The 72,089-nt window shown below is 35.1% G+C and overlaps 1 pseudogene; it reads right to left on the reverse strand.

Annotated features, from left to right (window-relative positions):
• Window positions 1-28,002: 28,002 nt before the first annotated feature.
• On the reverse strand, window positions 28,003-54,090 carry LOC127546924 (cyclin-dependent kinase 9-like; annotated as a pseudogene).
• Between the last annotated feature and the right edge of the window lie 17,999 nt (window positions 54,091-72,089).

Here is a 72,089-nt window from a genome sequence, read left to right on the forward strand (position 1 = left end):
GTATGAGTTAGTACTTCAGTATTGTTTTAATTTGCATTTCTCCAATCAATAGTAATTTAGAGCATTTTTCATCTGCTATAGATAGCTTTGATTACTTCATCTGAAAACTGACTGTTCATTTTTTTTTAATCATTTGTCAACCTTTCGACCTTATTGATTCTCTTATGATTTCCCCATTCTGTTTACCTTTTTATGCTTCTCTTGAGTGTTGTATTTTAAAGTCAAAATTTTTATTTATTTACATGTCTTTTAATCAGGAATATTTAAAAGTCTTCTATTTCATTGAATATCCTTTTCTTTTTCCCCTGAAGGATCATACTCAGTTTTGTTGTGTACAGTGATTCTTGGTTGTAACTTTAGCTCCTTTGTCCTCTGAGATAACATATTCCAAGCTTTCCAGTCCTTTAATGTAGAAGAAACTTTGGATGATACTGGAAGGAATTATTTCTTTCTGATTGGTTCAGTATTTTCTCCCTGACCTAGTTGCTCTGGAATTTGATTATAATATTCCTGGGAGTTTTCATTTGGAGATCTCTTTCAGGAAGTGATTGTTAAAATTTCTTAAATTTCTATTTTACCTTCTCATTTTACAATATCAGACGGTTTTCCTTGATAATTTCCTGAAAGATGATGTCTAGGCTCTTTTTATGATTGTCGCTTTCAGCAAGTCCAACAATTTAAAAAATTTCTCTCCTAGATCTATTTTCCAGGGGAGTTGTTTTTCCCATAAGATATTTAGTTCTTTTATGACCTAAGATTTTTCTTTGAGGCTTTGGATATAGGAGTTTTGACACTTTCTCCTGAATGAGTCACAATAGTAACTTTGCAAAGCCAGAATTTTTTGTTTCCTGCCCATTTTTTGACTTTTAACTCTTTGCTAAAGTGGGGCTTTGCTTCTAGGATAAAGAATGCACTGTCCTAACATGCATAGGTTTTGTGCTGATGTTTTCATAGATGTTTCTATGTACCTGTAAGGATTTGTTTGTTTTTTTTTTTTCAAAATGGTGTGATCTAAGAAGTGTGTTTACAACTCTGCTGACCTATGTTCTGGTCTGGGATTAACCACAAACACTCTTCTGGAAATGTGATATGGGCTTCTGCTCCACTGTAGCCACAAGTCTTGGTGTACTGGTACTTCTTCTTGTCCTGAAACTGCTATCCAGAATTGTGACACAGACCCAAGTATTGACAAAGCAACAGAGTCATTACCCCTAGTGCCAGCAGAGATCCTTGTATTCTTTTTCTGACCAGCTGTTCAATCCCTCTACTAGCTGAGAGCTCCAAAAGCAGCCACCAGCACTGCTGATTCAGTTGCTCCCAATTCCTGATTTGCTGAGACCCAATCTGTGCTAGTGCAACCTACTCTGAACTATACTTTACTCTCTCCCTGAAGTAAAAAACTTTTCTTACTGAATTTTTAAGTTATCCTGGGATGGAAAATGTTTCACCTCATCCTTTTGTGGATTCTGCTACTCCTGAATTTTTAGGGCATTGTTTAAAGGGTTTTGGAGGAGTTTGAGAGAGAGAACCTAAATGAGTCACTGCCTTCTCTTCACTATTTTGGCTCCATCCCATCCATCCCTACTCTATAAAATAATTGTTTTTCTGCTGCCTACAAATACTCCCAAGTCACTCTTATCCTCAAAAACCTTCACTTGATCCTACTAAACACAGTAGTTATCATCCTTCTCCTTCTATCTTTCTTCTCCCCATCTTGCTAAATCCTTGAAAAGGCTTTCTATCCTACTGCCTCCATTTCCATTTCCCTCATTATCTTTAAACATTCTGCAGTTAGGTTTTCAGCTTTTTCAACTGGCATATGTCCAGTGATCTCTTAATTGCCAAATCCAATGTCCTTTTTTTTTAGTACTAAATCTTTTTTTTTCTTCATAATTTGACTGCATAGATCATCCTCTTCTCTTGGATGCCATCTCCTCACTATTCTAAATTCTAACCATTCTAGCAAATAATAATATCCATTTGTTTTTACATAGAACTTTCAGGATTATAAATCACTTTATATATTATTTAATTTATCTGTTATTTAATTCTGAAATTATAAATCACTTTATCTACATTTCTATATTATAATTACTCTACCAATGGGCGAGTCACTTAGTCTCCAGCCTCTAATTTAATCTCTTAACTTAATCTTAACTAATCTCTAACTTAAAGAATGGCTAACATGCATTGGTAGAGGAGCATATTGGGAATTCTCATACTAATAAAGTCACAAGTCCAAACCACCTCACCATCTCTTCTCCTGAAAATAAGAGAAAGTGAGAATTATTAATGCATTTTTTTCATTTTGTCCATAAACTTCTTTGAACCCAAGATCCATTGGGAATGACTATTTCCTGTATTGGTATAGAACACAACTATTCTCTTCTAGTATTATTCTTATCTGCATCTTTTCATAAATCTTCCATATGAGATCTACCCAATAAATTGTAGATTTTCTCCCACTCTTTTTTAATATTTTGTGGATACTAGTAGAGCACTAGATCTGTCCATTTGGTTTGTTGTTGTTGTTGTTGTTGTTGTTGTTCTCTGCTTGACTGGCTCACCTCCATTTAAAGTCAGACCCACCCTCTGTAATTCTCTTTTTTTTATTTTTGAAATGTCCTTTTGCTGTTCTTTTCTTTTTCATAGTTTATTTTTACTTTCCAGTGACATTTCTCTATACAAACCTACACACATATAACACACACATACACACACACACACACACACACACACACACACAAATGAAAAAACCCTCTCATAGGAAAAAAATCAAAACAAACAAATTATCATTGCTGACCTCATCTGAAAGTGTATGCTCATTCTGGATCCATAGTGCACCATTTATCTACAGAGAGGCAGAAAACATGTTTCTATCTTTATGTAGTCAATTCATTTAAATTCAACAAGCATTTATTAAGCACTAGATAAGATATTAGGCCTCTAAGGTACAAGGACAAAAAATTAAACATTCTCTGCCCACAAGTCTTGAAAAAATGAGTTTGGGGGCCAGAGGGCAGCTTTTGATCATTAAAAACAGCACAATTTCCCAATAAAATCCAGTCCATTCTCCTTCCCCAATTCATTTCTAATTTTAGTGACCATGATACCCTGTCCAATGGAGATATCCCAATGAACTTATTCCACTGATTTCCCATTCAACTAGATATAATTTAAATAATAAGCATTCTTAAGCCATATATATGTCTGCTTGTGTGATCCATGTGGATTTCAAGGATGAATGGCCATGGAGCTCTCTAACAAAAAATTTTGTTGCATTTGAGAGTTTGATGCAATCAGCATAAAGAGTGCCATTTGGAGAAAAATCTTCTTCCTTTTGGCTTTATGCTAGTGGAGATTATTATTGGCTAAAACTTTGACAAGCATATACCTACCTATGTTATGCCTTGATTCTTACTAATATTGAGAGCATTAAACAAAGTTGTCTCTGGTTGTATCACAGGCTCTTGTACAATCTATGAAGGAATCTTAAATTAACTTAACCACTAATATGGCAGATACGTTATTAGAAGAGAAATTTTAACACTGTGCTTTATTCTACAATCACTTTTTAGTAATAAATAACAGTGCAAAAAGTTCTTACTCTTTTTACCCTTCTTATTTAATTATATAACTAAGAAGATGCATGGTGCAGGATTTGCAAAGTCTTGCCTATTCCATTCTCATATGTTCATTAAGGATACCCTATATATATTCCTGGACCATTCCTATAAGGATTTTATAAAGGTGAGAAAGAAGGCATGCTAGTTGGTTGCCACTGATGTCTTCTTGATTTCTTGTCAATACTATTGATGATTTTGTTCATTTCCTCTCTGATTTTTTTTAAAATCGATTCATGAGTCATTTAGAATAGTATCTTTCCCATACTAACTTCTTCCACAAGTATCTGGCCAGGTCCAACCACACTTCTTGATTTCATATGCTTAAAATCTATTTCCAATTACTCATATGATATAATTTAAGAATCTCAGGGTTAGAAAAAAGGAACTTCAGAAGATATTGCATCATCTTGACAAATCCTTGTGTTTATATCTCCAATTATAAACATATAGCTCTGTACCTACACATGAATTTGATTCAATTCAAAGAACATTTATTGAGTATCTACATTGCATTGGGTCATGATGATATTCAAATAGATCTATGTTCTTCATATTCAGGTTACAATGCATTCATACCTGTCCATCCTGAGCTATTCTCTCCTTTGTCTTCATATAAGGGGAAAGGGAAAAAAAAGCAATTGTTAAGCATCTAGTATATACTTATATTTATATATGTACAAATATATATATATATATACTCTCATTTGATCATAAAATCACAAAAAGGGATTCATCTAATGTTCCATATTCTCTCCACATATTGCCAGGATACTAGAAGAACACCTGAACTATCCTTGTTCTCACTACATGGCATATTATTTTCCATTCATTTATTTCTTTAATGACATCCTTTATGTCACTTCTTCTTTATAATTCCATTCTTATTAAATGTTAAAGCCTGATTATACCCACCATGTGCCTTTCCACTGATCTCGGGTAAAACTAACTTTTAATTCTACAGAGATTGTGATTTTTCAGGCCAAAAAACACGTACTCAAAAAATCCTTACACATTTCTTGTTGATAAGTAATTATTCTAGTATTTAAATGGACTTAATCAAACCTACAAATAAGATTATCATGGCTTTATTGTGCTAATTAAACTATGTGGCTTCTTTTTAACCTTAAGGATGACAGCATCCAGAATCCCCAAACCTTTTATTGCTCTTCATTTTCCAAAGCCACCTAAGAGCTTTCTTTGTTTCATTGAAAATGCTTTCCAGTTCACACCCCAAAGAGCTGTCTCTCTAGGTACATGGGCTAAGATAATTTCTGTACTTAGAAACCATGGTGGCTGAAAGTAAATAACAATCTAAAAAATAGTTAACTTCAGAGAAATTCCTAAAAATTGAATCTCAGGCTGGTTTTCTCTAATGAACCATTAATAAAATCAGGATTTTTTTTCCAAGTAGGAAAAACAGAACTGTTTTTCCATAGGAATTAAATTAGGATTTAAAAAATTTAAAGTTATCATAGGACTTGTGCTAATAAAGAATCAGTGAAACATTAGTGAAATTATGAAACTCTGATGATTAAAAACAACCAATGAAAGATTTTCCCCTTCTTCTTTCATCTTTTGTTGACAAAAGATCATCGGCTCAGTGCTAGAAAATCCATTCACAGCAAATAGCATGTCCAATGGGAAAAGATGTCACTCATTTTCTTCTGTGTGATATACTGAATAGGTCAAATTTATAATAAGAGAATAAACCTTAAGATTTTACAAATTGGACATCAGTCTTCATTCAGAAATGGGAAGTGAGGACAGGAGGTTTCCTTTGAAAAAATAGCTGAGGATCAAAGAAGGAAGAAAAGGTAAGGACAGAAAAATGAGAGTGCTGATTTCTCAGGTCCACTGAGTAACAATCATATTTATGATATTCTGAGACAGGGGTGGTATTTCAAAAGTGCAGTTCTTTCTACTTATTACCATTATAACTTCTAAGGTAAGGGTTCTTAATCTTTTTGTTTCATGATAGTCTAATGGAATCTATAGATCCTTTCTTGGAACACTGTTTTTAAATATCTAAAATAAAATATACGGCATTATAAAGAAAGCCAATTATATTGAAATACAGTTATCAGCTTTTGTTTCCAACTCATGGATTCAAGTTTCAGAAATCCTGCTCTCCAGAAAGAGAACTATGGGGACCGAATATGGATCATAACAGTATTTTCATCGTTTTTACTTTTTTTGCTTGCTTTTTTTCTTTTTCATTTTTTTCCTTTTTGATCTGATTTTTCTTTTTTAATTAAAGCTTTTTATTTTTCAAAACATATTCATGGATAATTCTTCAACATTAATTATTGCAAAACCTTGTATTCCAATTCCCCCCCTTCCCCTACCCCATGCCCTAGATGGCAAGTAGTCCAAGATATGTTAAGCAAGGTAGAAATATATGTTAAATCCAATATGTGTATACATATTTATACAATTATTTTGCTGCACAAGAAAAATCAAATCAAACTGAAAAAAATGAGAAGGAAAATAAAATGCAAGCAAACAACAACAAAAAGAGAGAAAATGCTATGTTATAAACTACATTCACTTCCCACAGTCCTCTCTCTGAGTGTAGATGGCTCTCTTCATCATAAAATCATTAGAACTGGTCTGAATCATCTCATTGTTGAAGAGAGCCAAGTCCATCATGAGCTGATTTTTCTTGTACAGCATGATAAATGTGGAAATATGTTTAGAATAAGTGTATGTTTAACCTATATTGGATTACTTGCTGTCTAGAGAAGGGGAGTGGGGGGAATGAAGGGAGAAAAAAATTGGAATACAAGGTTTTGCAAGGGTGAATGTTGAAAATTATTTTTGCATGTATTTTAAAAATAAAAAGCTATTATTGTTTTTTGTTTGTTTGTTTTTTTTGCTGAGGCAATTGGGTTTAAGTGACTTGCCCAGGGTCATACAACTAGAAAGTGGTCATGTGAGACCAGATCTGAACTCAAGTCCTCCTGACTTCAGGGCTGGTGCTCTACCCACTGAGCCACCTAGCTGCCCCCTATTTTTAATGTTTTTAAAAAAGAAATTCTGTATAAACAGACAATTTTCAGATGAAGAAATTAAAACTATTTCTAATCATATGAGAAGGTGCTCTAAATCACTATTAATCAGACAAATGCAAATTAAGACAACTCTGAAATACCATTACACACCTCTCAGATTGGCTAAGATGACAGGAAATGAGGAGATGTGGGAAAACTGGGATGCTAATACATTGTTGTGGAATTATGGAATTGTGAATGGATCCAGCCATTCTGAAGAGCAATTTGGAACTATGTTCAAAAAGTTATCAACCGGTGGATACCCTTTGACCCAGCAGTGTTTCTACTGGGCTTATATCCCAAAGAGATCTTAAAGGAAGGAAAGGGACCTGCATGTCTAAAAATGTTTGTAGCAGCCCTTTTCATAGTGGCAAGAAACTGGAAATGAGTGGATGCCCATCAGTTGGAGAGTGGCTGAATAAGTAATGGTATATGGATGTTATGGAACATTATTGTTCTATAAGAAATGATCAGGAGGATGATTTTAGAGAGTCTGGAGAGACTTATATGAATTAATGCTAAGTGAAATGAGCAGAACCAGGAGATCATGGTACATGACAACATCAATATTATATGACAATCAATTCTGATGAAAATGACTCTTTCCAACAATGAGATGATTGATGCCAGTTCCAATGATCTTTTGATGAAGAGAGTCATTTACATCCAGAGAGATGACTGGAGGAATTGAATATGGATCACACAATATAACATTCTCACTCTTTTTGTTGTTGTTTGCTTGCATTTTATTTTCTCACTCATTTATTCTTTTTTTGATCTGATTTCTCTTGTGCCACAAGAGAATTGTATAAATATATTTATACATATTGGATTTAACATAAAAAAGGAATACTACTCCATAGTTATATTCCATCCATTCTTCATGCAGGTTCTATGTTCTTATGTATATATGTATGGCCATTTCCATGAGAAAGCAAGTTCCTTAAGGGTAAAGACTGTTTTTGCTTTTTGTGAGTCCCTAGCTCTTATGCAAAGTGTCTGACACCTAGTAAGTACTTAAATGCTTTTGATTTGGTGTAAAGAGTGTACTTTTTTAAAGTTTTCTCTATTATTGTCATAGCTTTATAGTTTACAAATAATTTTCATATCCATCATCTAATTCCATCCTCATAATAACCATGTTTGGCTTGGTAGGAAATGTATTATAAAACTCCATTTTATAGGTGAATAACTGTGTTTAGAAACTATTATATAGTAGTTAGCCTTTGTAATAAATACCAAAGTTTCTTTGTTTATAGCAAGAGACTTATGCTGAAATATCCAAATACCAAATCAGCTTTCTTGGTGCACTTCTCCAAGTGAAACTGATGTCTCAACAAAGACATGTTTCTTTCCACTCTCAAAAATCAATACAACTTCCCCTAACCACTGGCTTCTGGTCAGATAAGATCCATAATTCCAGTGAGTACAGTTTCTATAAAAGGGGGAAGAGAAAACTAAGACACAGTCACAGAGAACACAAACACACACCAAAGAAGAAAAGAGCCTACTTCTGGAGGGGAAAGGAAAAAAAAAAAAACAGACTTCAAAGACATTCCTCAGAGTCGACTGACAACCAATGTGAAATTCAGCATAGAGATGCACAGTCTCCCCCCACAACTGAGAACAAATTCTTCATGTACAAATGACTCCAAGTATAATTTAATTCTAGTCAAAACAAACATCCTACCGATGAGTCAGAATGCATCAAAGCAGCTATGCTCCTGGACAACAGCATTTTTATTTTTTCTATTTCTTCTACTTACTTATATACTGGGTGACTTGGGGGAGAGGCTACAAATTTTTTCAGTTAGTAAGCATTTTTTTCCTCTCACCTCTCCCCATTACTTTAAAAATCTTTGTAACAAATACATATTGTAAAGTGAAAGAAATTCTCATAGCGGTCATCTAGGAATGTATGTTTCATATTGCATGTTGATCAATAATTTCTCTATCAGCAGATAAGTACCAGTCTTCATCTCTTGTCCTCTGGAATCATGACTAGTCGTTGAATTGATCAGATATATTGAGTCTTTAATATGTAGCTATATAATTATAATGATATAATATATAATTTGTGACTAATTTGTGATAACTATAATAATAACAATGACATTTAATAATGTCATAGTGTTTGCAAGTCTTTTATAAATATCTCATTTTATCTGTGCAACAACTCTGGGAGGTAAGTTCTATTTTTATCTCCTCTTTAAAGAAGAAGAAACTGAGTAAGACAGAGGTTCACTGATTTGCCTATGGTTGTGCAACTAGTTAGGATTTGAATTCCAAATCAAGAGCTCTATCCACAATGCTACCTGTGATCACATAATAGGACCAAGATTCCTGAGGTCAGAGTCACAAGATCACAAAAATTTTGAGCTGATCAATGAGCCAAATCTCTTTATTTAACTGAGACCAAGCAGCTTCTGAAAGAAATAGTGCCATAATCTTGGCAGAGTCATAATTCCTTACTTTTCTGTTTTTGACAAATAAATTGTACAAAGATGTGTTCAATGATAGAAGTTTGGGGCCAAACAAAACCCTCTCTTTTCCAAATTCTTCATCTCTGGCCTGGTCAAGATAGTATAATATTGATGGACAATTGTTCTCAAACATTTTAGTCTAAAGAACTCTTTATACTTTTAAAAATTATTGAGAACTCCAAATAGCTTTAATTTATGGTGGTTATATTTATCAATCTTTACTCTTTGTGAAGTAAAACTGATGATTTTTTTAAAAATTATTTTATTTTAAAATAACAATAATAAACCCATTATGGTTAAAACAAAGAATTTTTTTAATGAAAATACCTTTATTTTTTAAAAATTGGAGTAGGCTTTAGTAAAAATGATCACTCACTACTAGTACTGCTGGATGTATTGCCTGTGTTTTAGCATCCAACTACAACCCCAGGACACTCATCAAGCCTATAGCATCCTCACTTAGTACCAGAACTATTGGGATACATTTAATGGAGTTATTCTCATTGAGACTGATTATTAAAAAATATATATATATATATAATTCAAGAAAAAGAATGTTGGATTGCAAGTCAGAGGACTCAGTATTCAACTACCAACCTGACAACTTACTCTAGCTCAAGAACTATGGCCAAGTAACTAACTTTCCTTTAGCTTTCTTACCAGAAGGGCTGCGAGCCGGTGACCTCTGAGATTCTCTGTCGTTTTAAATTCACAGTTCAGTAAATAAACCAGTTCAGATCACAATTAACTCAGTCTTAATTGTCTAGATATGTATAACAAAAAAATCAAACATTCAGTTTGTTTTTTGTAAGTGCTAGACACATAGCTCATTTCTTTAAAGAGCTTATTTCACCTTATAAAAGAGATTCTCAAAATGTGGATCACAGATAGTTATGGGTCCCCAGCACTCCCAGAGGTTAGGAGCAATGTCTCTACTAATCTGTAATCCCAAAGAGATAATAAAATATGGAAGAGGATCCATATGTACAAAAATATTTGCAGCAGCCCTTTTTGAAGTGGCAAGGAACTGGTAATAATTGAGTGGATGCCCACCAGTTGTGGAATGACTGAATAAGTTATGATATGCAAATGAAGTAGAATGTTATTATTTTATAAGAAATGATGAGCAGGCTGATTTCAGAAAAATCTGGAAAGACTTAGATGAATTGATGCTGAGTGAAGTGAGCAGAACCAAGAGAAAATTGTATACAATAACAAGATTATTTGATAATCAACTGTGATAGATTTGGCTCTTTTCAACAATGAGGTGATTCGAGGCAATTCCAAAAACTTGGAATCAAAAATGCCATCCACATCCAAAGAGAGAATTATGGAGATTAAATATGGATCAAAGCCTTTTTGTTATTGTTTGTTGGCTTGTTTTTTTTTCTTTCTCATGTTTTTCCCTTTTGATCTGATTATTCTTGCACAATTTGACAAATATGGAAATATGTTTAAAAGAATTACATATATTTAAACTAAAAAACTTAAAATGAAATAAAATATTCCTCCTTATTCCAACTAGATATTTGTGTGAGGTCTGATTGTGTTTATATAAATCAACCTTATAGAACATATCACAACAGAATGAATGGCAAAAGATAATAATAGAATCTAGATTTGACTTAATCTTCTATTAATTCTCAAAATATTTTTAAAATATTTAAAACAATGTCTATTCTCTTACTAAATTTTCTTTATTTTGGTAAACATAGTTATTTTAATTAAAATGTTGTTTATTTTATCATGTGATGGGTTTGTTATTATTACTTTAAATGACAATACAGTTATAAAACATCGTTTTAAATTTATAAGATGGTAATGATTGATAGGCATAACCCACATAAAAAAAAGTTCTTACAGGTCCTCAATAATTCTGAAGAGGGTAAAGAAATTTTGAAAATAAAAATTTGGGAACTATTGCCCTTCACTATATATTATATTCACCATGTCAAAATGATAGTAGTCTTCTGGAGATCTTGCATAAGAAACAGTTTTGTTTGGCCCTAAATTTCTTCCACTAGATGTATTTTTATGCTATTTTTGTTTTAAAAAATTATACTGCCACAACTATTGAATATATCCCCTAATATTACTACCATCTGAAACTGATCTTTCTATCCCACCTTGATACCCTGCCTTGTTGTACCATGTGTAAGAATGGTGATATTAATCAAATAAGACCTTCAGGTGTCCATTCAATGTATTCTTTGTATAGATGGATGTTGAAGACAACAATAAAAAAAAATACCCTGCAGACTTGGTATGACCTATATGAAGATGAAGTTACGTATTTTACTTGTGTTATAACGCCATAGTTTTTCACAGACTTATAAAGTTAACATTTCAAGACCTAGCCCATTAAAAGATAATGATTTATCACAATAATGTCTTTACCTACTCTTACTTAAGATACAAAATTTGTCTGAGCCATCCTTAGTGCCTACCCAGACACTAGCTATTTGCCAAATTAAAGATATGAAAAGGAGAGAAATGAGAGGAGGAGGAGGCTGGGACCCAACTAAACTCTGATTACATCAAAAATATCTAAGAAAAACAAGAAGATTATGAAAAAAATTAACCAACTCAAAAAGGAGATAGTGTCTCAAAGATCAAAATAACTCTTTGAAAATTAGAATTGGGCAAGAGGAAGCCAGTGAAGTTATTAAAAACCAAGAAATACCAAAACAGATTATAAAAAATGAAAATAAAATAGAACAGAATATGAAACATCTTATAAGAAAAACAACATATGTGGAGAACAGATCAAAATGAGAAAATCTAAAAATAATTGGACTACCTAAAAGTAATGATCAAAAAAAGAACTCTGATACTATAATGCAAGAAATAATCCAAGAAAATTGTCCTGGAATAATAGAACATGAGGGGAAAGTAAAAATAGAAAAATCCCACTGATTACCACCTCAAAGATTTCAAAGAAATCCTTTGTGGAAAACACATAGGAATAATATTGCCAAACTTTGAAACCCCCAGATCAAAGAAATATTTGCAAGAAACAAGAAAAAAAAATTCAAATACATTGAAGCTACAATTAGAATTGTACAGGACTTATCAGCAGGCACAATAAAAGATCACAGAGCTGGGAATCAGATATACTATCAATTAAAAGAACTAGTCATGTAAACAAAAATATCATATCTAAGAAAATTATATATAATATTGAATGAGAAGAAATGAACATTCAATAAACTTGCAAATTTTCAGGACTTTCTATCAACCAAATCCCAACTCAATAGAAAATTTAACATACAGGAGCCAATATCAAAGATCAATTTCAAGGAACTTAACATGGACACATTGTTTATGTTTTTACATGGAAATATATATCATATGTATAAGATTTATATCTCCAATAAGATAGCTCAAAAGAAAGACTGGAGCAGAGTTAAAATAAAAATAGTTCTGTTATACAAATAGAGGAAGAATAGACCCTAAAGCATTAGAGAGAGAAGGAGGGTTTATAGTTCTGAAAACCTACTCACATCAGGAATAAACAATACTACATATATATATATATATATATATATATATATATATATATATATATATATATATATATATAGGGGGGAATGTGGAGGGAAAAGCAAAAGATGGGAGAAGACAAGGGAGAGATCCATGGGTTAGGGGAGATTAAGTAATAGCAAAGGAAGTTAAGGAGCAGAATTAAAGCAAAGAATTAGCAGGGAAAGGAAAGATATACATGGTGGGGGAAGACAGGGGCATGTATGTGCATATGTCTATATAAGTATACACAAATATATCCTTGCTTAACTATAGCTTACTTGGGGGAAATGAAAGTGGAAAAAAATAATAAAGTAAAAAAAAATGCTCAACAGAGAACAAAACCCACAAGGAAGAAAAGATGGACTCTCATGGATATAATTTCTTCTACTATTATATATCTTTTCTATTTTGAATTTTCCTTAATGTCCTTTTGGGCACATGACAATTTTCTTATTAGTTTTTTTTTTTTTTACTTTTCTATTATTTTGTTTTTTAAGGAAATTAACACATTTTTTTTAATTCCTGAAGCAGTGCCTCCCCACTCTCAGGTAAGGAGAATTCATAGTGACATAAAGTTCAAAGTAAAAAATTAATCTGGGAAAACAAGCAAATAATAATTGTTGGTATTCCATTGATCTCTGCTAAAATGACTTTATTTTGACTCAGAACTATGCCTTCTAAGTCTTTGTCAACTTCCTCTAAATATGAATTATCACAATTTAGGATATTTTCAAGACAAAGAAACAAGGGACCACTTCTTTCTAGCATCTGATGGGTAGACCCATGTACAAGAGAAAAGATGAGTTCATAAGTAAATTCTTTCATCATCTCCCTACTAACTGGTAACCTCAAAATCATGCATTTTTGAAAGAATGGGTGGGTCATAAAGTATAACCATACCAATGTAGTTGGATTTAGAGGACATGTAGCAAGCACAGCCAGTAACCTTGTTTATATGTCAACACAGGACAGAGGTATAGAAAACATAACTCTGCCATAAAAAGACAAATTTTAAGTAACTAAATCCAACATTTTCCAACATTAGCTATAACTTGTCTCATGATGGTAATGATTGATAGGCATAACTCACATAAAAATAATATCTGTTGTGTGAAAAAACAATAATAATTATAACTAACATTTATGTAGAACTTTGTTTACAAAGTATCATTCATATATATTATTTGTTCCTCATAATAATAAAGGAAGCTATGTTCTAATATTATTTCCATTTTTCAGATCAATAAATTGAAGCTGAGAGATTATAAGTAACTTGCCTAAATTCATACAGTTTAGTAAGTGTCTAAGGTAGCATTTGAACTTGTCTTCCTGACTCCAAGATCAGCACTCTATTCAGTGTGCCATACAGCTGCAAAGAAGAATTGTAGAATCATAAAATTTAGAGTACTTAAAAAATGAAAGGATGTAAGAGGCAATAAAGTTCACCCTTCTCTTTTTATATGTAGCACCAGGATCATAGGCCCTCCTACCCCCATATCTGGACATGCATTGCCTTCACATGAGCCTCCAGGTAAGCTTCCCTGCTCTGTGGGTCCATACCTACAAGCATGCACATACATACACACACACACATACACTCCAAGGCTCATGAACCTCACTGATGTGTTTATAATTAGTTTTATTATTAGCTTGACATACAAGCATTTAATGAAATAGCATAATAAGAAAAACAACAATAGAACATTTCCATTTAAACTCAGTGACACTCTCACAAATATTTAATTATATTTAATTAATTATAATTAATTATGTCTGATTAGTTATGTCTGATTCTTCATGATCCTATGTGGGGTTTTCTTGGCAAAAATAATGGAGTGGTTTACTATTTCTTTCTCCAAATCATTTTACAGATGAGGAAACTGAGGCAAACAGTTAAATGCTGGATATCATACAGCTAGTAAGATATGGAGGCCAGATTTGAATTCAGAAAGATGAGCCTTGCTGATCCCGAGTCTAGCATTCAATCCACTATAACTGACCTGAAAGGACCTTAGAAACTGTATGTAAACAATAGTGTCAAACTCAAATAGAAATGGATCCCTGTGGGCCACATATTAACTTAGAGAGACACAAATTGACATTATTTGTTGTATTATATTTTTATTTATTTTGTTAAACATTTCCCTATTATATTTTAACTGGTTATGGCTGCACTTGAGAGTTTTATGGACCATGATGGCATCAGGCTGTAAGTTTGACACCTCTGCTGTAAAGCACCATAAGGTTGTACCTGTATGATGATGATGAAGAAGATGATGATGGTGATAGTGATGATAGTGATGAAGAAGGTAGAAGTGTTGGTAGTGGTGGTGATCGTGGTAGTAGTACCTATATAGTTTTATATAAAAAGCCAAGGTGGCATAGTAGACAAGCTACTAGACTCGAGTAAATTTGGGCTTCTCTTCAACCACTGATATACCCACTACAATAGCTATGTGACTTAGGATAGATCACTTAACCTCTAAGTCCCTTTAGCAATTCCCTAGGATTTATTCTATTCGGTCATAAATGGATTGCATTAGTAAAGGGAATTTCCACATTTAGAGTTCCCTGGATTGATGAAATCACAAATCCTTTGGGTATTTATATATAGTTGTACATACAGACCTAAAGTAGTTGTGTGATCATTGCTCCCTCCAGGATTTTGAATATTAATGAGTGTAGCCCTAAGCCACATATGTCAAAGTGATACTCATATAAATCCTGTCTTTTCATCTTATCTCTTCCTTCCATGTTATATTTATCAAGAAAACAAGGAATAAAGCCAGTAGAGCTGGATTTTTGGCTATAGTTGTCTATGTCTGGTGCCAGAACCAATTGATAGACAGATGGCAAGAGAACAGGGAGGTTGAGAGGGGGAGGCAGCACTATGGGACACAGAAAAAGAACTCAGTTCTGGAAGTGTCAGGGTCAAAGGTCTCTAATGAGATAGGATCAACCTGGAGATATGTGAAAAAGAAAATTAGCTTGAATCTAAATATCAGCCAATTTCTAGGAAAACAAATTAAAATATACATTTTCATTGTATTCTTCCTCTTTCAAGAACAATGAAGCCCTCAAGAGAATAATAAAGAGGAAAAAATCCAAGATATTATTCTCTCTAGCTTTCTGGCAATAATGATAGTAAATGGAGGTTATAAGGAAATAATATAATTTGAAGCTACAAAACTAAGTCTGACCTTATATGGAGGCAGAAAAGTAAGTTCGTTAGGGACTTGACACCATATGGTAATGGTAACACCCTATGCCTTGACTCCTATCCTTAAAATATTTGCCTCACTTTGCCTGTTTAACATGAATCATATTATCTGACTTTTTTCAAAACTCATCTCACTTTTTTCAAGATTTTTCTCCTTGAGGATCCTTGACCCTATAGGTTATATTCCTTCCATTCTATATGAGTACCCTTTATTTATATAATTCTCCCCCATTAGTATATAAGCATCTTGAACCTGGGGACACTTTTTTGTATTTCTGCATATAGTATGTATCTAATAAATGTTTATTGATTGATTGATAGAGGCATAGGAATTGTAGCACCTGAATCATTGATCCTAGAATAGCATTGAGGTGCTGTGTGATTACATTTCTGCTATTTCTGGGTCCCCAAGCATATGACTCTTGTATGATAATAGGATACAATTGTCCCAGTGCAGTGTTGGAGGAAAACAAACTCTAGAGTGTTGATAGCAAATATAACCCACAGGCTGGATGTTGGAAGCTATTTCCTCCTTCTGGGCTAACAACAGAGGGAAGGGGAAGGCACATTTCCTTCTACTGATAGTCATTAACAAGACGAAGTTGGTGATTTCAGAAAAGTGATTCAGAAGAGGAAGCAAACCCAAGTGGATTCTAGTTTGGTTCTGCTGACATTCCCACATGACTCATTCCTTTGGACAAAAAAATCTATTAACAGCTTTGCACCTCTTGAGTCGTCTCTTCAGGCTCTGAGTGAATGAATTCCAGAGCCAGTACTTTCTTCCATTTCCCTCTGCTAGCTTCTAGGTAAAGGCTGGGTGAGTATCTATTAACAATGGCATAAAAAAGATTGCCCTATAGTGAGGAAGTTAAACAAGAAAACTAGTAAGGTCCCCTGAAACTCTAAGAGTCTATAAATTTATGTTAAGTGATCAGCCTAAGATCACAGAACTCATTAATAATACTACACTAGAATCCAAGTCTTTTGACTTCCATGCAAAACAGGAACATGTTAGTAAATAGTTAATAATTGACTCCCCAGCAAAATACACACACACAAACACACACATTTTAATATATGTATATGTGTGTATAAATATGCATGATCTATATAACACACATAATATAAACAATATTTCTCTATGTATTATGAAATATGTACACACAACACACTTTTAAGTTTGATCTTCATTTTTATCATTTTCTTCATTATTTTCTTAATCTAGACAACCAGAAGAACAATAACTCAAGTACTGATTTGTAGCATTTCCTACAAATTCCCAATGTGGAAATGCTTACCTTAGGAATTTGATAATCAGTTCTAGTGATCAGCTTTGAGCTGACTCCAGCACATTCCTGATTCCGGTACTTTAAGATTTCCTGGAACATCTAAAGAATTGCATTTTCTCTTTTATCCCTCCCCAAATTACCCTGCATGTGTGTGACTGGGAGAGGGAAGAGGAAGAATATATTATGCATGATGAGGTTGGGTAGGAAGGTTAAAGAGATTCCATCTTTGCAATGTGAGCTCATTGGTGTCACAAAATAAAGTGACCTTTCTTAAAGTCTTTGCCACATCATTTCATAAAAATGTTGACCTAACCAATGGGTTTCAAGTATAAAGGATTATAATTTTATTTTATGAACAAAGATAAAATATCATACCTTTAGGGAAAACTTTTATTTAAACATGCCTCCAACAATCAAGTGATAATAGAAAAGGAAATATTTATGAGGATGAATAAAGATGGATAATTCTTTCAGGTTCTTAAAGAAAAAAAAACTTTTTCAAGAGAATTAACTAAAGAAAAAAGAATTGATAGCAGTAACAGCTGAAAAGGGAAATAAATTATTTATCAGCCCTCCTGTAGAGACATCTAAACTTTAGTTATGCTTCAAAAGACATCTGATGGCAACTAATTCCCATAGCAAATTTCCATTTAGAATTATATCATTGGTTTTGATGCTTCCCTGTGTAGTGTGCATACCATGCATGTGTGTGTGTGTGCATAAGTATGTGTGAATTATATATGTGTGTGTATATATATATATATCATATATACAAAGCATCACAGATATGTACACTTACAGATTCACAACAGCTACTATTTATTGTAGTGTGCTTTCTATAGCCCCCACGCTGGGGTGCCAAAATATACTATCTGGACTAGCACTTTGGATGATCTTGGAACTAGCCTGAGTCCTAGGTCTTAGTGGAGGAGTAAAGGAGGCAGAAGATCCATGAGGATGGTCAAAAATGGAGTCCATTTATTTCAAGTCCTCTCAGCCCTTAAATACCTTAGTATGATTACAGCACACTGAGCATGTGTCAACTAGAGAACCATTACATCACCACATCTCCCTGTGCAAATGCTAACTATAGTAGCATTACATCACTATAGCACACTGTACATGTGTTAACTGTAAGAACCCTGGTATTGATATGTAAATTCCTCTTACTGTAAGTATCCCTTGATTCAAGTAGAACATAGGTGGTCATGGCCTCCTTGACTTCTCAGGAAGGGTGAAAGGTACCAAAGGGGAATGGGGAGCCAAACCAGGCATTGTCAACAGGTTCCCTCTGGACTAAAGGTCTCATACCTTACAAAGAGTTCCCCCAATATCTGGGGCCCTCTACAATTTACAGAACAATCTACAATTTGCAAAGCATTTTATATACATTATCTCATGTGAATTCATTAGTTAAATGTTACAGGATTCATCTTACATATTAAAAAGGGCAGGCAGATTAAGTGGCTTGCTTTTAATCATACAACTAATAAATGTCTGAAGTAGGATGTTAACCCACACCTTCTTTATATCAAGTACAACACTGTACTCTACCAGATGTATATCTCTTTATACAAATAAAAGTGTTCAACAAATATTTGTAAAATGTTTAGGAAATCTCAATTCAAGTTACTCAGAAAACAAAGACAAAAATAAAACAGAATCTGTCTTCCAGGAGTTTACATTCTACTGGAGAGTATGATGTAAGTAAAATCATACTCTAAATAGAAATCTCAATACTTAAAGGAACTTGTTAAAAATTATTTGATTAAAACAAATTATCCACATATTGATTCATAATAAAATTTAGATTTTTTTCAGTGCACTCTTCTGTAATCACTAAGAATCCATAGCAAAAATAAATGGTATATGTTAGTGACTGACATTTCAATTGCTACAAATTTCAATTTCAAAATGAAAGAATTCTGACAGAACAGCCTAAAGCCAACACAACCAAAGTACATGTCAACCAAAAAAATACACTAAAACTTGAGGATGTAAAGTCTATTTTAGAAACCTCAGATTTGAGAATGGAGGTAGAGCTGAAGAAGACAGAGTCTCAAACTTTTAATTATGGTATCTGCATACAACTGGCAACTGATACATGGTACATGGATTTAAAATATCTTTAAAAGGCTAATTATTTTTAAACCACTCCTGTGCTTTTAAACTGTTAATCCAGAAGTGGAAATACATTGCCCTTCATGTTTGACATTTTGTCAGAAAAAATTACAAATGCTTCAAAATTTCAAGAATATCAACTGAATATAGCAAATTAGAGTCATATTCTAAGATTCCTCCCCTGGGGTTGTTTTGCCATTGGACGGAACAAGAACAAGAAAGAAACAAGAAATTCAGTTGCAGTGGGTAATTTTAGTTGACATTGCATAAGAGAGACCTGAAGGAAGAATTACCTCATTTAGGAACCCTTTCTCCAATGAGGCTCCAGGGATTACTGGTTACCCTAGCAGTCATAACTAACTCACAGCTGATCTATGTATATAGGCCCAAGAGGATGATAACTGAGGACCAGAGTAGTGAAATGACTTCCACAAAGTCACATAACTAGTAAATGACAAATTCAAGATTCAAATTCAGTCTGCCATCTCCCAATACTCTCTCTACTACAATGAACTAACTGCCTAGGCTAGGCTAGGCTAGGGGTCCTCAAACTATGGCCCGCGGGCCAGATGCAGCAGCTGAGGATGTTTATCCTCCTCACCTAACATCTATGAAGTTTCTTTATTTAAAGGCCCACAAAACAAAGTTTTTATTTTAACTAGAGTCCAGTCCTCCAACAGTCTGAGGGACAGTGAACTGGCCCCCTATTTAAAAAGTTTGAGGACCCCTGGTAGGCACTTAAACCAGTTCTTTGCTCGGAAGATCCATGGATTCTTTACAATAATCATTTGCCAACTGCTGGTAACAATGAGTTTCAAAGCAATAGAAAATACTTTTGATCCCTAGTGTTGATATTAATTTCACTGAAGAAGGACTAATTAAGGAGAAAATATGTTTGCTTATAGATCCCACTACATGAATCCTTCATATCTGTTTACAGTAGTTTTTATTTTTCTTAATTTATTATTTATTTATTTTAACATTCTTTTATCTTTTAATTTTGAGTTCCAGATTCTTTCCCTCCCTTTCATCTATTTCCTACCCAATGAGAAGGAAACAATATAATATTAATTATACAATATGATATTAATATATTTTTCTGTGAAAATCATACAAAACATATTTGCACAGTAATCATATTGCTGAATAAAAGAAAAGAAAGAAAAGAAAGCAAAAAGGAATTATACTCCAATTTGTACTGAGAATTCAGCAGTTCTCTCTCTGGAGATGGGTAGTATTTGTGCAACATAGGTCCTACAGAATAATCTTGGATCATTGTATCAATCAGAGTAATCAAATCTTTCATAGTTGATTATGATAACACTGTTGCTACTGTACACAATGGTCCCCCAGTTCTTACTTCACTTTACCTAAAAATCATCATGTTTTCCTGGAACCAAACTCCTCTTCATTTCTTATGACACAAAATTACTCCATCACAATCATATGCCATAGCTTGTTCAGCTACTCCCTAACTGGTGAACATCCCCTCAATTTCCAAATCTTTGCACAAAAGAACTGCAATAAATATTTTTGCACATATAGAACTTTTTCCTTCTTCTTTGATAGTTTTAGGATAAATACCTAGTAATGGTTCTGATGAATCAAAGAGTATGTGCATAGTTTCATAGCCCTTTGAGCATAGTTTTGAATTATTCTCCAGAATGATAAACTAGTTCACTACTCCACCAATAATGTACATATTATCCCTCATCCTCTCAAGCATTTTTCATTTCTTATAGATGTGAGGAGATGCCTCAGAGTTGTTTTAAATTGCCTTTTTTACTCTATCGTGATTTAAGACAGTTTTTCATATTGGTATAGATAAATTTTGATTTCTTCTGCTAAAAACTGCATATTCATACTCTTTGATCATTATCAATTAAGGAATGACCAATTTTTATAAATTCGACTCAGTTCCTGACACATCTGAGAAATGAGGACTTTATCAGTGAAATTCTGTAAATCTTTTAATATTTTTTCATGTCCCATATGTTTTTTAGCAAAATGTAGTTTCCCTGATTGTTTATTTTAATTAGGTATATTTTTGCTTGTAGGGGCAACTAGGTGGCAAAATAGCTTGCCAGCCCTGAAGTCAGAAAAATTTAAATTCCTGAGTTCAAATCTAATCTCCAACACTTCATAGCTGTGTAACCTTGGACAAGTCCCTTAATCCTATCTGCCTCAGTTTCCTCATCTGTAAAATGAGTTGTAAAAAGAAATGGTGAACCATTCCAGCAAATAAGATCACAAAGAGTCCATCATGACTAATGAATTTTTAAAAATCAGTACAAATTATACTTAGTGTCATTTAGATCTGATTGTTTCCTGATTCCAAATTCAATATTCTTTCCATTGTACATGGCTATTTGTACATGGCTATCATTGAGTCAAAAGTATATCCCCAATAAATACTATTTTCCATAAAGATAAGAATGTGACTAAGAAAGGTCTCTTATGGAAGAGACTTACCCAATTTACTTACCCAATCAATAAACAGATTATTTAGGACCTATCCTGTTATATTCGAGAATTATGTACTCTGGGGGGCTGTAGAAGAAGCAAAATTTCAACAGGCTTGTTGAGAAGATAAGATACCTATACATGAAAAGGTAACTCTCACAGATAGCAAATAAAATGCAAAATAAAGATTGTAGAATCACAGGATAGAATCAGGATGGGCAATGGCATGGAACCGCTAAGAAGGAAAATGTGTTTTCAGTAGTATTTCTGCCATTTTGAGTCCTGTCTGACTCTTCTTGACTTCTTTTGGGATTTTCTTGGCAAAGATTCTGGAGTGGTATGCCATTTCCTTCTCCAGCTTATTTTACAGATGAAGAAGCTGAGGAAAGTAGGGTTAAATGACTTGCCCAAGGTCACACAATTAATAAGTGGTCAGATTTAAACTTGGGTCTTCTTGAATGAATTCCAGTGCTCTTATTTCAGCACCATTTAGCTTCCCCAAACTGTGTATACTATATAGAACAATTTGAATGAAGTAGTAGGTTTGTATAATGGGATTTCAGAATAAAAATATAAAATGAGGCCATATTTTGAAGGTCCAAAAAAAATTCTTACAATTATATTACATCATTTAAGTCACAAAGCACTTTCATATATATACATGGTTTTGATGTTCATTATATCCTATGAGGCAGCTAAAAAAAGAAAGATTATTTCCCACTTTGCAGATTTGGAAATAGAGTTAGTGGTGTTCAGTGATATGATCAACATCACAAAATTAGTAAGAAAAAGCCAGACTTAAAACGAAATTTATCTGACTCCAGTCTTGGTACTTTATGCAATGTGGCAAAAGGGAATCAAAGAAATAATAGGAACTAGAGGTTTAGTAAGGAATGATTTAACTACACTGATAGAGGCACAATTTCTTAAATTGGTTTTTGATGGATGAATTGTAATATCAGTAAGACAATAGCTGAGTAACTAAACTTAACTGTTTGAAGTAAGGCAGCTATCATTAATAGAGGTAAATTGTATTGCTATACAAATTCCCTTGTTCACACCCTCCTCTGTAAAGAAATAGGAAATTCTTGGAGTTATCTGACTTTCCATAAAAAGATCATGATTCATATTAGGTTACCCCTTAATTAGACAAGACAACCAGGTCAAACAGACTTGGATGAAAAGCCAACCTAAGGAAGCATGAACTTTGTGGAGAAAAGTTTAGCTTTAAAAATTCTGGAATATTAGTTAGTGATAATAGCCCAGAAATAAATACAAAGCCATTAAAGAAACAGATAAATAGCTTTCTTCTTCTATTAGGAATGGCACTTCAAAGTTGGAAAGCATCAAAGAAGAGAGATAAATGGAATGAAGAGAAGCAGCAGACTTCAATTATTTATTGACAACGCTGAAAAATGAAATTTGGGGAATTTGTAGTCTGAAATATCTCCAAAGTAAACTGTTCTTGCCCCGTTCGATTAATTACTACATTAAAAGGCTGAATGTTAATTAGTTGTCTTTACATCCTCCTACCTACCCACAGTATAACAGTGGTAGTATTATCTCCTCCTTGTTAATTGACTATTAACTAGGGAAAGTAATTGCTTTGCAAATTATTCCCCTGGAAACACTTAAGGTATAATGCTGCAAAATGTGTATTTATATGGTTGTTCAGGAGAGAGGGAATACCCTCTCTTGATGATATGGGTATATGCTGCAAGGAATATAAAATGAAGACTGCTTTCCTCAACACAACCTTGCTTGCTAACTTAAGTATCTCTTATTTCTGGAGAAGTCTTCCTGGATTCAGAAAGAAATATGCATGTTTCCACAACAAATATTGTATACACATTAATTCTATCATTTTATCTGCTTGCAGTCTGTTGAAATGTAGCTTAGAAGGGGTCAGAATCCCTATGGCAGAGAAAAAACAGAAACTGACCTAAGCTCACAAATTTTCCTCCAAATAACTTTAAATAATACATTAAAACAAATTTTAGAATGGCTGAATTCACAAAAGGACAGGGTTAAAAATTTTCCAGCCCAAGTCAATAGGAAAGCTCTGTTGCACCAACATGAAAGTGGAACATAGTCCAACATAGGCAACACTGGGTCAAGCCAGCACCAGGCCTTAAGGACACTGAATCAGAGGCTGCTGGAACTTCCAGGCCACAAAAGTTAGAAGTGGCAGACAAATGATCAGAAGCAGATTAAAGGGGTCACTTTGCTGGCACTAGGTGAAGGACTCTGTTGCATTATCCATATTTGGGTCTTGAGTCACAATGTTGGATTTCCATCCCAGAGAGAGGAGGAACATTAACACATCAAAGTTTGTAGCCACAGGAAAGCAGGGAAGGGGTCTAGGTATAGTTCCAGGATAGGAAAAGTGCTTGTGATTACTCAAGGAACAGCCCAGGAGACTAGAAAATACACCTCTAACTAGATCATATCATGTTAGAAGAACTGAAAACTTTGAGAATCCTGGAACTACCTCTGAAAACAGCTACAACTAAAGCTTGGCTCAGTGCTTTTCTCCCTCATCCAGATTAGTTTACCCAACTCTAACATAAAATAAAGAGATAGTTTGAAAAAAGGAACAAACAACAAAAAAGGAACCTGACCACACAAAATTAATGACAGAAAAGATAAAAACACAAATTCAGAAGACAACAAAGTCAAAACTGCTGCGCCCAAAACCTCAAAGAAAAATGTGAACTGGTCTCAGGCCTAAAAAGAATTTCTGGAAGTACTTAAAAAGAATTTTAAAGCTGAATAAAAGAAGTAGAGCAAAAATTGGAAAAATAAATCAGAGTGATGCAAGAAAATTATGGGATAGGGAGCAAGTCAACAATTTAGTAAAGAAAGCACACACACACACACACACACACACACACACACACACACACAAAATACTGAAGAAAATAACACTTCAAAAAATAGAATAGGTCAAATGATAAAAAAGAAGCACAAAAATTCACTGAAAAAAGAACTTCTTAAAAAATAAAAGAGCCCAAATTGAAAAGGAGGAACTAAAGTTTAATGAAGAAAATAATTTACTAAAAATTAGAATTGGGCAAATGAAAGTCAATGATTCCATGAGACATCAAAGAAACTATACCATCAAATCAAAAGAATGAGAAAAATAGGGAAAATATGAAATATTCTATTGGAAAAACAACTAACCTGGAAAATAGATCAAGGAGAAATAATTTAAGAATTATAAGTCATGATCAAAAAAAGAGCCTAGACATCATTTTTCAAGAAATCATCAAGGAAAACTGCCTTGATATTCTAGAATCAGAGAGTAAAATAGAAATTGAAAGCATCCAATAATCACCTCCTGAAAGAAATCCCAAAATGAAAACTTCCAGGAACATTATAGTCAAATTTCAGAGTTTCCAGGTCAAAATATATATATATATATATATACATATATATATATATATATATATGTGTGTGTGTGTGTGTGTGTGTGTGTGTATGTATGTATGTATATATATGTATATATATATATATATATATATATATATATATATATCATAAACAGCAAAAAAGAAACAATTTAAATATCATGAAACTACAGTCAGGATAACAACAAAATTTAGCAGTTTCCACATTTTTAAAAAGTGGAGAATTTAGAATAGGATATTCCAGAAGGCAATAGAGTTAAGATTATAATCAAGAATAACCCAAATATGAATATAGTATAATCTGCAGAGAGAAACATGGATATTGAAATAGAGGATTTCCAATCATTCCTGCTAAAAAGTCTCAAATGAGATACAGTGGTACCTCAGTACTCATTATTTCCAAACGAGTGGCAAAAATGATGAGTACCAAATACATTTTTCTCATAAGGAATACATCTCTAAAATGCAACCTAACCATTCCTCTTCACCCATTTCCCCAAAGGGGCAAGTGGAGCTTCCAGCTATAGAGAAACAAACCAGCACAGCCCAACTAGGATCCTCTCTTCTTGACCCAACTCTGAGATGAATTATAAGCTATATAATATAAGGAATATAAGGAATTATATATACACATCATCCAAGCTGTGGAGACAGAAACTGTGATTTCACACCCTCCACTGTCCAGGGTTCTAGCCACCACCTAGGTTTCAAGGCTACCAGAAGTCCTGGACCCTCTGCCATTGCCTCCACCTGGATTCCCACTGCTGCTGCTTGAGCCACCCCTGCTGCTCCTACTCCTGGTGCTTCTCCTCCTTCCCAGAATGCTTGACACTTCTGGGCCTCTTCTAGTACTCTTTTGGGAGACAGAAGACTATATACTACAGACATATCCTATAGGGAATTACTTCAGAACTGCTTGCCAATGAGCATGGCCTCAGCATTGGCGTGCTCCAACCTGACTGTCCTATTCACTGCTACCTTTACTGGAAAGGAGCTGCCCATGGCTGAGAGCAATAGTAGTAGTGGAAGGGGCTGGGCAGTAAGCCTGGCCAACCTCACATCCCTAGTGTTCAACCAAGACAACAGCCAAGTGTGATGAGTGCCCAGCAAGGGTCAAGTGCTAAAATATTTTTTCTCATCAAAATACATCAAATATCAAATTTGACTAGTTTCAAAGAAAATGAGTGTTAACATACCACTGTAATTCATGTAAAGAATTTGCAAACTTAAAAGCTATGCAATGTCAGTTAATAGCAGTAATACTGTAATTATTGACAGGAAAATTAAATAAATTTAATATGTGTCCAGGCAGATTGATTAATACCAAACCAAAAATGGAGATTGGGGGAAAAAATAGGATAAACCTGGTCTTTCAAGGTATTATCAGGGAAGACAAATCCATCATCTTATAGTATGTCTGAAAGACCACTGGTGGTAAGAGGACATGAGGCTATGTATCATCCCATATAGCAATCCCTATGCATTTAACAAATTGATTTAAAGTTCCCCATAGGATCAAATGGAGGCAGCTAGGTGCCATAGTTGATAGGGCTAAACCTGAAACCAAAAAGACTTATTTTCTTGAGTTCATATCTGACCTCAGATACTTCCTAACTATGTGACCCTGGGCAAATCACTTAACCCTATTAGCCTCAGTTGCCTCATCCAGTACAATGAACTGGAGAAGGAATGAAAAACCATCTCTGTATCTTTGCCATGAAAACTCCAACTGGGGTCAGAAACAGTTGGAAAAAATTAAAAAAGGACTGAACAAAATAAGATCAATACCTTGTAAGTCTGAAAATTATTATCACTGTTACTAATATTGTATGAATGAGCTAATATTCTTCTCCATACCCCTCATATGCTTACTTTTCTTTCCATTCTCACTACCACTAGCAAAGACTTTCATACCATCCATCCAGGTTATTACCTGTCAGCTTTTTGCTCTGATCTTTATCTAATACACTTCTAATACACCTGCCAAAATAATCTTTTTTTTCAAAAGCCAACTTTTAATTATAATAGTGTCACCAAGCAAAAATCAAACAGAGGTTAACATGATACAGTTTTTCTAAAAAGAAAACCACAATTGTTCTTCTGCCCTTCAAGCTGCATTAAGATCAAGAAAGAATCAGATTCAATTGATCCCTTTGGATTTCCAGGGGTTTACTCCACAGAAGAGTATGTCTCACAATATACAGTGGGAGGTATGGAGATAACCATTGGATTCAAAGAGGGTTGGTGTTCTGATCTTCCCATCAGTCAATAGGAATACTCTCCCAAGGAAAGACTCAGAGAAGCTTCCAGGGATTTTTCTAATGTCAGAGGCCCCAGGGCTATCCAAAATAATCCAGCTTTTGGCTAAGAGAGGAAGAAAGAGAAACCTGTAGAATTTCTAGGATATCCCAGAAATAGAATGGTCTGGTGATACTCTATGCCTGCTCCCCTCAAAAAAGGAAATCTCCTTTAGAAAAGACAGTGTCAAGTGTCATCCAAAAATATAGGTATTGGGGATGGAGTAGGCAGATGTTGCAATGTCTTTCCATCAGTCTGAGCTCCATCTTTACTAGCTAGCTTGCCAGTCTAGGCTAAATGCTAGTTAGGATTCCTGATGCTAGAACAAAAGTTTAAACATACATGTGTGTGTGTATCTGGGTGTGGGTGTGTGTGTTTGCTCAATGGGAAACAATTAAAAACGCCCCATAATCTCAGCAACATAATAGTCACATGTTTATATACATATGTACATACATAAACAACTACACATACATATATACATCAAAAAACAAAACAAAACAAAAAGACCAATCTTTCATGTGACCTTAAAATACTCAGTCAAACTTGGATTAGTGGCTGCTAGGTTAAGGCTCTGATTGGCTGGCTGTTGGGAGTATGCGATGTGCCCACCACCTCTCCATCTTGAGAGCATCATCACTATCAATACACTGGCTGGGGTCCAGGATCATCAGTTTGTCAATCAGGTCCCGTGCATAAGGGTCCTTGATATAGACATTGAGCTGCTCTTGATCTCCTAGGCAGGTCCAATTTTCTCATACAGCTCATATTTATCCATATTAGACTACACTTCTAAAGTAATAAAGCTATAGAGCTGACTGATGAGATTGGTACTGCTCTGTGTTACCTTACATAATAGGATCATGGGTCCACATGTCTGCCATGATACAGCCTCTATCCCAAAGGTCTTCTGGGGGGCCATAAATACATTCTCCAAGCAGAAGTTCTGGGGGCTAGTACTGGAGGGTCACCACTTTGTTAGTAAAACAGTTTGGATGGCTGTTCTTGGCCAGAGTAAAATCACAAGACAAACCAAAGTCAGCCAACTTCAGGACCCCATCCCTAGTGAAGAGCACATTGGCTGTTTTCATGTTCTGATTTCAAAATCTTGTAGTAGAGACTGTAGAGGGCTGCAGATGATGGAGGAACTCTGGGTAAGGTATAAAACCCTTCAGCCCAAAGGGAACCTGCTGACAATGTCTGGTTTGGCTCTTCACCTCCCTTTGGTGCTTTCCCCCTTCCTGAGAAGTCAGGGAGGTCATGACCACCTGTGTTCTACTTGAAGCAAGGGATACTTACAGTAAAGAGGCATTTATATATCAATAGCAGGGTGCTTGTAATTAGCATTTGCACAGTGTGCTGTGGTGATGTAATACTACTATAGTTAGCACTTGCTCAGTGTGATATGGTGATGTAATGGTTCTCTAGTTGGCACATGCTCAGTGTACTGTAGTGTAATCGTACTAAGGTATTTAGGGGCTGAGAAGACTGAAATAAAGGGACTCCATCTTTGACCATCCTTGTGGGTCTCCTGCCTTCTTCACTCCTCCACTAAGATCAAGGACTCAGGCTGGCTTGGAGAGAGCTAGTCTGGACAGTATATTTTGGCACCCCAGTGTGGGGGCTCTAGAAAGCACATTACAAGAGACCATTGAGCAGCATTTGTATCATCTTCTGACAATGAAGTTGACACCCTCAGCAACTCAGCAAGGTCATGTTCACAGAAATCAAACACCAGGTAGATGCTTCCTTTGCAGCTATTGTAGGGAGAGGCTTTGGTCCTACAGATCTCAATTAGGCTGATCACATTCTCATGTTCAAGAAAGTAGAGAATCTTGATTTCTCTTAAGGCAGTGATGGGAAAGCCCTCATTTTCATTTTTCATCAGCACTTTCTTCAGAGCCCCCCTTTTCCCCTATCTGTATATGTTTGACCTTAAAGGCTTCACTGAAGGTGTGCTGGACGACCTTGGCCAGCTTCTGATACTTAGACACTTCATTGCAGAAGAGGCATTCCACATATTGGACTGCTTAGAGTCTCCTGTACTTCCCGATGCCCCATGAGCTGCCTCTGCCACTGCTGCTACTATTGTCACTGTTACAGCTGCTGCTACCTGCCCTCTCACACTCCAGCTCCCACTTTCACCTCTCCCAGAATATTTTTTCATGCATAGATTTAACAGTTCAATTGTATCTGACTTTTCATGACCTCATTTACTTGGGGCTTTTGGGCAAAGATATAGGAATGGCTTGCCATTTCTTTCTCCAGCTCATTTTAGATGAGGAAACTGATTTGTTGATTTGCTGAGAGTCACGTAGCTACTAAGTGTCTAAGGCCAGATTTGAACTCGGGAAGAATAATCTCCATGACTCAAGAATGAGCACTTTAACCACTGCACCATCTAGCTGCCAAAGGACAGACTTTGGTTTAATCAAAGAATACAGAAGGAATATACTTGAGTTCCAAATAATAAAAAGAAAAATAAAAAAAGTCCCATGGCATGAAGACTAAAGGAGCTGTAAAGTGCTTTGCAAATCTTAAAGGACTCAGTTCTAGCTATTACTATTATAGACCTGTCTACACTACCAACGTCTCCTCACTAATAATTTTTTTTTAAAAATAAAATATTAAGTAAATAACTTCATGTGTCCCACTTCCTACTGTTTATTATTTGAATTCCTATCTACTCTCCTATCAAGTGGCTCAAATGTTACCTCCTCCAGGAGTTTTTCTGATACCCCTTGATAGTAAAGATCCTTCTGCCTTGTACGTTGTGTGATTCTTTGGTTTTAAGACAAATGATCATTTCTCTCTGATATTAATAAACAATTATTGGAGTAGATTAAGCTTTCTCTTTCCTATTTCCTAACAGAATTCAACCTCTGCAGGTTAATCAGAAAGCTTTTGAAGTATAGGACTGATAATAAAATGAAATTTTAAGTGAAACTTATAAAACCATTTAAACTTAGATTGGATCAAAAATAGCTCTCTAAAAAATAAAATTGGCAAAATGGAAAAAAATTCCACAGAACAAAAGAACTCAATTGGATAATTAGAAAAAAGATATAAAAAAAGTGAGTGAAGAAAATACATTGAAAATCAGAATTGAACAAATGGAATTGAATGACTCGGGGAGACAATATGAATCAGTCAAGCAAAACCAAAAAAATCAAACCATGGGAAAAAATGTGAAATACCTTCTCGGGAAAACAACAGACCTGGAAAATAGGTCCAGGAGAGACAATCTGAAAATTATTGGACTCCCAGAAAAGTATGATGAAAAAAAGATCCTGGACATTATTTTCCGGGAAATTATCAAAGAGAACTGCCCAGAAGTCATGGAAACAGAGTGTAAAATAGACACTGAAAGAATTCATAGATCACCTACTGAAAGGGATCCTAAAATCAAAACACCAAGAAATATAGTGGCCAAATGCCAGAACCCTCAGATGAAGGAAAAAATACTGCAAGCAGCTAGAAAAACCCAATTCAAATATTGTAATGGGCTGAGGCTTGAGTTGATGCACTGAGGTCCCAAGTACATGAGGCTAAATAATAATTGGACCATACTCTATCAATATGTATGCTTGGAGAAAGAATGGCCTCCGCCTACTCTTTGTGCAATGGAGGCTTGGAGAGACTTACATGAACTGATGATAAGTGAAATGAGCAAAACCAGGAGATCATTATGTATTTCAACAACGATACTGTATGAAGATATATTCTAATGGAAGTGGATTTCTTTGACAAAGAGATCTAACTCAGTTTCAATTGATCAATGATGGACAGAAGCAGCTACACCCAAAGAAAGAACAATGGGAAATGAATGTAAACTATTTGCATTTTTGTTTTTCTTCCCGGGTTATTTTTACCTTCTGAATCCAATTCTCCTGTGCAATAAGAGAACAGTTCAGTTCGGCATACATATATTGTATCTAGGATATACTGCAACATATTTAACATATATAGGACTGCTTGCCATCTAGGGGAGGGGGTGGAGGGAGAGAGGGGAAAAATCGGAACAGAAGTGAGTGCAAGAGATAATGTTGTAAAAAATTACCCAGGCATAGGTTCTGTCAATATAAAATTATTATAAAATAAATTTTTAAAAATTAAAAAAAAACACTTAGATCTGATCAAAAGTAAAGAAATTCAAGTCTGGGTGAATTAGTGAATTCTGACTTGTATTTTTAATCACACAAATCTGAGTGGGAGTGGATTGCCATAGACTGGAGAAGTCTGGGACTTCTCCATGTATCCATGATGTGAGTGATCCAAGTCATGTCTCCTAGGCCCCCATTAGAATAGGCCTGCCCCTCATTACAATATTTATTTTCTTTGTTACCCAATCAGAATTGATTGCCATCTGTCAAGATATCTCCTCTAAGAACATATAACCATCAATAGGCAAATATTAGCCATCTTTTGCTTTATAAGAGACAAAACGCTGTCCTTTTATTAATTACTTATTAGCCATAATTAATAAAAATAATTAATTACTCAGAAATCATATCTCTCATACTTTGTATATATCACAGTTTGTACCACTCTAATGGTACTTACGATGTCTTATTTTATATTTGTTATCTGTGTCTTTTAGAACATAGGCTCATAAAGACAAGGACATTTCTTAAATAAGTTACTCTCTCCTAGGAACTACTATACACAATAACCCCTTAAAAATGTTTGCTGAAGGAGCATTTTTATATTCTTGTGTAGAATTTTAAAAGGCCCATAAAGAATTCATCCACTGGCAGAAACTCTTTCTAGCCAGACACCAATAGTACAATGGGAAAAAAAATAAATGAAGAGCAGACAGATGAATTACAGGAAATGCTATATAAAGGCTACCCACCACCTGAGACCCTTACTAATGAAACAGTTTGTTTGTTTTTTCTTTTTTTAAATAGCCAATGGGCTTTCACATGTACTTATGTCTGATTTATGTTACCATCTGGGAGAATGGAGGAGAGGAATATAAACTGGCTATCTTTCCACCAGATCAAAAGCCTGAGGGGTGGGAAGGGGGAAAGGTGAACAGCTTTGGTGCTTTTCCCACCTCCACTCATATAGCCTAAGGGGATCAGATTCAGGCTGTCATCAACAACATCCACAGCTGTTTGGCTACCTTCCACCTCCCTGCCACATACAAACACAAATCGCCCAAAGCATGTTGTTAAAGTTCATTTAATGTTAGTAATTTGGCTTCTTTTGAATACATACTGAGGTTTTCAGGGATTGTTTTGTTGTCATTGTTGTTGTTTGCATTCAGTGCAGAACTTCAAATTATAGATGCAAAAATATGCCAGCAATGCTTATCATTGGTCTGTTTTCCTTAGGACTGAAGGAACTGACTGTAACATGCTAATGATAATTAAGTAATGCTATGCATGCTGAAATTTTCAAAGTAACAATAAGGATATTAGATGCCTGGAGAATCTTGTTTTCTTAGTATTTTAGGATTCTCTCTGCTGCAGGCTCTATAGGAATGGGCTGGACCTAAAAAGTCTTTGCAGAAGATAGTTTTGGAGTCATAAATCTCCTTCCTCCATTCTTGCCCTTCCCTCCAAAATCAATAATATTAAGAACTCTCTGCAAAATGTTTTGCAATGATAATTCTCATAGAAAAACAACATTCCTGGTCACAAATATCCATCAAACTCTTTAAATCATGTATTTGCAGATTGATGAGAAGCAGAATAGAAGCACATCTCTAGCAGGAGATATCGCTAAGAAAATAGTTCATATCATGGTGCTAAGGTGGGATGGTATAATGCATAAAATGTTGGATTTGGAGCCAGGAAGACTCATCTCCTGAGTTCAAATATGGCTCATATACTTCCTAGCTCTGTGACTCCAGGAAAGTCACTTAACCCTGTTTGCCTCGGTTTCTTCATCAGTAAAATGAACCAGAGAAAAAAATGACAAACTACTCAAGTATCTTTTCGAAGAAAACTTTAAAGGAGGCCGTGAGTAGTTCAACGATAGAAAAGCAAGGGTTCTTAATTTTTGTGTATCATGAATCCTTTGGGAAATATATTGAACCCAATGGACTAGGTAACTCACTGGATAGAGCACTGGGCCTAGAGTCAAGAAGATCTAGATTCAAATCCTATAAGATCCTTACCAGTTATGTGATCCTAGGCAAGTTATTTACCCTCTGCTACCTCAGTTTCCTCAATGGTAAAATAGAGCTAATGATAGCACTAACCCATCAGGGTTGTTGTGAAGATCAAATGTGATATATTTGAAAAGCAATTGGCACAGTGTGTGGCACATAGAATGCACTTAGTAAATATTTGTTTCTTTTCTTCTCAGAATATTTTACATATTTAAATACAATAAAATAATAAATTTTATTAAATGTCTACTGAAAAATAATGTGATAAAATACATAGCATTTACAAAGGAAACCAATAATATTGATACATGGTTATCAAAACATTTTTAAAACTAGGTTCACAAACTCAAGCTTAAGAACTCCTATATTGCACTGTTGGTGGAATCGTGAATGGATCCAGCCATTCTGGTGAGCATTTGGAACTATGCTCAAAAGTTTATCTAATTGTGGATACTCTTTGATCCAGCACTGTTTCTACTGGGCTTATATTTCAAAGAGATCTTAAGGGAGGGAAAGGGATCCATATGTGCAAAAAGGTTTGTGGCAGCCCTTTTTGTAGTGGCAAGAAACTGGAAACTGAGTAGAGGCCTATCTTTTGGGAATGGCTAAATAAATTATGGTATATGAATGCTATGGAATATTATTGCTCTTTAAGAAACAGTCAGCAGGATGATTTCAGAGAGACCTGGAGAGACTTACGTGAATTGATGCTAAGTGAAATGAGCAGAACCAGGAGATAATTATACAAATTAACAACAAGATTATATGATGATCAATTCTGATGGATGTGACTCTTTCCAACAACAAGATGATTCAGACCAGTTCCAATGATCTTATGATGATGATGAGAGCCATCTATACCCAGAGAGAAAGCTGTGGGAACTGACTTTTTGTTGTTGTTTGCTTGCTTGCTTTCGCATTTTCTTTCCTTTTTGATCTGATTTCTTCTTGTGCAGCAAGATATATTTACATATATTGGATTTAACATATATTTTAACATGTATAACATATATTGGATTGCTTTCCGTGTAGGGGAGGGGCTGGAGGGAAGGAGGAGAAAATCTGGAACATAAGATTTTGCAAGGGTCAATGTTGAAAAATTATCCATGCATATGTTTTGAAAATAAAAAGCTTTAATAAAAAAAGTTTTAGAAAAAGAACTCCTATATTGAAAGAAAAGAAAGATGAAAGTTCATTAAAATAATATCCTTTAAACTCAACATCTGGAATGATCTCTTTAGCTGTTCACATATGAAGTAGGTTTTTGGTGCTTTCAGTAACAAGTAATAATTCACATTTTACAATAAAATCATACCTTGAAGATAAGACAATTAGTTGGCCAAACTACAGATAAAGCTGCTCAGAGAAAATGTTAGTAGGAACCATCCAGTTCATTCAACAAACACTTATTGAAATTTTCCATTTTCAAGATAAAGTTGTTAAGTTGTGGTGATACAAAAGCCCAAGGAGAGAATCTCCACTCTTGAATAGGTAACATCTTGAATAGACAGATTCATTTATCCAGCCAAGTAAGTGTAACATAGTTTTGGGATGAGGAGAACACTACCGATTGGATGAATCAGGAAAGGCTTCTGGTAGGAGATGGCAAGGGAGGCAAGTCTCAAAGGAAGCTAAGGTTTCTTTAAGACAAAAGGTGAGGAAGGAGCACATTTCAGGCATTTGTGGAAGACTCTACAAAGACCTACAGAAAGAAAATAGAATGCAGAGCTAAATATAGCTACAAGGCAAGTTTAACTGGTAGAGAGTGTGTAAAGAAGGGGAATAAGAGATGCAGTAAGCCTAGAAAGGTTAGTGGGAATGAAAATGTGAAGGGCTTAAATGTGTAGCAGAGGAGTTTCTGTTTTATTCTATTTATTCTATATTTATCAGAGAGAAGAATGATATGGTGGGACCTATGTTTTAGGAAAGCAATTTTAATAACTGGAGAGACGGTAGATTGAAGAGGGAGAAAGATTGGAAGCAATAACTCAAATGAGAAGTAATAAGAATGTGATTTGTAACTATAGGAACAAAAAGAAGGAAATGGAAGGGAAGGAGGTTATAAAAGTAGAACTGAGGAAACTTGGTAAGAGATTAGGTGGATAAGAGGAGAGTAAAGAGAGAAAGATGATTTCAAGTGTGAATTGTGAACCTGGGTGACTGGCAGAATGATATCATGCCTTCAATAGAAATAAGAAAGTTAGAGAAAGGGCCAGGGTTGAGAGAAAGAATGTATGGCAGGAAAAATAATGAGTTCCCATATATTTCCCGTAAAATCTAGTTAGGTCAAAAGAGCTAATGGATATCAACTTAAAGGTTTTTGAAGTCTTCGTTTAGTGATAATGCTCTAGGAGTCATGCATGAGATGTTAGAAAACATCAATTCCTATTCCATCCAGGGTGAATTCCTTGACCTCTTTTCCTCCTGCCTAAACTGAAATCTGCCATGTCAGAAATCCTGACCAATTTAAGGCTTTCAAAGTTGGCACAGGGTTCATCTTTGAAGTCAACAGCAAAGGCTTCACAGAGAATAAAAATCCTCATTCAATATCTTTATTCTGAATGTGGCTCCAACAAATGACTGCACTTCTAGTTGTTTTTTTTTTTTAATGTAAGTCTTTTAAGCTCCTATGTTTTCTTTTAATTCCCTTTAATCTTAAGATCATAGAGTTAGAGTTGGAACCTTAGAGGCCATTCCCTCATTTTACAGATGAAAAAACTGAGAACTAGAAAAAGGAAGTGACTTATGTAAAGTCACTTAAATAGTAACAGAAGCAGGACTTCTGACTTGAGATCCAGCACCCTTCCCTTTGTCCTAGGCTTTTTTTTTTCTCCTGGCCATTTTCCCATTCTTTTCCTAAAGCCCAAACTGACAAATTGGGTACTCTCTATGATTCTCCAAAATTTGTATCATTCAGGACAAGTCATGGTAAACTCAGGGGGAAAAAAAGAATAAAGGAAATAATTCAAATAAAAAGACAAAATGAAGTTGTTTGCTCTTTAAACTATAACTCATAGATCTTTATCATGAGACAGCTATGTGTTTGCAATGGACAGAGCTCTAGGCTTGCAGTCAGGCATGCCTCAAGTTCAAATCCAACCTCAGACACATTAGTCATATAACTCTAGACTTAACTTCTATTTGCCTCAATTTCATCATGTGTAAATTGGGGATAATAAAACTATCTTAGGTAAATCAGCATGACCTTGGGTATGTTCAATTAATTCCTGTTGACTTTTTTTTTTACAAATATGGAATGGTTTTTAACCAGTGGGATTTTTTTCATCCAGTTCATTTTTTTCATTCCAGTTCTTTAGTCCTTTTCTTTTTCTCAAACTTGAGATCTGTTATCCAGATCAACAAAGATTCACAGTAGGCACTACTGTGTATTATTCACAGTGGATATTTGTTGATCTAAGATCTAGATCTAGGGGATCAAGAGGAAACTTTGGTTTCTTTGAGTTTGAGAAAATAGAAGAGATGGGAGTTGTAGTCAATTAATTCATGACATGGCTAATATAGACATAAGGCAGAAAAAGAATGAGACTATAGTTATATAGTTATAGTTAATAGTTGAAAGATAAGAGTTCTTAAACTTGAGGAAGGAGGGAGGGAAGGAGAAAGAGAGAAAAAGAGAAAGGCAGAGAAACAAAGCGAGACAGAGACAAAGAGAGGAAAACACAGAGTGAACACCTAACAAAGTGCAACACACTGAGACTCAGACAGAGAGTAGGCATTTACTACTGTTGAGTTATTCAATTGGAATGAGTGCCTTTTAAAGAAATTTTTGAGGGGTTGGTTCTAAGAGTTTAATTTTCTTTTCTTTTTTTTCTTTTCTTTATTTCTTTTATTCTTTCCAAAACAGTTGCTGAAACACTGCCCTGTCTGAATGAGAGAGCTGGTCCAGCTTCTATGAAGTTGAAGAGATTCATATTCATTCCAGCATTCATTGCTGTAACCTCCAGGACTTTTTCCTGGAACACAGACACATATAATAGTCAGCCAGGCAGATGAAATACTGATTGAATCATAGGACTAGAAGCACCTTCAAGAGGTCACCAATCTAATCAGTGACATCATACAGAGCTTTCTCCTTATATTGTTAGTAGATGTGATGCCCCTGGCAAAAGAAATGCATTGGAAGAATCAAAAGGCAAAATATCAATTTAAGACTGACTCTGATTCTGCCTTCTACATCCATATTAGGAAAGCAGTTGATTATGTTCTATTTCCATTTCCCTGTTAAAGGTATTCTGTGTTTCAAGAATGGTCAGTATGTGGCTAGTCAAGCCCAATCTATATAGATAAAATAATAGTTCACAATTATGTAGTGTGTTACAGTTTATGATGTACTTTCTTCTTAGAGTGTATGCAGCAGTTAACATTCCCTTTCTGACAAAAGACATTTAGATTGATGTAATGCAAAAAAAAGTGTGTCTCCAGTACAAAGATTTTTCCACAGAGATTGGGGAAAATCTAATTGAAACAGACACACATCTTTCTTATTACATTTATCTTTGAAAGGATTCTTATAGCAGGTAATAGCTACCTCCCTTTGGAGAAGCCCAACAGACTTAGTTTCTATACTAAATGGAAAAAGGCATATTCTAATCCTTGAATACAATCTCAGATAAAGGAAAAGAACAATGTTGAATTAGAAGGAACTGAGATCTAACACCAGCCATTGGAACACACTGCATCTGCCTGCTATTATTGATCCATGCAGGTTTCACCAAGGAGAGGTTCTCCAAATTTCTACACCATTTAAACCAACCATGTATTGGGCTGCAAGCTTTATTAAAAGCTGGGCCTTTACAAACCAATGTTAGTTCCTACCATCTCATGAACCAAACCTCAGGGGTACAGAAATGGATGCTTTGTCTAGAACTGGTGTCTGCCTTTAGAAGAGTTGTCAGGATTCTTTGCAATGTGCCTTGAGTATTGCTTTGATAATAACAAGCTTATGTTTATTTTTCCACTTTGATTAAATGCCTTTGTTTTTAAACAACATTAATGTGGGTAGCTGAATCAAGGAAGCATTCACTGGGGAAGTAAAGGAATGAAAGTGGATAGGAAGTAGGGACATTAAAACCAAATGATCAGAGTAGTGGAGAAAATGCCAAGCCCATAGACACAAATGAATAATCAAACAACTTGGTATCCCTCATATAAAAGTAGGTTAATAGGTAATTAGCAAATAGGTGCCTGAAATACATTGATAGGAACTAACCTCTTATCTGAGAGCCACAGCTCCCTCTAAAGTTCAGTGATATTCGTGATAATCATATATGAGGTAGGAGTGCGAGTATTATCACTCCTGTTTTACAGATGAGGAAACTGAAGTTAAAAGAAGTTAAATGATTGTGCCCACAGTCTCACAATTAGGGAATATTAGAGACTAAACCAAAACTCTATTTTCCTGATTCCAACTCTAGCCTGTGAAGATTTAACCCATTTACTCAGTGGACTCAGGATTTAGAACACACGGTTCTCTCTTCCTTTCCCCCTCCAGCTATAGAAATTGATCTCTATGTTTACAGAATTAAAGGAGTAAGCCAACTCTACCTCCTCTACCGACGAAAAATAAGCATTATCATTCTCATATAAGACCAGAACTTGTCCTCAGGACTCAGTCCTTGCAATTTGCAAAGAAATGTTTTCCAGTGTTCTTGTATTCCCATTTTTTTCATTTTTTGGTCCCAGGTTTCTGGCATCTTTTTAAAGATACCATAAAAGAAGAGACAATCTATAGCTGGAGATATGTATCCCTTCCCTCTATGGCATGGCATCAAGCAAGTGCCAAAATTCCCCAATTCCTCTGCTTCGGAGAGTTCATTCCCTTTTCTGTCAGAGACAGCTGTGCACTTAGGTGATGCTCTCAGAAATCTTCTTCCCATACTACTGCTTCTATCTACCACCAAATGACTATTTTCCCAAATGCTTATCGTGCTTTCCAGAGTCTTTTTTCATAAGGCTACAAAAATACCTTTCTTGGAATCAATTTGCTCCCTGGATACACATAATTCAATCACAAAGGTCAAGATCAGTACACAAGTGATTGTAAACAGAAATCTGTACCCTATGGGCAGTAGAAATAAAACAACAATAGAGTTCACCACTGAGATAAAGTGCAAAGGTTTAAAAAGACTAGGATAATAAAAATGCCATTTAAAATTTCCACTTATTTCTATAACAATGGTTCTTTCTACTCCTTTTCTCCACAAGTTAATTAAATATTCCTTTTCCACTGCCTTGAATTCTCTTTCAGCTCCATATAATAAATCTTCTAAACTTTCCATTTAAAAATTAAAGCATCTTTATTGTTCCCTACAAAATAAATGGGTTGGGAAGAAAGAGAATTGAGGTCTACCCAAATCGGTCAATGTTTCCAAATGCCACAAAATGGGTTAAAACCTAGTCTGGATGATGCAATCAATCATATAAGTCTTGGGAGTTTTCATATTCTTGAATGCTCTGGGGAGATTGTCATCCCACCAAAGCTCTTTGATAAGATTTGAATATTCTATGAGCATTATAAAGCACCAGTTCCCTCTTTTTCCAACCAGCCATCTTTCTGTTCATCCTTCCACATATTTATGAACTACCACCTCACTCATTAATGTTCATGGAGAAACAAAAATAAATAAGATGCAATCCCTGCCCCTCCCAAGGAATCCAATAGAGGATGTTGCAGTCTCTCATTTTGTAAATGTTCTTTTGTATATCTTGAGGCATCATGGTAAAGCAAAAAGAGTCCTGAATCTGAGAACTGGATTCTAGTCCTAGCTCTATCATTAACAGAAATTGGTCACTTGTCATAAAGCTGACTGGTCTTTCTTCAAATGAACACATTAGAAGCTATAGACATTATGTAATTTTTGGTCTAGTATAAGGCTATTACTATAGGTCATAGGTGGCTCGGTGGATAGAGTTCTGGGCCAGGAGTCAAGAAAATTCATCTCCCTGAATTCAAATCTGAATTCATATACTTACTAGTTGTATGACCCTGGGCAAGTCACTTAACTCTGTTTGCCTCAGTTTCCTCATCTGTAAAATGAACTAGAGAAGAAAATGGCAGAGCACTCCAGTATCTGAGCCAAGAAAACTCTAAATTGAGTCATGGAGAAATGGGGTCATGACTGAAAATGGCTGAACAAAAAACACAAGTCTATGACCTTATTCCCTCATCCCCCTAAAAAAATTCTTTCATATTAGCTTGCACTTGCTTTCCTCTTGGAAGGGGTTTCTGGGGGAGAGTTGGAGAGTTGTTCATCAGCAGAGAAAATTCATTTCCCTGATTAAGATCAGGAACTCTAATTTCTAGTTTTACAGATACTAAGTGATTACATAACTTGCTCATGGCCTCACAGTGTTGCTTGACATGGGTGAAAAGAGCTTCCTTTGAATCCAGAGATATGATTTCAAGGCTTGCTTTTGACACATACTGGCCATGTGACCAGAAGCAACACGCTTTAACCTTCTCTCTTACCTGACTTCATTGGCTACCTTAAAAGCAATTCTTCTGGATTTCCTCCAGAAGGCCAATTATTGAAATATAAATAAGTGAGGGAAAGGGAAAACTGTACTGGCTAATGCATGTCAGAGAGATTCATTTAATACTGTAGTTCCATGGCTCTTTCACTTCAGGAGTTAGCTTTCTGGCTCCTCCTAGTGGTTAATTAATTCCATCACTTTTTTCCTCATCCTATGCTTTCTTAACCTTTTCCTATAAAAAAAGAAACCTTTTCTTCTATCCTACTGTTAAATGTCTCAAAAATCAACACATAAATCCTCTTTAAGTCTTTTAAATTCTTAACTATTAATTCCATGGAAATACACAGGAATTTAAAATAGTAAAAGGGAAAATTACAAAGTGATGGAGAACTTAAATACTGACTCAAGTTTTCCATGAAATTGTATAGAAAACTGGCCTGGATATTTCTAAATCCAGCTTTTTCCAACTTTCTATTTCCAGATCTTTTCCTTAAGTCAGTCCTTACCAAGACTTAAAGTCCTCTTTTTATCTCAGGAGAGAATTTGCCCCTCACTTGGTAGGAAAAAATAAACCAAATCTCTTCTTCACCAGGGGCCTAGCAATATCTAAGGTATCATTTGTGAATCCTAGGAAGCAAGTGACTATGTTATAAAGAGGTCCAGGCAGAGGTCATTTTGCTGACTGTCAGTCAGTTTCCATATTAAGCATCTTCCTGTTTTAGGCAAAAAGGTTGTCTTAGGTTAAGTCCCCATAAATGGATTAGTTGCTTGTCGTTTTAAAAATCAGAAAGATAGGTGGAGTCAAAGATGAAACACTAGACACAGGGATCATGGGCATCAAGAGGGAGGCAATGAAAGATAAACTTCAATTTGAGCTCCACATAGCCTAGAGTGATTGTTTTAAAAGCTTCTTCCTCTCCTGAATCTTTTAGTTAGTTTTTCTGACATTTTCCATTGGGTCTCTTTAGTCTTCCTTATGCATTTCTGTTTCTACTTCATTCTCTTTCTCTATTTAATGCCATCCATGAGACCTAAGAGTTGTCAAGTTTAAATACATCTTACAGATCTTCTAAATCCATTCCTAATGTCAGATATTAAAAACAAGAAACCTACATAAGTTAAAAACTCATCCAAAGCCAGAAAGTCTGCCTAGTAGCAGGACTAGCTATTTTATGATTCTAGAGGACCAGCTCTCCAGATTCCTGATCTGCTCCCACTCCTTTCACTACTCTATATCATTTTACTTCAGGAATCTCAACTTTCTCAAGTTCCTGTATTACTAGTGCTTTCCTCTTCCCTTTTCTCCCTCCCACTCAATATGTTTTGTTGCTTTTTTTTTTCTGAAATTCTGCCTGCAACAGTTTCTCTTTGCTGAATTAATTTTAAGACTATCAAATCACTCCTTGTTCCTCCTGCCACTTCTAATGAACTAGATTGGTTGATTTGGCATATCACTGGGGAGAGATGCTAACTTCACTTAGTCACCTTGAAGCAAATCTCTAGCAGAAACAATACCGAACAAGGGTCTTGTCCAAACTTATTAGAGGTAGGAAGTAGCCAAGTCAAGCGGAGGCATGATGCCTTATTTGTTCTTTCTCTCTTTCATTTTCGTGATGGTGTGATTTTTAAAATATTGGTTCCTTGGGATGTTTCTTGCTTTGCCTCCATAGTTAAAAATTAAATCTATTTACAGTAGTGTTGATGCAACTAGCTCACCCTCTAATCTATGCGGCAATTTATATTACCATCACTTCAAATAAAGGTCTTTCAGACTTTCCACGGAGCTATTTAGGATTGTGTTTCTGAAATATGGCTGCTTGAATTGGCAAAAAAAAAAAAAAAAGTATCTAAAAATCAGAATGTTTGTATTTCAGAAGGGGTAAGCTTACTTTTTGTTAAATAGAGAGAGACATATATATATATATAGCCAAATCACAGTATTATCTATAGGAAATAGCAAAAATATGTTGTTTTTTCCCTGATTGTGGCCATTTCTTGGTGCAATCACCATATGCTGCAAAGACTACATTTAACCCTTTCACAAAGAAAATGACCAGTTATTTGGATTTGTGTAAGTGCCTTCTATGGCAGATAGCAGAGAAACTCAGATATCATCTCCATTTTACAAGTGACTATCCATCTGAAGATGATTTCAACATTGGTGAGTAGCTACATATCTCCCCACACTCACCCTTCCCTACCTCCATTACTTAACTACTACTGAACCTGACAGGTCTATCTAATAAGTTTGGAGATAAAATGGTAAGGAGTAAAGAGTCAACCATAGTTGTAAATACTATATGATAAGATCCCAAGTGAGGTATGGCTTTTCAAGAAGACGAAAAGATTTAAAGAAAAACGTTGCTGTATCACTGAATTTTTCCCAGTAGTTTGACAAGATTGAGAGACCCAGTATAGGTAAAGATCCTCTGCTGTCACTGGTGTAAAGGAGAACAATAAGGAGAAAAGCAAACGGACTTAGAAAGGACCCAGAATATTTCACTGATACATGGGACTCTATGAGTAGCAAACACTCTCTTCTTCACTGCAGTAGCAGGAGAGAACAAGTTTCAATTTTAGCACCCAAACTATGTTCACTAAATTCCTAAGTTTGGGAGATTTGACAATAGATTAAAAATGGAGGACTTTAAGGATTTTTGAAGAATCATGTACAGAAAAGAATGTCTGCCATATGTGTTGGTTTTATTTTTTTCTTTGATGATTATAACTAAACAATGATACATAGATGCCATGTTTGTATGATTAACTCCATTGAAATGTGTCACTAAAAGCAAAAAGGTTACCTTTTCCCAGAAGGTATAGACATTGTGAACCATCACATTCTAAAGATACTCCATAGATATCACAGTCTAGCAAAATCAACATAGTCACAAAAGAAAGGAAGAGGAGAAAGAGATAGCCAGCTCTCTGAGAGTTATAGAAAGCTTAGCAATACTCCATAACACACTGGTACTGAGAATACATGACCATTAGAGTGAAAGTGAAATTGACATTTGGCTCTTACTATTAAATAGGATCAGGCAAATGATCTTTAGTATTATCCTTGGCTAAATTAACAAATAGCCTCCTCAACCCCAAGTGACTTTTCCAGATTTGTGTCCTAAGAAATTTAGTATATAAAATGACATCTTACTTAATTTCCAGTAAAATAGGACATTGTTTCCTCTAGTAATTAGCACCCTGGATATAAAAAGAAATTAGTTGATACCCATAAAACATCCATTTGCAGGACAAAAGAAAACTTCCTTCCAGTCAATAAACCCCCACAATTACTCTGGAAGTCATTTTTGAAAGGATCCAGTTGAGATGTTATAATGGGTTACAACAATCAGACAGATTCAAAGGCAGGATCATGCCATTTGTACAGCTTGAACATAATCCAATTTAAGTCACAAACCATTTTCCTTTAGTGTGGAACTAATAAGTCATAAAGGAAAGGAGGAGTCAGAGGACATGCCAAAATGCCAGAGAACAACAATTTAATTAAGAAGTATTCTACAGAAGAGAAGAACTTACTTCTCAATGCTGCCCCCACATAGAAAAACTAGATTTCCAAATGACTTCCACACATGAATGACAGTTCCCCCTCCAACCATTGTAAAAACTACCACCTTCTGCTATGACTCAGTTGATATGCTCAAAAGAGTTAGTGATATTGAAGTCCCTAACCCTCCTACTCTATTATTGTTTTTTAATCATTTTCAGTAATATTTAGTTCTTTGTGATCACATTTGGAGTTTTCTTGGCAAAAGGCCACTGAAGTGGTTTGCCTTTTACAGCTTATTTTACAGATGAGGAAACTGAAGCAAATAGCATTAGATGAATTAACCAGGGTCACACAGCTAGCTATCTGAGGCCAGATTTGAACTCAGGTCTTCCTAGCGCCATACTTGGCCCTCTATCCATTCTGCCACCTAGCTGCCCACCATTCTTTTCTGATAATCCCTTTCCAGGGAATCAGTGCTAATAAGCTGCTCCTTCATCACTGCCCCATTAGACTCAATGTGCCTAACTTTTATAGGACCCCACTACTCCCCAAATCCCTTTATTCTTCTCCCAATCCTCATTTTAAATATGCAGTCCCAAAAGAAACCACTAGATACCCTTTTATAAATCCATCTCCATCCTGTTCAATTGTCCTCACTTATTTTTCTTCCAACTGGAGAATTATTAATATGGGTTTTGGGAAGAATTCCTACTAAAGGAATATAGAAGTAGGATAGGAATTATTTCCTTTCTCTCTCCTCCCCAAAACAGTACCTAGCATACAATCAAGATCACTAAATTTTTCGCTGAATTGAATTGAATTCATTCCTCTGGACCTCAGTTTTCTCAATCATAAGCTGGATAGATTGGATTATATTACCTCTAAGGCTTCTTCCAGTTCTAAATCTATGATACCATAGGAAACAATATATGTTCCCAATATGCCCCCTCCTCTCAGACTTCAGAATACATTTTCTAAAGATACAAGGGGGGAAATAAACTATAGTTAAGCTATATGGCAATCTTTGGGCTATTATTTAAATATTTTTGGATCATATTTTAATGCTTTGATGATTCTGTGATTTCATCAATATGCATGCCAATCACAATCTCTCCAAACTTTCTCATCCTATATGGCTTTTGGCAGCTCATGTTATGGTTGAAATAACAGTAAATGTTGAGTTCCTGCTTTGCACAAGGTTATGTGAGGGATTTAAAAATATAATGGACACACAGTTCCTTCCTTCAAAAAGTTAATGATCAAGTAAGGGATATAGGACATGTGTTCCAAAGTCTCTAATAAAATGCAAAACATAATGAATGTTGTAGGCAAGATGCTCAAACATCAACACAAGACTCCAGAGGAAGAAAACTAAAAATCAGTTAGAGGCAATGTGAAAAATTTAAAAGTTTGTAATTGAGGGTTATAGCATTTGATAACCTGATGAGAATGAGGGTCTGAAAACCTAGCCATATGAGAAAATGCATTTCAAATTCACAGGATCACAGGGCAACAGATGCCAAAAGGGAACTTAGAAATTTTGCCCACAGTCACACAAGTAATAAAGAGGAAAATCTACATCTTAAATACATATCCAAACTCTTTATACTAAATCTAAATTCTGTGTACTACTTTTCAACAACATAGTGAAAAAAAAAGTGCAATGAATGTATTCATTATTTAGGAACTGCCTGCATTAACAGTGTGTTGATGGCAAATTAGACACAAAGGAATAATTAAGGTAGTTTATTTCTCATGTAACCCTTAACCAAAGGAGAGCATCATAATCCCAAGGCTACTCATGGCAGGTATGAATTATGATTACTTTTTCTTTTTTGCTCAAGGCAATTGGGGTTAAGTGACTTGCTCAGGGTCACACAGGTAGGAAGTATTAACTGCTGGAGGTCAGATTTGAACTCAGGTTCTCCTGACCACAGGGTCAGTACTCTATCCACTACACCATCTAACTGCCCCTCTGATCACTTTTGATGGCTAAACATTAAATGATTCAGTCCCCAAATTCAAAGTCAAAAGAAAAATATCTTTTGTGCCTAAAGATATTCATATCCACAGAATAGTACAGATTTTAGTGGTAATTGTCCCTGCAGAACACTAACTGAACACCCACATACCTGAAATACCATGCAAAACTTTAATTTATTTGGAATTTTCTTGTGTGGCACTTTATCAAAAATGTTCAGAGGGAATGCTAGAGACAGGAAAAGTAATCAGACTTTTTTATCCATTTTTCCATTATTTAGCAGCAAATGTTTTCTAACTTTAGTCAAGTGTCACAGTGCTCTTGTGCCTCTTTTCTCCTTTCTTGACTGTTGGTGCAGACACTGCTCTTGCCTTTCCTCTTTTCTGCAGAGACAGGTTATCCATGAGACTCAGCTATACATTTAGATAACCTATGGGGACCTGCCTATATTGTATGTAGGTACCATTTCTATCTCTTCCTTCCTCCCTTTCTCCTCTCTTCCTCCTTTTCTCCTTCCTCCCTTCCTTTCCTCTCTCTCTGTCTCTCTGTCTCTCTCTGTGTATCTCTGTCTCTGTGTGTGTCTCTCTGTCTGTCTGTCTCTGTCTCTCTCTATTTCTCTCTACCTATCTCTCCCCCTCCTTCTTTCTCTGGCTCTCTCTGGCTCTCTCTGTCTGTCTGTCTCTGTCTGTCTGTCTCTGTCTCTCTCTGCATCTCTCTATGTCTCTGTCTCTGTGTGTGTCTCTCTATCTCTCTGTTTCTCTCTGCCTCTCTCTCCCCTTCCTTCTTTCTCTGTCTCTCTCTCCTCTCTCTCCCTTCTCTCTGTCTTTCTCTCTCTCTTCTCTCTCTCTGTTTCTCTCGGTGCATATCTCTCTGTGTCTCTCTGTCTCTGTGTCTCTCTCCCTCCTTCTCTCTCTCCCACTTTCTTTTTCTCCCTCCTTCTCTCTCTCTCCCTCCTCCTCCTCCTCCTTTTTCTTCTTCTTCTTCTTCTTCTTCTTCTTCTTCTTCTTCTTTTTCTCTCTCTTCTCTCTCTGTCTTTCTCTCTTCTCTCTCTCTCTCTCTCTCTCTCTCTCTCTCTCTCTCTCCCTCCTTTCTCCTCTCTCTATGTCTCTCTCCCTGTCTCTGTCTCTGTGTGTCTCTCTATCTTTCTCTCTCTCTCTCTCTCTTCTCTCTCTTTCTCATTTTTATTTTTTTCAACAAAAATAAACATTATTCCCTCTCTTACTTCTACCACCCCCATGGAGGGAGCACATAGTTAAGCAAGCATGTACGTAGTTAAACAAAACAAATTCTGTCATTGGCTACATCCAAAAATGCATATTCATTGTGCTTTCTCACTAGTGATAAAAATGCTATCCTCTTTTCGAGAGGTTATAGGCTTTAGGCATCATTTTTTTTACACTATGATCGAGGGCTCTGAATTTCTTTTCCACAACCATAATTTCCTATCATCCTATATCCTCCAAGGTCTCACTTCAACTAAAACTATTCTTCATCTCTATCTAGACTTTCACTTTTTCCATCCCCTCCCATACTATCATCTCTGCTCTGATTTCACTTTTCTCCTTTTCTAATTGTTATTATATAGTCAAACAGCTCACTGTTACATTGTCATCTATTCTCAAATCCTTTGACCTTTTTTTTTATTCTAGTTCATGCTTTACTAAATTCCAACTCTATGTTCCTCTTACCATCCACTTCTCCTATCCCCACATGTATATTAATGGATGATAGAATAAGTCAGAAAACTATATATTGACTATATTACATGGTAGTGCATTGAATGCACTACAGATTTGCATTATCTACTATCATCCAGATTCTTCTCTAGTTTATCGGTTTTCTCAATTGCCGATCTAACATTCTCTTCTCAATCTTCATCCTTCTTAACCTCACTACAACATTGAACCCTGTTAACCACTTTCCTATTGAGGACTCTCTCTCTTAGTTTTTATAACTGATCTTTCCTGCTTTTTTCTATTTTTTAAACAGCATTTTGAATTTCCTTTGCTGTAACATTATCTATATCTCATACCCTCACTATGGATGCACTCTGCCCTTTGTCTTTCTTGTCTTTCTTGACACACTCAGTCATGATAACCTTACCATGATAACTAATTATCATCTTTATGAGGGGGGCTTGCATTAATTATTATAGTATAATGGTTATAGTATTGTATTACATATTATATTATACTATAATAACAATTACAATGATAAGTAATGATTATATCTTTTCTCTGGAACTCCCATCCAATGTCAAAAATTTATAGTATTTACTCTTCTCCCCCTTAATAAAAAACAAACTTCATCTGAACCTCCCTATTTCTGTCAAATATCTATTTAGTTACATAGCCTTACTGATTCTATCTCTACAACATATCTCACATTTATTCCCTTCTTTTCACTCACATAGCCACTTATCCAGTCCTTATCATCTCTTGTCTAAATTATGTCAATAGCTTTCTGATTGGATTTCTAGTTTCTAGATTCTACCCACTCCATACAACTATTAAATTGATATCTCTAAAGCTTAAATTTGACTATATCACTTTTCTGCTCCACGAACTTTAGTGGCTCCTTTTTGCTCTAAAACCAAATACAAATTTCCATTTGTCAAGTGCAGCCTGCTTCCTATTTTCCAAATTTATACATATAAACCCCTTTCATATGCTCAATTATCCAACCAATTGGTCTTTTTACTATTCTTCAGAAACAATACCAAGATTCTTCTCGCCATGACTTTACACAAACTGTACCTCATGCTTAGGATATACTCCTGCCACACCTCCACCTCTTAGAATACCAAGTTTCTTGTAAAACTTATCTCAGGTACCACTTCCTTTCTTCATTCTTCTAGCTGCTAATATTTCCCCTAAAAAAAATTACCTTGTATCTCTTTTGTATATACTCATGTGGATATACTATCTCCTCCTTAAGAATGTAAACCCCAAAACCAAAAATAAATAAATGAATGAACAAATAAATAAAAGAATGTAAAATCCCTAAAAATAGGAACTGTTTAAAGTTTGTATTTGTATCTCTGGTATCTAGCACAATGCCTGAAATATAGTAGATGCTTAATAAATGTCTTTTGATTAAAAGAGTATTTTTATCGTAACTATATTCACTCCAGAGAAAATGAAAGACATCTTCAACTACCCAATATACGTTATCTTAGTGGAATTTTTTTGAAAAATATTTTAAGATGTATTCAGCTAATCCTCAGTCTAATAATAAGGTATAGGAAACTCAGTTACTGAAGGAACCCCAGATACTTACAGGTAGAAGAAATATTGCTCCAAATCTGATGAATCATCTGGTTTAGTTAACCATGGGTGAGATAAAGATTCCTAAAGAATGTAGCATTCCCAAAAGGTCTAATTTTACCTACCTTGTATATAATTTTTAAAGGTCATCTCTGACATACGTTGGTGATACCTATGGTTTGGGGGCTTCTTGGTAATCCTATGGTAATTATTGGCTAAGACTGTGATGATTGGACTCAGGATTAGAATACATGATCCTCTGATTTACTCAAGGCCTTGGACTGTATGACCATCTTACCTATTTATTCTCAAAATTAATGGCCTAATCTTTTACACATTATCTATGATTATATCTTTTCTCCTGAGCTCCCATCAAACATCAAAAATTTATTAAGCATTTACTCCCCACTCCCCCCCCCAAAAAAAAAACAATCTTTATCTGAACCATCTTATTTCTGTGGAATAGAAATTACAAAATAGAAAATAGACTATGTTTTCCATTCACTCAGGTTCTCAATCTCAAAATCATCCTTTTTTTCCCTCTCATCCCATATATCTGTGGGCTCTTTGGGAGTTTTAACAAGGTGTCCCAAAGCTCAGAAAGACAAGAATATCAGTTGGCCAAATAAAAATGGTACCATTAGATCTGTCTGTGGCTTAAGTACATGGCTTGACTTAATCAAATCTTCAACCTTTTCCAGTCATTTTTCCAAATTTAAAGCTTGCTCTAGAGTGTGGTAATTAGGTTAAAATTCATACGGGCTATTTTTTTTCAGTGTTTCATACATTTATTGAGTTGTCCTATATTTGTGTTACCCCATTCCTAGGACAGAGACAGAGAGAATACAAATGCAGACTTCTTTCATAATTGTACTAATTTTACTATACCAATTTTATAATATTTTACAATATTAATTTTCCAATAAAAAATAGCAGTCTCTCTTGGCTTTACTCTTGATGCACTGAATCTTCATTATCTCATTTGATTTTCAGTGACCCTCTAAGGTAGTTAGTGCAAATATTAATGCCAGTATGTACAGATGAAGAAATTAAGACTCACAAAGTCCCAGGGTTACACAGCCAGCAAGTCATAGATGCTGGATCCAAACTTGGATTTTTTTTACCAGGATTTATCATAATGAATTAGGAAAGAGAGGGAATGTTTGAACCAAATGAGTTTGAACCAGATGGCTCAGACCCAGAAATGATAATATTGTTAATATTATTTCACATCTGTATTGTACTTTAAAGCTTCCAAAGTGCTTTCTTCACACGAACCCTAGCAGTTAGACAATGCAAGGTGTCCACTTTTTATTATTCAGTCATTTCAGTTATGTCTGACTTTTCATGACCCCATTTGGGATTTTCTTGGCAAAGATACAGAAGTGATTTTGGTCATTTTCTTCTCCAGCTAACTTTACATATGAGGAAACTGAGGCAAACGGAGTTAAGTGACATGCCCATAATCACACAGTTACTAAGTGTCTGAGGCAGGATTCAAATCCAAGTCTTCTCCAATTTTGGCATACAGTATGCTACATCACTAGATTCCTCTGTGACTATAATTCAAAATGGAATACACAGTAGGTTAGTCAACTTAAGATAAATTGGCCACTACAATCTGATATGTAATTTATTACAGATCAGTTATGTACAGCTCTTTATCACTCCATTTCGAGTTGTTGTTGTTGTTGTTGTTGTTGTTGTTGTTGTTGTTTTGGAAAAGATACTGGAGTGGTTTGCCATTTCCTTCTCAAACTCATTTTAGAAGTAAAAAGGGTTGTAGCTTGCTCATAGTCACGTAACTAGTAAGTATCTGAATCCAGATTTGAACTCAAATCCTCCTGACTCTAGGTCTACTGGTTTACTACAGTGCCTAGCTGCTCTTTTCCCCATTTCACTAAGGAAGAAACAGGAAAACAGAATTATTAAGAGATCTGCCTAGGTTCATAAGCCAATAAGTGTTGGAGATGGGTTTCAAACTCAGTCTTCTACCTTTAAAACTGTTGATCTCATTGCTACATCAGCTTTGCCCATTTTCTGTTTTGTTAACACCTTTTAGGCAAGCATAGGTATTGACAGGGTCTTTTAATATCCTGCATTGTGTGATAAGAAACCCACAGCCTCTTATATGTCTTTTCTTACTTTTCCCTGAATACTTCATTTCTCTTGAGAGTATTATTCTACCTACAGGCAAAAAATAACCACAGTAATCCACAAAATACTATCTCATCTTTGTGGCTAAGTGATGCAAACAAAATGACCAGCAATCCAGGAGCACCACACAGCCGGTCTTTTCTGCACATCAAAGACAAATTAACTTGCTTTTTATAATTTCCCAAACCTATTATATTTTCCCTTCATTTTTTGCCTTCTTCCATCTTAGGAACTGGCTACCCTCCCATCTAATTGTTTTTAAAAAGGACTCATTTTTTATCTTCTGTGTAACTGTCCACTGAAGAAAACAACCAATAATTGCTCTCTTTAGCCCCATGAAATGTGCTATTTCAAATATGCTTCTGAACAACAGGCTGGATACACAGAAATATTATGACTTATCTATTAATAATGAAATACCAAAGAATACGAGAGTCATATTTTTAAATGGTATTTAATTAGTAAGATTTGTATCTCGATTCAATTGTGAGAGCATGGGGTAATGGAAAAAGCTGGGAATTGGGAGTCAGGCAATCTCCATTCTAATTCTTGCTCCTCTCTGTATGACTTTGGCCAAGTTATTTATCTCTCAGGTCTCAATGTCTCCATGTACAAATTGGGGGAGGTTGGACCTAATGGATTTTGAACAACCTTCCAAAAAGATAGATATTTATCTATTCAATATGTAATCCTATATGGAAATTCTCATCTTTGCCTTATATCCTGGGGGGATGGGAAACCCACAATGTTTTAAGTTAGGAAATGAGGACAGGAGGGAAGGAAGAACCATGAAAGTCTATAGGAAATGAAACTTCATTAGAAATAGATCCAATATTCTGATTTATGGTGTTTTCCTGCAAAATGTTTTTTTTCTGAAAGCACCAATTTGTGGCATCCAGAAAAAGTCATAGAGTTCTTGTTGTTGTTTATTTCCTAGTGGAAATAAAATCCAGCCACTTTTTTCCTCTAACACATTGCAGGAACAATAGCCAAAATCAATAACTAGCCTGAAAAATACATCTTGTTTAAACAGAAAATAGATATTTTCCCGTCTCTTCTTTAAGTAAGTCCTGTGGAAGGTTGGGTTTTTTTTGTTGCTATCGCTGTTGTTGTTTAAATGTAAAAAGAAGGTGGGTCAGCTAGGTGACCCAACTGATAGTGTGCTGGGTGAGAGTCAGGAAGACTTATCTGGCCTGTTTGCTTCAGTTTTCTCATCTGTAAAATGAACTAAAAAAGGAAATGGCAAATACTCTAGTATCTCTGCCAAGAAAACCCCAAATGTGGTCATAAAGTGTAGGGCATCATTAAAAACAACTGAAGAAGGAGGGAACATGCTATATTTTTCAGTATATGTTGTATGAAGCAAATTATGACTCAATAACAAAATCAGAAAAAGCAGATGAAAATTAGGAAATTTAGTGAATGCTGTCCATTCACAAAGTTGCCTCCTGAGATCCCTGATTTATCCCAGAATCCCCAGTACATTCTTCCTAAAGCATCATTGTATTGATGATTTCATAGATTCTTCTGTACTGTCAGTCAAATACATGTCTGGAAGGAAAGGAAGGGGAAGGAAATAAGCATTTATATAGCACCAGCTATGTGACAGGTGTGTGGTAAGAGCTTCACAACTATTAACTCATTTGATCTTCACAAAAAGCCCTAGGGAGAGGTGACAGGGATTACCTTCATTTTTATCATTGAGGAAACTGAGGCAGACAGAGGTTAAGTAACTTGCTCAGGGTCACACACTAAGTACTTAAAGCCACATTTGAACTCAGATCTTCCTGATTCCAGACACAGCCTTCTATCAACTGCATGACCTTGCTACCAATGGGGACTTTATTTTTTCAAGATGCTTTGGAAAAAGGAGAAAAGAATTCCCCTTATTCTCAAGAAGCTTCTAAACTAATTAATAAAGTGAACCTAATAACATTGCCATAAAAAGACTTGTATTTTGTTTTGTGGGGTTTTTTTAATAGACCTATGATTTAAAGTGTATTTAAAAATACTTTTTAAAAAAAGGTTACATGAAATAATGCATACTGGCCACTGTTCTGCTATATAATCTTACCCATGGTTACACAACCAGCATATTTCAGCAGGGGATATCTAAATACATATATAAATGTTCAAACATAGGATTCAAATCTATAGTCAAGAATTTTTCTTTAACAAAATATACTTGTACTTTTATGAGTACAAAGACAAAGATTCCCAGTCTTGCTCTTATACCCAGATGTGGAATATGTCAAACCTCAGACCGTCTTCAAATACATATATATATATCAACAACAACAACAAAGATTTAAAATATGAAAAAAAAACAAGGTCATAACTGAGGTGTGTAATGCAATAGACTGAAAATTTAACTGAGTCCCAGGAGACCAAGCTGGATCCAATCCATCAGCTCTGTTATTTACTGCTTTGGTCTATAGGATTTACTTTCCTCCACTGTAAAATAAATGGATTGGAACTGATGAGTGCTAAGATCCTGCTCATTTTTTACAAGGAAGCAGAGGCCAAAAAATATTAAATAATTTTTCTGCACTCATAAGGTAGTAAGTGTCAGAACCTGGATTTGAAATGAAGTCCCTTGAATACAAATGCGAAATCCTGGTTCAGAGTTAAACTTTGCCATTCACTATCTTGTGAATTTGAACAAATTACTTAATCTCTCTGGGATTCAGTTTTCTTATCCATAAAACAAGAGGGCTAGATTCTGAGATACCTTCCATTCTAAATCTAGAATTCTGTAATCAGATTGGGACTATCACTCCACTGTGCTAAGGTATTTTCTTTGCCCAAAGCCATCTTCTTCTCAGGATTGGTCCTATAGAGTCTCCTCCATTCACACCTACAAACTTTTATTTCCTGAATGACTCTGTATGGAACTTCATCTTCTTCTTAATCATCACTAGCATTTATATAGCATTTTAAGGTTTTCAAAGCACCTCACATATGTTATTTCATTTGATCCTCACGATCATGAAAAGCATTATTATCACCATTTTGTAGATGAGGAATCTGAAGCAAACAGAGGGTCCAGCTAGCAAGCTGCTTAAGGCAAGATTTGAGCTCAGATTTTACTGATTCTCAATCCAAATCTCGATCTATTGTATTATTTAGCTGCCCTTGACTATGTCTCACCTTTTCCATTAAAATATATTTATTTAGATATTTTGCACTAGATGAAAGAGAGATTATTTGCCTCAAATGCTACCTATCTTTAATCACCGAATGGTACTGCTTTAACCAAACTGAGACCTTTTGAAGACTTTCTCTTAAAAAGGTCAAGGTCACTCATTTCATCCAGAGTCATCTTAAGTCCTCCTGGTCTATATCCTGCCACTGGACCCAGATGCTCTGGAGGGGGGAAGTGAGGCAGGTGACCTTGCACAGCCCTCCCTCACTTAAATCTATTTCTCTTGCATATCATGGCATCCTCTCCCTAAAGTCATGGTCCTCTGAGAACAAAGGACAAAACAATCTATCCTACATCCCTTTGAGTTGTGCCAATAGGATAAAAATAATGTATAAATTATATGAGGACAGACTGACAGGGAATAGAGCATTAGCCTGGGGATCAGAGACTTAGGTTTTAACATTCCCTTTGTTGCTATTTAGCTGTGTGACAACTCACTTAACTGCAATAAGTCTGTTTCTTCCTCACTTAAATGACATTTGAACTAGATTAATTTTGATGGTCCCTTCCAGCTCTGACATTTGCATAAAAGATTCATATGTCATCCTATCAAGGCAGAGAGGCAGTGTGGTGTGAACCGTCTGGATAATGGGCTAGCCTCAGAGCCAGGAAGAATCAGATTCAAGTCTTTGCCACCTGCTGGCTATATCATCCTGGGTAAGTCACTTTCACTATGCTATAAAACTCTCATGGTTGAATTTGCATAGAAGTTCCTGTCATACTGGAAATACCTTATAATAACAAATCTTGAATCCAGTCATTATCTATCCATATAACATATTTATACTTTGGCATTAATCTAAGCAAGTAAAAATCATGGCATCTTTCAGGCATTCAATTCAATTTTAAAAGCATTAAATAGCACCTACTCTGCACAAAGTATTGTTCTAGATTATAGAAACAGATTTTTTTAATCTCCTTAAGGAGTTTATGTTCTACTAGAATCATAGTAGGCAAGTGGGATGTGAGAGTGTTTTTTTTTTTACTATATCAATCAATAATTTTTATGACAGATTGTCAACTCACTAATATATATATGTATATATGTAATATATACATATATATATATTATACATAAAGCTAGTTTATCTACCTAATATTCCTCTGGTGGCCTAAATAGATGAAGTTTACTTTTTGTCCCCTTTTTTCATACCCATCAACAAATTGAAATGAATTTGAGGCAGCTAGATGGTGTGGTGGATAGAGTACCAGCACTGGAGTCGGTAAGATCTTAGTTCAAATCTGTCTCACATATTTAACACATGCTATCTAACTGATCCTGAGCAAGCCACCTAATCACAACCATTTTGTGGAAAAGAAAAGAAAATATTTTTATTTAAGCTTTTTAATTTTTAAAAGATATTCATGGATAATTTTTCAGTCTTAATCCTTGCAAAACCTTGTACTCCAATTTCCCCCCTTCCTCCCACCCCTCCCCTAGATAGTAAGTAATCCAATATATGTTTTTAAAAATATATGCAAAATCCAATATATGCATGCATATTTATACAATTATCTTCCTACACAAGAAAAATCAGATCAAAAGGGAAAAAATAAGAAAGTAAAATGCAAGCAAACAACAACAGAAAGAGTGAAAAATGATATGTTGTGATCCACACTCAGTTTCCACAGTCCTCTCTCTGGATGTAAATGGCTCTCTTCATCACAAGATGTTTGGAACTGGTCTGTAATCATCTTATTGTGAAAAGAGCCATGTCCATCAGAAATGATCATCATACAAACTTGTTACTGTATACAATGATCTGGTTCTGCTCAAGAAATGATATTTTAAAAGCATAAATGTTGTCTTTTAATTCAAAGTCACAGATTGTTAATTCTGATTAAATTCCTCTGGAACTTCCAAGTTGGACATCTTGATCCCTTTCATTTGGCTGCATGAAAGAAAACCCAATGGTACCATCATTCTGAAAGCATGAAGAGACCTTAAATATTATCTAATCCAATCATCTCATTTTAGTTCTATACTTGGAGTCAGGCAAAACTGTTTCTAATGTAACCCCCTCATTTTAGTCCTATATTTGGGGTCAGGAAGACCTGCATTTAATACAGTCACTTCATTTTAAAACTGTATTTAAAATCTGGAAGACTTGCATGCAAAATTTATTTATGACACTGAGGAGACTTAAAATGATGGGAAAGTTATTAAACCTCTTTAAACCTTGGTTTTCTCATCTGTAAAAAAGGGGATATTTCACTTATAGTACTTTCTCAAGTGTAAACTAGGAATAATTTTACCTCTAGTATTTACTTCACTGGTTATTGTGTAAGTCCAACGAGATAATGTTAGAAAGGGTGCTTTGCAAATCTTAAACTGTGATAGGAGTGTCAACTATTCTTATCATCACAGATAAGAAAACTCAAAAAGGAGACATGATTTCATCAAGATCACTCAATACATGATCACATTTGTCCAAGATCAGAAAGAAAACTGGAACTGGGATCTAGGTCTTCTGACTCACACACCAGATTCTAGGCCAATTTTGCAATCAGTGATGATTCCAAATGAACTCACAGAAATGTGCTTTGTTCTACCTTCTCAGGGGAAAATATTTATATATATTCATCTGCTCTCATTTCTAGATCCTCTCTAGATCTTGGCTAGTACATCAAGGTTATCTCCATAGAGAACCTCTCTGGTAGTCCACATTGTGTTTTTATTCTTCCTTAAGTTAATATTTTAGATCTTTATTCTATCCATGTATTTTCTAATATATTCTTCTGTCTCACTAATGACTGGAAACTTGCAGCAACTGTTTCCATAAAACATTATCTCATTATCTCATTTTGCCTCTCACCACAAAGTACTTTATAACTTTGAAAGAGATGCATTAAAAAATTAATTTAATTCAATTAATGGAGGGTGTCATGGACTGCTCAATTGAAACTCAGACACATTTAAAGCATAGAATACCTGTCCAATTATTTCCCTTGTTGTATAATTAGCACAGACTTTTCTTCTACCCATCCCAGCTAACATTCCCAGGAAGGAAAGAATGCTTGTAAATAACAGTAAGTTATTTTAGTCTCCAGCAGCTTGCAATCCCGAATGCAACTTTTGACTTGTGGCTTCCAAGCAAAAATGTGCATTACATAGCCAGGTTAATAAAATTAACCCTTTTTTTACTGTTTCATCATTAAATTCACCATGCAATAATCCATAGTAATACCTAACAATTGATTATCAACAAAATCTACTGAAAACTTCCTGCATACTGAACACTGTATTAAAGGAAAGATTAACTAAAGTACAGTTTTGGATCCCATGAATGATTCACATCCAAATAAACAAAACAAATTAGAACCTGATATGTACACAGAGATACAAATAAGGTTTAGAGGAGTTCTAAGGAAAGAAGGTCATCAATGACTTTCTGATGGAAATGACATTTGATTAGAGCTATGAAGGAAGAGTAGAGTTCTAATAGATAGAAAGATAGGATTGAGAGGAGTATAGGGAAAGGAGAGATATGTCTGTCTTTAAAGAAATCTGTACCCCCAATCTGTAGATCTCACAATAAAAAAGATAATACCTCAGTTAACTTAGATTCTCCAATGCATCTCATATGTGTAGATACTCTCTCCAATACCAATCACAATCCACTCACATCCTTTCATCCTGACAGACTGTTGTCCATATCTTTTCATAAATACTTAACAGAAAATTCACTCAATATGTAAGCATTCTAGGGCAGCTACATGGCCCAGTGGAGAAAGCACCATCCCTGAAGTCAGGAGGAGCTGAGTTCAAATCTGCCTTCAGACACTTAATACCTCCTAGCTATGTGACCCTGGGCAAGCCACTTAACCCCAATTGCCTCAAGGAAAAAAAATTAAGTATTCTTCCTCTATTTTTTTTTAATTTTGTGGACATCAACAGAGGAAATATACAGTTCATTATTTATCCCTTGATCACATGTATCTTCTTTTCTCATCATACATCTTCCTGATGACATTTTTACTTTGCTACAATTCTTTATTGATACTGTGTTGCAACTTACTTAGACTCACCATTTACCTCTCAAATGCCCTGTGAATGACTCTCAACTTTACTCATTCTGAGACTGGAATATTCCATGATTCTTGATCTTGATCATGATCTTAAACATCAGTGATAGGTGGGTTACATAGGTAGAGCATTTATTAAGCACTTGCTAAGTGTCAGATGCCATGCTAAGCACTGAGGATACAAATACAAGCAAATAAGATTGTCCCTACTCTCAAAGAGCTTACATTCTAATGGGAGGGGAATAACATATCAAGTCATACTGTAAAGGAGAGTAGATGGTATTCATTTGGACAAGGGGAGAAAATGGTACAAAGTTTCACGGACGCCTAGAGACTCACAAGATGAAACAAAAATTTCATCTGTAAGATCTGAAGGAGTCAGGGATGGAATCCAAGTTTCCTGTGAGGCAGAGATTAGAGAGTAGGTCCAAAGTAAAAAGATCATAATGTGGAGTTCACAGACTTGGCAAGATAAGGTAAAAAGCTAAACTTTTATTTCAGGGAGTATCTTGGGGTCATTTAAAAAAATGTAAGGTTTCCTCAAAGGTCATCTAGTTCATTTTCTTCTTCATATTCAATTCTGGTCTCAATTCATCATTTTCATTGCAGACATCACATTCAATATGGGCCTCCTCTGTGTGTAATTGATCTAGACTAGCTACTCTTCCCATATTTGTTTTCTTCACCAGAAAGTCTACTTCATGCAGCACATTTGAGAACTATGATGGCAAGACCATATGTAGTGGTTCTACTGCCATTTGTTAAGAAAAGATTTTGTTCTAAAATCTTACAAACCTATGTCATTTTTCATTTGTTGTTCTCCTTCAATTTCATCCTTAAATGCCCTCAAAATCATTTTGCTAAACTGGATATCTCACTAAGTTTTTTTAAACTTGTTTTATTCTGACTACTTCTTATGGTTTTATAAGGTGATAGTGCTAATAAATTTTCACAATGCTTCCCTGTTAATAATTTACCAACAAATTATCCTCATCTAAAAACCAATGTTGATCTTGGTCTCCATTTTCCTGCTTGGTGAGTAGTACAAGTATATGCTATCTAAGGAATTGTCAAGAGTTTTTTGGCCTTTTCCCACTAGTAATTGATTTATATCAGTTAAATCTCCTTAGAAAATGTTATTAGTATGTGATTATTTCTGCTCCATTATTAATTTCTTTTTTTAGCATAAAAAGTTTGTTTAAATAGAAGAGGTTGAAATTATTTTGACTATATGCCACATCTTCTTATTGTTATTTTTTCTCCTCTTTTAGTACTGATTTTTATTTTTGCTCTAACAAGTTAATGCCCTGGCTATATATGGACAGTTGACTAAGAAATAATTCCCATGTGGCTAAAAAGTAATTTCTTGTGCTTTTTTTTTTCAAATTGGAATCAGTTTCATTTGTGTGATGTTTTGGGTGCTCAACATATTTCTGTACTTGCTAACTTCCTTCCTGTGAACAGCATTGTTTACTTGAATTTTCATATATAGTCTAAGAGATTTATACCTCTCTCAGCTCTTACTCCTGAGCAATGTTTTTACCATATTTTTCCAGTGCTTATATGTACCCTTAAGTTAAAGTCATTGAGTACTAAAAGACTATGTTGACAATTTAGAAGATCTAAACAATATCTTTCAAAAATAGGTATTTAGTGAAAGAACCCAGGGATCTACAATAAGCTATTTATGATTTTTATTGTTAATTTAGATAAAAATATAGAGAAGCTGGGAGGGATAGCTAATATTTAGAATGATTTATAAGAATCTCAAAGATTCTTGATGGAATAGAATATTGGTCGAAATACACTCATTAAATTTAATAGGAAAAGTCTTTTTCTTGAGTTAAAAAAATTGACTTCACATATACAAGATGATAAAGGTATGGTTAGATAGCAGTGTGTCAGAAAAAAGACTTGGGGGTGTTAGTAGACAGGAAAACCAATGTGAGTCACAGTGTCATATGGCAGCCAAAAACACTAACTCAATGTCACTTGTACCAAAAAAGTCATAGTTTCTAGGGAAAAGGAGCCAATAGACCTGGTGCACTTTTCTCTAGGCAGACATTTGGAGTTTTGTGTCCATTTTTCTGTGTATCACAATTTAGATAGTGTATAAGCCAGAAAATGTCCAAAGGAAGTTGATCAAAATAGTTGGCCTCAAGTCAAGTATTGCTTGAAGTTCCTTCAAGCCCTTAAAAAAAGAAAACTCAGGAGAACATGATAAATGTCTTCATGTACTGAAAGAGTTGTCTTTAAAAGTGTCTTATTCTATTCGATCTCAAAGGATAAAACTAGGAGTAATAGATGGATGTTGCATGGGGTAAATGTAAGTTTTAATGTGAAACAAAATCTTCCTAACAAAGCTGTTTAAACGTGGTAGATAGGGGGTTCCCTCTCATTAGAGGTTTAAAGCAAAGACTTGATGATAACTTGTCCTAAATTGTATTGTAGTGGAGATTCTGTTATGAATTCAGGGTACACAAGATCAAAGACATCCAACACTCTGCCAAGGGATTCCCCAGCACTCCTGAGTGCTGCTTAAACCAGATTAAAATGTAACTGGGAAATATTTAACAAAAAAAAAAAAAGTAAAAATTCTAAAGACATAGATAACATTACATTTTAAAACTAAGTCTATATGCGCCCACAGGGATCTTTATATGTGGATTAGTGGTCCCTTTTTCTACTTAAGATTCATATCACTACACTACATAGCCTCTAAAGTCCCTTCCAACTCAAATAATCTGTGGTTTTCTCTTGAGGGCAGTACAGTGTTCTACAATGGTATGATCTTTTATGGCAGGATAGAATAATAGCTCTCCTCAATTTAGTAGAAGCAGATAATGGTGACTGTTTGTCATGCAAGTATAATATAATACCTATTTTGGACTCAAAATATAAGTAAACAGAGAACATTTGTTGATGTGAAAGTCAGTATTAATTTCCAGAGGGTTCAGAAAATACATTTTGGTTTCTATGGAAAGAAGCTGAGGGACAGAATTACAAAATTCGAGAATTGGAAGGGAACTCAATAGCTAATTTTCGGTCCAGCCTAAACTCAAAAACATGCCTATTATAAGCTACCCAACAAGTAATCATCTAGCTCTGCTTAAAGAACTCTAAAGTTTCTCAATTGGTCAAAGTATTTGAACAGGCAATTTTCAAATGAAGAAATTAAAGTCACTTATATAGAAAAATGCTCTAAATTTCTATTAATTAGAGAAATGCAGATTGAAACAATTCTGAGGTATCACCTCAAATCTATCAGATTGGCTATTATGATAGAAAAGGAAAATGCTAAATATTAGAGAGGATGTGGAAAATTGGAACATTAATGCAGCTGGTAGAATTATGAACTGATTCAATTATTCTGGAAAACAATTTGAAACTATGCCCAAAGGGTTATAAAATTGTGCATACCCTTTAATCTAGCAATAGCCTTATCCCAAAGAGATCATAAAAAATGAAAAAGGATACACATCTACAAAATTGTTTATAGCAGCTCTCTTTGTGGTGGCAAAGAATTGGAAATTGAGGGGATGCCCATCATTTGGGGAATGGCTGAACAAATTGTGGTGTATGAATATAAATGGAATATTATTGTTCTATAAAAAATGGTGACCAGGCAGATTTCAGAAAAACTGGCAAAGATTTACATGAACTGATGTTGAGTGAAATGAGTAAAATCAGAACATTGTACACAGTAACAGTAACATTGTGTGGATGATCAACTTTGATAGATTTTGCTCTTCTCAGAAATATAATAATCTAAGGCAATTCCAAAATGAAACTGGAAGATGATGATGAAAAAATGCTATCCATATCCAAAAAAAGAATTATGGGGTATGAATTTGGATCAAAGCATATGTGATTTTTTTCATGGTTTTTCCTCTTTTATTTTGATTCTTCTTTCACAATAAGATTAATGAGAAAATATTTAAAATGTGATTGTACATGGATAACCTATATCAGATTGATTGCTATTTGGGAGGAGGTTGAGGGAGAGAAGGAGAAAAATAGAAATCAAAAACATAAGAAAGGTTGAAAATTAATAAAATTTTAAAAAGAATTCTTAGGAAAAAAAATAACCCATTTCAAAGAAAGCAATTCCACTTTTGGACAGCTCTAATTATTGGGAAGTCTCTCCTGACATCAAACCTAATTATTATCTCATTTTACCTTCCACCCATGATGCTGAGTCAGCCTTCTGGGACCAAACAGAACAAGTCCATCTTTCTTCAACATAACAGCCTTTAAATAGTGGAAGAGAGCTATTATATTCCCCCTGAGTTTTTTTTTTCCCCCTGCACTCTAAATATGACCAGTGTTTTCATTTGACTCTCCCATGTCCTGGATTCAAAGCCTTTCCCAATTCTGATTAATCCACCTCTAGACATGCTCAAGATTATGAATGTCCCCCTTTAACTGTAGTGCTCAGAATTTGATGTAATACTCCAGACAATGTCTGACAAAGGCACAATCACATAACTAGGAACATTCAAATTTAGAATATTTGGGGGAATTGGAATATTTTTAGAAAACAGAATGGATTTACAGATTACAAAAATGCAACCATCTTCATTGTGATAGATATATTATTACTTTAAATTTTTCCCATTTCTAAAAAACTATGATTTGAAGTTAATATATTGCATCAGCAATGTCTCTTTTAGACATTAAAGAAAATAACTTTGTCCACATGGGATTAAACAAAGTCATAGTTCATTATATCTGTCCCACCTTAAACAATTACATTTTCTTATTATTTTAGGGTTTATTCTAGCCTTTCAACAGTGTCTCACATCCTTTAATCTTGTTTTCTTTCTTTCATATAGTGCTCAGTACAGTGTGTTGAATATGATAGGCATTTAATAAATTCCCATAGGAAGAAAGAAGGAAGAGAAAGAAAAACTTTTAACTGTCTTAGTCAACAAGTAATCATAGATGGTATCCAGATCACTAAGACATCAAGTGAATGAACTGGACTTAAAGTGAAACAATGTATATTCAAATCCCCATTCCAAAAATTACTTTCTGGATCTCTGTAGGACAGTCACTCAACCTCTCTAATCTTCACTTTCTTCATCAGTAAAAATTGAGATGAATAATAACTGTCATGTCTACCTTATAGAAATAGTATTAGAACAACTAAAATAATAGATTTCTTACATTAGAAATTTCAATTCAAATATAATTCAAATTGTAATTTAATAATCCTGATAGGATCCTTAAAGGCAGTGAAATTTCTGGACAGTTACCAAGTTTTCTCTTCACTTTGGATTGAGTAAATCTCAACTAAGAGTTGCAAAGGAAAATGAATATGAAAATTCAGTTCTTGTTTTCCAGAAATCGATCCAAAAATGGTACTATCAGCTGAGTGGCTAAGCTCTTGTTAAATTAACTCACTGTCTGATGCAATGAAACCACTTTATGCATTTGTAAAAATATCAATAGAAGAAGATAATTAGAAGTACACTATATAATCCAATTGTTTACCTAAGTGAGTCATCTTTCTGTCTCATTGTTAACACTCCATTAGCTCATCAGCTTACCAAATTATTTCTCATTAGAGTATTTGGATTGATTAACACTTGTAATCCATTTGGAACTGTTCTAAATTAATTAATATTAATTATCAAGGACCTTGAGAAAACTTACCTCAAAATGGTTGACTGCTCCCAAACAGCATGAAGCCTCAGTTTGTAATATATCGCCTAGAACAATACTACCTTCAATTATTTCACCATAGGGTTGATACATTCTTCTTGCTAAAACACAGATTTCAGTATGTCTCTCCCCTGACCAAACATCTACCATGGCTTTCCATTTCCTGTCATACAAATCCTAAAATTTATCTGCCTGACTTTCAAGGCATCAAGAAGATGTCCAAATTTAATTCCCAACTACTGTCCACCATATACCCAAAGTAACTTCAGCCTGATCTTCTCACTATTCCTGGTATTCATGGCTTTCATCATAATTTGTAGAATATACTATCATCAAGTATTGGCAAATAACTCAAAAGTCATCTGTCAAACCCTTTAGTTTTACAGGTAGAGAAACGAACTCAAGGATATAAACTCAAATGTTCAGGCAATTCACATGCATAATAAAGATCAAATTTGAACACAAACTCTCTATACTTAGAACCAGTTCTCTTCCCAGGTTTAGCTTACCTTCCTTCTCCTATCTGTCTAAAAATTAACCATCCTTCAAGACCAAACATGAGTACAACTGTTCCACTGAACCATTCCCAATAGTTCAAGCCCATTGTTTGAGGCATAAAACATCCTTAATTAAATATTCACCTATTTTCTATTTGTTTATTATGTGTGTGCTTTTCTCCCAACTAGGCTATAAGCTTATCTCAAGGGGAGGGATTATGGACTATATTGCTCCATTATTCTGCAAAACACCTAGAATAGCACTTGATATATTGAAGGAATTCAATAACATTTCTTTGTTGTTCTGTCACTTCAGTCACATCTGACTCATTATGACCCCTCTTGGTGTCTTCTTAGCAAAAATACTGGAGTAGATTGCTGTTTCCTTCTCCAACTCATTTTATAAATAAGGAACTGAGGCAAAAAGATTTAAGTTACTTGTTCTGGGTTATAAAACTAGTAAGCATCTGTGGCTAGATCTGAATTCAGATCTGGCTCCAGGCATGGAGCCATTCTATCCACTGTACCACTTAGGTGCCCCAATCCTTATCTCCTATGTCTACTACATTCTTAGATGGCTAGATTATACTTTGTATAGAATCAGAGAAAATTCCTTACCTAAATCAGAGCTCTACCCTTCAATTATTTTTAATAGTACACTTGAATACTTTTAGTGATGGAGAGCCCGCTACCAATGAAGGAACTGTGCTCTATTTCTCAGTAACTCTGTTAAATAATCCTTTGTTTTATTGAACTAAAATTTGTCTCTATATACTTTCTGCTTACTGGCCTTAATTTAGCTTTCCAGGATCAAACAGCAGTTTTAATCCCTCTTCCATATAACAGCCCCTGAAAGAGTCAAAGAAAATAGCCACCATTTCCAAACCACACTTCTCCAAACTAAGCATTTCTAGCTCCTTTAACAAATATTTGTATGGTATGATTTTTGAGACCCCTCTCAATCCATGTTTCCCAAATCCTCTGAACTAAATTTTTGCCTTTGGTTGCTAACATATTCTCAGGGAGAGAGATTGATACTCGGAAGGATTATAAAAAGTTCTTTGTTGATTTTGTCTTCACAGCTGAGGCTTTTTGGTGTTTTTGGTGCCCAAGATCTTGAACAGTTTGGTGGAAAGGGAGAGAGAGAGAGAGAAAGACAGATAGAGATAAGAGAGGGACAGAGAGAGAGAGAGAGAGAGAGAGAAAGAAAGAAATGAGAGAGAAGAGAGAGAAGAGAGGGAGAGAGAAGGAGCAGAAAGTGGAGGAGAAACCTTTGTCTTAGATTTTTGCTAGGTAACTTTATGTAAGTCAGTTCCCCTTTTTGATTTTTCATTTCTTTCTCCTCTGCAAAAAGAGGTGGTTTTACAAGTTTAGTTATCTGACCCATTTGAGCTCTAACATGTATGGTTCTGAAATATCATAAGGTTCAAATTGCATTGAGCTTATTAAAATAAATGATGATACACATTAAATTTAGCATAATTTACCAACAAATTTTCAATTAAAAGGTCTTAATTCAACTTCATTAGAACTCATACTATTTTATAGGTGGTATATCTATTGCATGGTCTCTGGCTGAGAAAATCAAGGACCAATGTAGGACCGGGCAAATTTAACAAAAGATCAACTTAATAAGTTTCAGTACCCACTTGTCTATGATGTCTAAACCCTTTATATGTATTCTCAAATATCCGAAACCTATCTTAGGCATTTTTTTGTATTCTAGCTTTTTATAAACAAATCTAAGGAAATCTGGTTTTCTGTCTTATGTGAAAATTGGAAAAAGAGCTGAAAGTGGGAATAGGTACTAGAGCCGGCCCCAAATTACAGAACAAAGGAAGAAATAGAAGAGATAGACCATACCTGATCCCAAATTATCTCAAAAGAGGGGGAGCCAAATAGGCTCAAAAACCAAGATCAGAGAGATTTGACATCTAGAGCCAGAACTGTTAAACAGTGTCAAGTGCCCTCTTCATCAATTCTGATGTGATGCCTTAAGACACTCAGAAGTTTGGCAAGATCTCTGATGATCTCCTTGTATAGGCAGACTAGGTAGGAGTCTGCAACAGAGGCCATGAATAACCTTCCACTTTAATAAATATTTTACTGAACCCTGAACAAAACGAAGATCAATAGTCTTATTGTCTCTATCTTAAGGACCTTACCAACTAGGATAAGAATGTCTGGGACTGCATTGGAACACAATCTGATAAGTACCGAACAATAGGCAGGAAAGATGCTTTATCATTCAGAGTAGGGAATGATCACGTCTGTCCATTATTGAGTCAGAGATGTAGATCAGGAAAGGATTCTTGGGAGAAATGGTATCAGGCCTTTGAAAGATAGACTCAATAGACAGAGGTAGAGGTGTTGGCAGAGCTAAGATAGGAAAGAGGAGTGCCATGTTTGAAAATTAAAAAGTAGTATAATTCAGTTAGAATACAGTGTATTTTAGGGAAAATGGGAAGAAAAGGCAAAAATAACACTTTAGGGCCAAAGTGGGCCTTGAAGGCCAAGATATGGCACTAGGAATATGATGTGAAGGGAACTGCTACAAGTTAAAAAAAAAAAAAAAAGAATAGAAATCTACTCTGGGTTTTAAAATGGCATCCAACTGTCATAAACAACTTAACCTGGGCAGGGAGGGAGGAGGGGAGTTGCGGGGGAGAGGGGTTATAGACTATTAGTAGAATTTAGGCTGGCCCAGTATTTTAAAGATTTCATCCTCTCAATCTATATATGCTTATATAGATATATACATACATACACACACACACACACACACACACACAATAGAACACAGAAGAAACATGGCAGATCATGTAAGGTAATGAAACAGAAACAGAGAAAGATAGAGAGACACAGAAACAGACAGAGATGGGGACAAGGTACAGAGACACAAAGAGAGGGAGAGACAGAAAAAGACAGAGAGTAGAAATAAGTTTATTGGTGAAAAACTTTAAAATAAAACTACAGAGATAAAAGACTTCCTTGCCAATGATTCTGAAACTTTTTCTAATGGAAGACTGAGCCCCTCTCACTCCTAGAACCAAGGCCCAGGGCAAAGCAGAAAAAAGGAAAGACTGTGACTAAGGGTAAAGCAGGCCAGATGGAATAAGGCAAAGGGCATGTAAAAAACGCTGAGGATCAAAAGATTCTGCCTTAAGGTTCTTGAAAATAGACCACTAAAAGATGCTTGATAAACAGTCTGAATGCTTCCAAATTCCAAAAAGCTTTTTTTTAATCCCCCCACCCCCGCCAAAAAAAAAAAAAAAAAAAAGGAAAAAAAAGGGACATTAGATGTACTTCATACCTGTAATTAAATCTTCCGGATTCATGGCTTCTTTCAAATCCCAATATAATCTCACCTTTTACAAGAAGTCTTCTCTGATCCTTCTTGATACTAGTGCCTTCCCTCTGTAGACTATTTCCAATTTTTTCTGTATTTGTTTGTACATAGCTCTTTGAATGTTGTCTCCCCTATTAGACTGTGAGCTTCTTGAGAACAGGAACTGTACTTTTCCTTTGTTTGTGTCCTTAGTAAAGTGCCTAGTAAATAATAGCTTATTAATAGATGTTTACTGACATGCTGCCTGGGGTGCCTGCAGTCAAGATTTTGAGTGTGTTCCACAAATGGTGGATAAAAGAGTGTCAGTGTTCACACTATAGTAAAGGGATAGGAGTGATCTCATTTATGCCACCTTAGAAATTTATCAGTGCCCACCATAGCCAAATCTGGAACATTCATCCAGGGGCAGTTTGCCTTGTACATAGATTATCTGAACTTTTTGCTCTTGCTTTTTCTGTTGTTTCTCATTTTCCTGCTCATTTTCTTAATGGTATTCTTCCTTTTTGCTGACCCTTTTTGACCATCTCACCAATCATAAGTTTCTCCATCTGGGGAAATTCAAAGGGATAAAACTGATATCCCACAGGATTTTTATTATAAAGTGAATTTGCATAATTGCATATTTATAAGTCTTTTTCACCAAACCAACTTGGAAAAAAAATCTACTAACTCCAAATTCATCTTCATTCCAGTTTCTTATAAACATTTGCATTTATTCATGCAAATGTTCATTTTCCCTGCTCTCATTTCCTCCTCCTCTTTCCAAAGTCAGTCCTACCATTAACTCTATTATAGACAACTCCATATTTGGAGTCTCCAAAAAGACTCCATGGCTAAGAGTCACAATATTTATTTTTCTTCTTCCCTTTTTCCTTTGAACAAAAACCTGTAAAATCTTCTTTCAGAGTCAGACTTTGTCCACTCTTTTTCCCCATTTTTTTTTTCATTTCCATTCACTAAACATTCATAAAGCAACTACCATGTGTTAGCTATAGTGCTACTCCACTAGATATGGAAATAAAAACTTATCAGTTTCTGCCTTAAAGGATTTCACATTCTTTAATGGGAATATAACTCATTCAAAGGTAGAATTAGGATTTAGGATTTCATTGGTAGGAAGTTCTTGCTAAGGAATTTCTTTTAACTCACATAGGTCAGCGCCTTCTCTACAAAGTATAGTCTTAGCAGATTTCCTAGAGTTTTTTTTTTTACTGGTTGTTCCCTAGATCTAGAATGTTCTCTAAGCCCTAGATTCCCTACCTTTCTTTAAGTTTCAGCTCAAATTCTACCTACTACGAGATTTTTTTTTCAGTCCTTCTTCCCCCTATCCCAGTATTTCTCCTCTGAAATTACTTTCAATGTACCCTTGTATGTATTTGTTTACATGTTATCTATACTAGAATTAGATATACTAGAATTAGAATTAGAATGTCACTTGAAAACAGGTACTTCCTAATCTCTGTGCTTAGTGCAGTATCTGGAACAGTAACCCCTCAATGAATGCTTGTTGATTTGACTTGACTGAAAAGTTGTGATTTTCTAAAGGTCATATGGCCAAAACAGGACAAAGATAAGGAATTGCAAAGTATATATATTAAAATATGTCTGCTTGGAACTTCATATTGACTTTCGCTGAAATTTATTTTGTAATACATTCCATCTGACATCTTTGTTTTATTTTCATCTTCTTTCCTGCAGCTCCCTAACTTTATTTTTTCTATGCTCATTTCTCCAAGCTATTTTCTATTTCATGGGTAAAGAGCTCCTTTGATACTCTGCAATATCTTTGGACATATTTTCCTACTCTCCCAAATCTCTTACATTGGTCTTAGGTCCAGAATTAGAAGGAATTGTAAAGGTTTCCTAAACCAACCTATTAATTTCATAGATGGGGAAACAGAAATCCAGGAAGTGTAAATGGCTATAACTCAAAGCAAAATAGGTAATAAATGTCAGAATCAAGATTCAAACCCAGGTTCTCTGACTGGATTCCTTGTTTTCTTCTGTACATAGAAAGTATTGGTTCTGATGTTACTAGTAGAAAAGGAAAGGGAGGAAGAAAAAAATTAGCATACTCCCCTTTTTAAAATAATATTTGATTAATAATTGTTGGATTTATCAACAGATTTTCAACTATCAGAATGACAATTTGATATAGCAGAAAGAGCGCTAGACCAGAAATAAATAATTCTTGGTTTGATTCATAGTTCTCCTACTTCTTTTAGTAGGAGTATTCAGTATTCCTAAAAAGTATTCAGGCAAATTATATGATGAAAAGACAACATTTGTAAAGCACTTGGCACAGAGTCTAGTATATAATTGGTGCTTAATAAATGCTATTCCCTTTCCCTCCCCATATGATCTTGTCTATAAAAATAGCTCTATTGTTGTGAAAAGCATATAAAATAAAATACATAAATGACTATCAGCATTCTTAAGTGTTAGTATAAATGTAAGTTTTTTATGATAACTGTTTCATAAAAATTAGCTATACTTGAATTTTTAAATAACCATCCTAATGTCTAATCTAAAGTCCTCTCATTAATCTTGTCCTCATTGGAAAAAGGGAGAATGATTTTTCACCCATGCATACAGACACACACCCAAAGCAATGTATGATTCACACAGGACCTCTTCTTGCATCTAGAAATGATTGGGTTGCCCTAAACTGATTCACAATTTTAAATGAACAGGATTCTTTAGAGAGAGAATGATCAAGTAAGTTAGTACTATAAAGGGGATGAAGTAAGGTAATGATCTCTAAGAGCTGTTATTTCTTAACTTCTTTCCCATTCCAACTTAAAAAGCATGTGCCCTTTGGGATAATTAACACAGATTTTAAATAATTCATGATATTGGGGGAGGGGAGAATTTGTAATACTATTCACAGTCTCAGCTCTGCCTCTATTTCTGGAATTTCCTAACTGACAGATGAAGAAAGAGCAGCCGCAAGACTAGAATGGGTTCATGTCCTGGGTAATTTTATTTTCCATGGAAATTTCCCTTCAGTATATTGCCTTGACCAATGGAAAACAAACTCTGTCATTTTGATTCTCACAATCACTTCCTGCAGGTTTCCTTTGGCTTTAGGACCAGCTTCTTAAAATCCTGACTTCGAGAGATTTTGATTCTCTTTTCCCTTTCCCCCCACCCCCATCTCTTCCTTTGTCATTTCTTCCTTCTATAATAAATCAGGCATATTTGAGGCTCAGGTTCACTGATTTTCTGGGGGGAAAAGTTCTTCTTTAAAGTCTCCATATCTCTGTATCTGTCTGTCTGTCTGTCTGTTTCTCTCTCTCTCTCTCTCTCTCTCTCTCTCTCTCTCTCTCTCTC

This window comes from Antechinus flavipes, chromosome 2 (genome assembly GCF_016432865.1).
Source record: "Antechinus flavipes isolate AdamAnt ecotype Samford, QLD, Australia chromosome 2, AdamAnt_v2, whole genome shotgun sequence".
Lineage (NCBI taxonomy): Eukaryota > Metazoa > Chordata > Mammalia > Dasyuromorphia > Dasyuridae > Antechinus > Antechinus flavipes.